Here is a 72,089-nt window from a genome sequence, read left to right on the forward strand (position 1 = left end):
ACATGTAGTGCACTTGACTAGGGACTCACAAGTAAATTAAATAAGCCAATTGGGCATGAGCCAATGTCACCATGTTCTAAGGACAGAGCATATGCACTTTACCACTGATTAGCAGTGGTAAAGTGCGCGGAGCCCTAAAGCCCTCAAAAATACGGTCAGAAAATGAGGAGGAAGGCAAAAAGTTTTGGGGTGACCCTGCAGAAAGGGCATTTCCAACATTGGGTAAGATATTTCTCCTCATCTCAACTCTTTTATTCACAAAAATATTCAGTTTGCCATCTGTTTTCTGAAGTTCAAATAAACAAAGACATTTCAGAGTTTATTTTGGATCCGACAAGAAATATGAGTAGCACTTTTGAGGTATATATTACCTAGCGGTGGTCGCCACTAGGTTGTTATAGTTAGGGCCATGTTTCCATAAGAAAAGCATTTTTTGCCTTGCCTATATCTTTGGCACCATTTGACAAATCTTCCCAAAATGTTTTTTAAAAAGTGCCCTTGTGATTCTCCGGTCGAGCGGGGGCTGGGGAACACAACTACAGTCCAAACCGCTGGACTGAATTACACCTAGGGGCATTATAAGAAAAATGCACAGTCCAGGGCCACTTTTGTTGCGCCCCTTAGTGCCCCCCTAATGTCACCATCTGAGTGTTGTATTTATAATACGGTGCACCAAGGCGGTAATTAGGGAACTAGCGTCAGAATTGTTTACGCTAGTCTGGTGCTTTGCAGGATTAGTGTCAAAAGTTTTGACTCTAATGCTAGTAAAGCAATCAGAGGCCGTTGTATCCACTGGAAGCCTCCTTTTAATGCCTGCTCTGAGCAGGCGTTAAAAGTGCAGAAAAACATGGCACAAGAAAACTCCTAGAACACCCCCTCTGAATACATTAAGCCTGGCGCAGGCATAACGTAACGAAAAGTTACAAAGTAGTACAATGTAACGCAGGGATATTTGGACTTCTAACGCCACATTAGCGTTACAATAATGATCCGAATGTGGCATTGGAATGACACTAGGGGCTCTTAAATATGCCCCCAAACATGGTAAAAAGCTAGCTTTCTGTACACAGATTACACTTTCACTTGTTTGGTGTAAATCCATCCAGTAGTCTTTGATATATTAAAGCGAACATACCTTTGTATGTGGCCATGACGAATTTGCAAATAAAGATGAGCTTGTGCAGGTAAATACACAGCTCCGATTGTCTGCCAACACTTCAACCAGGCTTCCACCAAGTCCCAACAAAAAATGTAAAAAAAAAAGGAAAAGGGGTCAGGGTAGAGACACCCTGATCCCTTAGCTCTGATGCTGGAGACCCAGAGACCCTTCTAGATCAAAAAGGCGCTTTTTTAAATTTAAAAGGTCCATTGGGCATATAAAAAAAATAAAAAAGAGGGGGCGCAGGACACATGATTCCATAAGATATTTGAGTTTAAAAAAAGCACCTGAATTTGATAATTTCAAAACTTTTCCTATGATCACACATTCACCGAAACACGTTAGGATTTCATTCGCACATGCCAGTTGTTACCATGAATAAATGCCTGGGCTTATTCTGAACTTGGGGTTCGCCATTCTTTTTTGCTGTGGAATCATATTGAACAGGATGACATTTGAAGCCACCCTGCAGAGTTTGGGGCCACCAATGATGGAGTTGTCTTTTTTAATGTATGGAGCATGACCTGCTTGTCAACCTGACCCAGCACTAAACTGGATTTATATACATTGTCATGGAGACAAGAAACGGACAAGGGAGATATTATTTATCTTTTTCTCAGCATGTTCAGATTCCCAGGATAAGCAAAGACAATTAAGGCAGCAGTAATTCTCAAGGTTTGAAGACTGATATTTGAATAAAAGTGTTATGGATGCATCTGGTGACTTTAATTTGAATGACATGTACTGCAAGAATGATTATTACTGTGGTGTTAAATGTTAATAAGCAACACTGAATGGATTTTATCAGTAATGTTGAACATATCAATGAAAACATAGAATGTAACAACAGGTTTGGTGCTCTATGGGACATGTATGCTGGACTTATGGAATTACGTGACATTCGAGTTTAAAAGCACATGAATTTGATTATTTCAAACATTTTCCTGTGATCAAGGCAAATTTCCTGGAATTCGTATTTCACCTGCACAGCCCATTTGTTAATAGGAATATTCTGAACATATGCTTCAACAATTTATTTTGCTATATATATACTGTATATATGGAAAATGGGTTAATGGTAAGGGCAGCTAAGAACCTACACTTAGCAATAGGCCACAAATATCTACTTAGGTCCAGTTAGGAAATATTCAACTATCACAAAAAAGTAATTACATAAAACACAAGAAACAGTTTAAAAATCCAAACCCAATTTATAAGAATAGGAAATATTTGCAGCTTTAAAATGACACCAAAACAAATAAAATCAGATGAAGGGAACCGGAGGAATTAATTTTTAAAGAATGAATGCTTTTTAGCGCTCAGAAACTAATAGCGCCAATCTGGTCATCTGGTAGCATCTGAACCAGGTTTAAGGCCGACCATGAAGGAGCCCAGCTCGGCTACAGCCCGTGGGGGTCCTCAGTCAAAAGATTACCTTCGGACTTAGTTGTTTTCTTAAGATTTTCTTCACCAGGACCAAGTCGCAGTCCATTACGACCTCCTGGAACTCTTTATCGGATATGTGTTGCGGGACCCCTCGGTGGAGATTTTTACCTTCAGCTTTTTTGAGATACAAAAGTCCTTTCACCGGGGCAAACCTGAATCTTCATCCGACGTCCTTGGAGCCCTCATCAGGTACACTGCCTGTGAGATCCCGGTCAGCTGTCCACGTTCAGACTTAGTCACTTTCTCAGAGATTTTCTTCACCAGGACGAACCTGCACATCAGGCGGGGTCATGGTTGAGGCAAGCCAGCTAGAGTTGCCGCAGCGGGTTGGTACCTTTATGGAGCTTTTTCAAAAAGTTCTCCAAACTTCTGGATCTTCTCCCAGATGTTTTTTAAGGTTCTTTTGAGGTCCACAGCTCGTCCCAAGGTTCCAGAAGCTCGGAGATGCTCCTTGAGGGTGCGGACTACAACTCCCAAAATGCCCCTGGCACAACCTCCAAATTGGCCACTGGACAGTGGTCAGCTGGTCAATCTCTTCAGGACTTGGTGCAGGAGACTCTTGTTAGCAATTTGTCACCTGTAGAAAACAGGGAGTCCCTCCATTAATCAGTTGAAGCCAGACAAAGTCCTTCTTGTAATGAAGCGCAAGTGTGCATCTGGTGCAGTCCTCTTGAAAGTAGTGTCCAGGTGCAGGTCAGGGGTCCAGCAGGGGAGTCCTTCTTTTTCTGTAGTTCATCCTTGTAGGTATCTGAGGTGTGGGTGCAGGTCTGCCAGTTTTACCCTTGCTCCTGGGTAAAAAACAGGGGGGGTCCTGGTTCTCCAATCAGGCTCAGGGTCCTTCCCCCTGTGATGACCACTTCCTGTGAAGTGTGGCAAAAATCAATCCCACATACCTCAAAAATCCATCATGGCTGAAAATGATTTTTGGAGGTTACATCTGGTTGAGCCCACCCACTGGTGTGGCTAAAAATCCTAAACACACCCCTCTCCTAACCATAATCAAGGGGGTACCTACGTTTCTGGGTTTGCAGGATGTGAGGGAGGTGCTGGGTTGCTGTAAATGTCCAAGCCACAGCGAAAACGTCCAGTTTTGGCAATGGTACATTTAAAACAGGTCCTGCTGTTGAAATCAGAAGTTTATATTTGTCTCCTGCACGCATGCAAAGGACAGAGATTAAATACTTCAGCAACCGGTGAGTTTTTGCTTAAAGAGGCTCCTTGCTTGCTGAAGCACTTCCACTGTAAGGTAAGCCTTAAGGCTTCCCCCGCAGTGCCAGGTAGCCTGCAAAGGGCTTTTTATTAACTCCTTGGCAGCCAAGGACGTAATGGTTACATCCTTGGCTGTGGTGCTGAGGTGCCAAGGACGTAATGGTTACGTTCCTGGACTGGCTAGAGCTCCCCACATGAACCTCGCCTCAGTGCCCCCACTTCGGCGATGGAAGAGGAGTTGCTTCCACTTACACCCCCGCCCCGCCCCCGCTGCCCCCTGTGGCATATCAGCCTATTTTTATTAGGCCAATCTGCCCCCAAGGGGGGCAGATACCACTAGGCACCAGGGATTTGTTTTTGCGCCAATTTCAAGCAAGGGGAGCGACCCCTTAGACATGGGTCGCTCCCCGGGGGGGGGGAATTTATTTCAGGCCATTTCTGCTCCGCTTGGGGGCGGTTCGGCCTATTTCTGTTAGGCCAACCTGCCCCCGGGGTTCAGAAACCACTTAGGCACCAGGGATTGGTGTGTGTGTATGTGTGTGTTTTGTTTGGGGGGACCAGCCCCTTGGGCAAGGGTTGCTCCCCAATGGGGGCACATTACTGTTGGCCATATATGGCCCCCTTGGTGGCAGATTGGACTATTTTTGGAAGGCCCATTTGCCCCCTAGGGGGGCAGAAAGCTCACCAGAGAACAGGGAAGAATATTTTTTCCAAAATAAGAGAGTTGGGTATTGCCATACCCCCACCCCAAATAAATGGGGCTAAAGTTGTTCTGCCCATGGGACAATTACACCCAGGGGGGCAGAAATTCACTAGATGCTAGAGAATAAAAAAAAAAAGTGTGGTGGTGGCTACCAACCAGTATTGGCCTGGTTATGCCCCCACCTCAACTGAAGGGGGTATCAGTCCTTCAGCTCTCCCCCCGCACACTAAAACATCTTATCCCACAACAAGCAAGAGGACTTTGAATATTTTGGGTTTTGGTTTTACATTTGGGCCAGGAGAGCTTGGCTAAGTCAAAATCATCCCACTTGGAATGGTGAGAGCTGCACTTTTTAGACTTTGGGACGCTGCCATGTAGAAAAACCCACAAGACCTAGACACACCTGAAAACTAAACATCTAGGTGATTCCAGGGTGGTGTGCTTCACATGCATCCAGCAGCATTTTCTTACCCACAATGCCCTGCAAACCTCCAACTTTGCTGGAAATCACACATTTTTCCCACATTTTTGTGATGGAACCTTCCGGAATCTGCAGGAATACACAAAATTCCTACCACCCAGCATTGTCTCATCTATACTGATAAAAATTCTGCTGCACTTGTCAGCCTAAATATATATCTTGTTTCAAACTGCCGTTTTGGACCCGCTTTGGTTCCCCTTCAATTTCAATATGTTTTAGGCTCTTTCCTGTCACAGGCACTTAGGCCCTCATTACAACCCTGGCGGTAAATGCCACTTACTGACGTGCAGAAGACCGCCAACATACCGCTGCAGCCGTGGAATTCCACTACAGGTATTACAACCCACAGCTCGGAATCCGCCATAATACAGACACTCACACAAGTCTGCCACACCAAAGGTCAGTGATAAACTGGGGATAACAAAACCGACACCGTCACACCAACAGGAATACGCCCACACTATCACGACCCACGAATCAACGCGGCTGTCTTTCAAACACGGTATTCCATTGGTGGTAGACACCGCCGCACTCAAAATACACACATTAACAAAACACAACCACATTGGACAAATCGAAATACACACAACTGATACATATACACACACCACACCCATACACCCAATCCAATATAAAGCACACACTCACATCACCCACAAACCCTTACTACCAGAATTCTGAAACCACGCCAGAGAGACACTATCTTACACAACACCAGCATCGACAGGCACACAACTCCATCACTTACACAACATCCACGCACCTCAAAAAACACACACCAACACATCCCCTCACACATCAAAACACACACCACCTCACACATCACCCACCCCAGATCATGGCACCTCAATGACACCCCAGGTTCTCTCAGGAGGAGCTCAGGGTCATGGTGGAGGAAATCGTCCAGGTAGACCCACAGCTATTCGGATCACAGGTGCAGCACACCTCATTGCAAGGATGATGGAGCTATGGCACAGAATTGTCGACAGGGTCAACGCAGTGGGACAGCATCCAAGAACTAGGGATGACATCAGGAAGAGGTGGAACGGCCTACGCGGGAAGGTGCATTCCGTGGTTTCCAGACACCAGATTGCTGTACTGAGGACTGGTGGTGGACCCCCACCTCCTCCCCCACAACTAACAACATGGGAGGAGCAAGTCTTGGCAATACTGCATCCTGAGGGCCTTGCAGGAAGAGCAGGAGGACTGGATTCTGTTAATTCATATCTTAATTACCATATCCTCCACCCCACCTGCATGCCATCACATACCCACACCCTCACCCCATCACTCCAACACCTCACATATGCCTACTATCACAACCCACACATCCCAATACCAGGCCCTGCACGCAACACCAAAACATGGCCACCCATCACCAAAACATGTCCACTACAGATACCCACACAGACCCCAAACCAAATATCACACAAGGACCAAGCCAAGAATGCAAGCACTGGAGTACAGGGTCACTCACCCATTGCACACAATGGCAGACACAGATGCAATAATCATGCATTTACACCCCTGCAGGATCCCTACCCAACATCACCGAACAAGAGGTACCAGACATATCCAGTCCCCCCACAGAAGAGACCTACAGTGATGACAGCAGCTCTGCACACCTGGATCAAGATGACCAGCCCGGCCCATCAAGGACCTCGGGACAGTCGGTTCCCCTGACACTGGCACAAGCCACCACAGAGCCTCCCCTCTCAGCAAACAGCACCACAGCACCCACCCAGCGGGCCCATACCTCTGTCCCCAGGACACGTCAATCAGCAGTGTGTCCACCACTACAGGGAACCCAGGTAACCCCACTAACACAGGACGATCAGGGACCTGGGGGCAGTGGCAGTGGGCACACGGTTCAGGGGACAGAGGCTCAGGAAAACAGGGAAGCTGCGAGGACTGCTGTGCGACAGGGGGATGACAGGCCCAAGGAACCCACTCTCCACGAGGCACTCTCCAACATCATGGGAGCTTACCATCATTCCCAGAAGACAATGGCAACAGTACTGGCCAAGTTTCAGGAGACCCAGCAGATGCAGGAGGAACACTATCTGGGGATCAGGGAGGACCTGAAGACCATTAACAACACCCTGGTCACCATTGCAGGGATGCTGCAAGACCTTGTCAACACCAGGAGGGAAACAGTGGCACAACAAGGGGCCCCTGGCACTAGCATGGATGATGAACAGCCCTCCACCTCTGCCAGCGCTAGTGGACAGAACGCACTGCCACAGGAACACAACACCAGCACCCCACCCCCTGCAGATTGAGAACCACCCCGCAAACGGTCCCTGAGATCCAGGAACAAGACAGAGAACATTGCCAAGACCCCTGCCAGGAAATGAGACAACCCTGAATGTCACCCTTCTGTCCCACTTTGTCACCCTGTCCATCCTTCAACTGCCATTGCTCCACTTCCTATGCCCCTTTGGACAATGCACAAGTGAAACAAATACACTGGATTCTGCCATGGACATTTCTCCACCATCCCCCAGCCCATTTTACAACCCCCTCCACTTACTTGCACAGAAATAAACACACTTCAATTACAAAACAATCTGGAGTCAGTCTGTGCTTTCACAAGCGTGTAATTGCAAAAACCATGGAATATAGCAATGTCAATTTACTTGTGCACATACCGATGTAACACAGCTATAGGCCTGGAGGAAATGTAGCAGGGGGCACAAAGAGGGACCCACATCTGTGAAATGGAAAGGCAACGTGACAAGTCAGGGTCCATACACTGAGTGAAAATGACAGACTTATGCTAGCTCTATTAATAGTATGAGATATGGGAGGCAGTGACATCTTCTTAACTGTGTCTCACTCGAAGTATTGCATGATTATGTTGTTTGTGTTGTCGATATCCTCTTCTTCTGCCTCCTCTTCTTCACTGTCCACAGGCTCCACAGCTGCCAGAATACCACCAGCTGGACCATCCTCCCGCAGAAAAGGCACCTGGCGTCGCAAAGCCAGGTTGTGCAGCATACAGCAGGCCACGATGATCTGGCACACTTTCTTTGGTGAGTAGTAGAGAGAACCACCTGTCATATGGAGGCACCGGAATCTAGCCTTCAGGAGGCCGAAGGTTCGTTCAATCACCCTCATTGTTTGCCCATGTGCCTCAGTGTAGCGTTCCTCTGCCCTTGTCCTGGGATTCCTCACTGGGGTCAGTAGCCATTACAGGTTGGGGTAACCAGAGTCACCTGCAAATATCGAGGGACAACTGTTAGACACACACTAACCCTTAGGGACAACCCCTTACACAGACACCTATTCACACTGTATAGGGTCCTTGGCCTCACCTATTAGTCACACACGGTGCCTCTGGAGTTGCCCCATCACATAAGGGATGCTGCTATTCCTCAAAATGTAAGCGTGATGCACTGAGCCAGGAAACTTGGCATTGACATGGGAGATGTACTGGTCTGCCAAACACACCATCTGCACATTCATCGAATGGTAGCTCTTCCGGTTTCTGTACACCTGTTCACTCATGTGGGGGGTACCAATGCCACATGTGTCCCATCAATGGCACCAATGATGTTTGTGATATGTCCCAGGGCATAGAAGTCACCTTTCACTGTGGGCAAATCCTCCACCTGAGGGAACGCGATGTAGCTGCGCATGTGTTTCAGCAGGGCAGATAACACTCTGGACAACACGTTAGACAACATTGGCTGTGACATCCCTGATGCAATGGTCACTGTTGTTTGAAAGGAACCACTTGCCAGGAAATGGAGTACTGATAGGATCTGCGCTAGAGGGGGTATCCCTGTGGGATGGCGGATAGCTGACATCAGGTCTGGCTCCAACTGCGCACACAATTCCTGGATTGTTGCACGATCAAGTCTGTATGTGACTATGATGTGTCTCTCTTCCATTGTCGACAGGTCCACCAGCAGTCTGTACACCGGAGGATGCTGCCATCTCATCACCTGCCCCAGCTGACGTGCCCTATGGAGGAGAACAGCGAGCAGAGAGTCATCCAACAATGAGGTATCACAAAATGTCATTTGCACACATTTATTAATCTGCAATGTGCCTGTAACTGTGTGTATTCGAGGCCTATATTGGTGTGACACAGTTATTATTAATGCCATGTGGCCTCCTGAAATGGCAGCTGCCTGACCTGTAAGGTGGGACAAGGGGATATGAGGTAACTGCGCTGGCGTTCTACACCGTTGCGGTGGGTGGTCGAAGACCGCAGCGCAATTCTGCATTGGTTAACATTGGGCCCTATGGGTCAGAGGAGCCAATGACGATGTACGCCAGCGGTGACGATACGCACTGCAGCGGACGTGACCGCCATTTTCTGTCTGTTCACTCACTTGATACCTGACCTTCAACAGGAGAGGACCTACACTGCAAGTGCTGCTGTGACCTGTGTCTGGAAGCGACAATGGCTACAGTGTCTGGGGAAAGTGCCCCTGCCTTCACTTCAGAGGAGCTGGAGAAACTAGTGGATGGGGTCCTCCCCCAGTACACGCAACTGTACAGTCCTCCAGACAAACAGGTGAGTACACTGTGAGCATGCTACATGGGCAATGCCTGTTTGGAGTGGTGTGGATGGAAGATACATGGGGGGGCTGAGGCCTGCATGTGTGGACGGTGAGTGTATGTGCGTCAGGGCAAAGGTGTGAACGGGGGCCAATGAGTATAACAGTCAAGATTGGCAAAGAATTTCCTTTCCCCCTGTACTATTCCTCTAGGTCAGCGCCCACCAGAAGAAGGCTATTTGGCGTGCTATTGCCAAGGACGTCCGGACCATGGGGGTCCACCACAGACGGAGCAACCACTGCCGTAAAAGATGGGAGGACCTGCACCGCTGTAGCAAGAAGACGGCGGAGGCCCAGCTGGGGATGACCTCCCAACATGGGAGGGGTGCCCATCGCACCATGACCCCCCTGATATTCCGGATCCTGTCGGTGGCGTATCAGGAGGTGGATGGGCACTTGAGGGCATCACAGCTGCCACAAGGGGGTGATTACACTCTCATTCATCAGACTCTGCGGGCATTACGAGGTGTCTGGGTGGGGGAGGTGGGCAGTGGGTTCTCCTAGGCCAGGGTGATCTTGATAGGTGAGGTCCCTTGTGAGGCAGGCCATGTGGCACCCCAACCTCACTAGTGGTTAGAGCCATCTACACCTAGTCAGGCTCCTGGGACTTCCAGGTGTGCAGCAATTGGGCTTAGGCCTTGTACCCCATGGGCATGTCATTAATCTAGGAACTATAAGTGCATGGTGTAGTGCAGAGGGCTGCTGTGTCTGTTGTGTCCGCCAACAGTAGTGGTGTTGCATGCACTGAACATGTCTTTCTACTGACTCCCCCCCTTTTTTGTGGTCTCCCTGTTCTTGTGTGCAATAGCATCTTCAGACGGAGGAGCATTGGTACCGGAGCAGGAGTGAGCTGCATCCCACTTGGCCCTGGAGGGTGAAGCAATGGAGTCTGAAGCCCCCAGTGGGATGGAGGGTGAGGGGAGTTCCACGGCGGGGACAGGAGCAGAGACCAGCGACAGCAACTCCTCCTCTGATGGGAGCTCCCTTGCGGTGGCGGACCCCTCATTGCCCACCGCATCAACAGATGCAACCGCACCCCCCCTACCAGCACCGCCCTCCCAGAAGCCCCTCAGCGTGTGTCCCGTGCCCCCTCACCCAGGAGGGTGGGCATCTCCTTCGCCCTAGGCACCTCAGGCCCTGCCCCAATCAGCCCTGCTGCCCTCAGTGAGGAGGCTGTTGACCTCCTGAGATCCATCACTGTTGGGCAGTCTACCATTGTGAATGCCATCCAGGGTGTTGAGAGGCATTTGCAACAAACAAATGCATACCTAGAGGGCATTCATTCTGGTCAGGCAGCCTAACAGAGAGCATTTCATGCTCTGGGCTCAGCAGTGATGGCAGCCATTGTCCCTGTGTCCAGCCTCCCCCGCCAACCTCCTCCACCCAGACCCAATCCCCTGTACCTCAGACTATCCCAAACACACCATCAAACCAGCAGGCAACCATAAGCAACACACATCCCACAGGCACTCACACAAGCATCATACCCATGCACACATACAAATATCCACTTCCTCCACTGTGTCCCCCTCCTCCCTCCCAGTCTCATCTCCACTCACACCTGCATGCACTACATCTTCAGCCACTACCTCCATCACCAGCACGCCCATCACCACACAGTGCTCACGTGCACTCACCACCCCCACTACCATTCACACACCCCCAGTGTCGTCTACCAGTGTGTCAGTGAGCCCTCCTCCCAAAGTACACAAACGAAGGCACACACCCACCCAACAGCCATCCACCTCACAAAAGCCTCCAGCCCATGCACCCTCACCCAAATTCATCAGACGTACACCTCCTACAACCACTACCTCTTCCTCCACTTTCAAAACCCCTCCATCTACCCATCCCAGTGTGTCTAAAAAACTTTTCATGTCAAACCTTGACCTTTTCCCTTCACCTCCCCCCCGTCCTTCCCCTAGGGCCAGGCTTTCCAGGTCCCAGTCCAGCACCTCAGCCACCACATCCCCAGGCAGAGTGGTGGCAGCAACTGCGGGGTCATGGAGTGCGCCAACCATCAGGGCTGCCAGTGTGCCACGGAGTGAGGGAAAGGACATTCCGCCACCTGCCAAGGTTAAAAAGATGCCCACATCCCGGAGGGAGAAGCCGAAAACACCTGCCACCAAGTGGTCAGCAAAAACGAAAGGGGATAGTGGCAAGACCACTGCGCCACCATCAAAGGTGTGGAAGGGCAAAAAACGAAAGGGCAGGTCAGGAGAGGGCATGGTGGCACCTACTGAGGGATCAGTATCACACCTTCTGTCCACGTCCACGCCAACCTGTGCGGCGGTGAACACCTCCACCTGCACCGCCACCTGCACCGCCTCCGGCACGTCAACAGCCGCTGCAACAGTCCCCAGCCTCTTCCCCAGTGGGCAGCTGTCCGAGGCTGCAGGAGACATCCTGCTTTCTCACTCAGCAGGTGCTGACACATGCTGTGCCGCCACGGACCCCGCAGCCAGCACCTCCGCCACAGACCACGCAGCCACCAGCGCCACAACTGACACCGCCGCAAGCACCGCCAGCGGCCTCGCGACGTCTCAGACAGTGGCACCATCGCAGACATGCCTACCATCCCCAGTGGTCAGTCGTCCGGGCTGGTGGTGAGTTCCAGGACCCTGGGCAGCTTCCATGAAGCATCACTGTCATCACAGTTGTCACCTGCATATGGAATGTGAAGCTGCAGCATTGTGGGGTATGTCACTGCCTCCATGGCGTATCATGCTACCTGTACCTCGTCAATCTCGTGGCACACACACCCAGGCAAGTGTATTGTACCAGCCACACTGCATGTGGAGCACTCTGGGCACAAAGCCTCCTCCAGAACCAGTGGAGAATGACATCCACTACCTCAGTCCTCGGCAGGATGAAGCACTCTGGGCACAAAGCCCCCTCCAGAACCAGTGGAGAATGACATCCACTACCTCAGTCCTCGGCAGGATGAAGCACTCTGGGCACAAAGCCCCCTCCAAAACCAGTGGAGAATGGCATCCACTACCTCAGTCCTCGGCAGGATGAAGCACTCTGGGCACAAAGCCCCCTCCAGAACTAGTGGAGACTGTTATCCACTTGAGAGACTGTGGCTTTGCACTCCCCAGGATGAAGCAGTGGGCAAACCACCCACTGGAAAGACTTGAGAGACTGTGGCTTTGCACTGCCCAGGATAAAGCAGTGGGCAATCCACCCACTGGAGAGACTTGAGAGACTGTGGCTTTGCACTCCCCAGGATAAAGCAGTGGACAAACCACCCACTGGAAAGAGTTGAGAGACTGTGGCTTTCCATTCCCCAGGATTAAGAAGTGGGCAAACCACCCACTGGAAAGACTTGAGAGACTGTGGCTTTGCACTCCCCAGGATACAGCAATGGGCATGGAGCCCCTCGTGCAGCAGTGGCGTCATGTGTTCATCTGTCGAGGTGCCCCCCTCCCCCTGAGGTGCCTGTATATTTTCGGTCTGATGCCCCAGCAGTGTTCTCTCCGTTTGGAGTCAGGTATCTAGTGTGGGCTTGGCCCATGCATTTTGGGCCCAGTGGTCCACAGACAATGATTGGTGCACTATCCGGACTTGTGTAGTTGGTGTACATAATTGCGTTTACTGGATTTTGAACTTTGATAGTGAGATTTCACATGATTACATTTGTTCAAATCAATTCCTTTTGTCCCTGCGTTCTTCCAGGGTGGGGGGTGTATATGTAATGTTGCTGGATGTATTTGTATGTATGTTGTTGTGGGTGAGGGTGGGGGTGGGGGTGTTGCATGTGTGTGTAACTCTCTTTTCCATCCCCCCTCCCCTGTGTTGTAGGTGCAGTACTCACCGTGGTCGTCGCCGCCGTCATTGGAGCTCCTGATAAAAGAGAAGGAAGACCATCATCAGCAGTATCTGCAATTCGGACTACATAGCGTCCGGGTTCCGCGTGGGGTGTGGAGTGGTGAGTGTTTCCCCTTCTGTGTACTGTTTCCGTCATGTTTTTTGCTTGCGTTGGTTCCTCCCTGGAAAATGTGGCGGATAGGCCTGTTGTGATAGGGTGGGCGGTACATTGTCTTCCGCCTGTCTGTTGGCGGTGTCCGCTGTGCTGTTTTTTTGTACCGCCGTGGCGGTCGGAGGGTTAAACTGGCTGTCTATGTTGGTGGTTTCCACCACGGTCGTAATCCCATTTTTTTCTCCACCGGCCTGTTTGCGGTATTACCGCCGCTTTAACACTGACCGCCAGAGTTCAAATGAGGGCCTTAGCCCACCTACACAAGAGACTTACCATTTTTACTGGGAGACTATGAGGAACGTTGGGTGGTAGGAAATTTGTCCTGGTGCGGTGATCCCACACAGAAATGTCATAAAAATGAAATGATTTAGCTAAATTTGAGGTTTGCTGATGATTCTGGGTAAGAAAACGTTGAGGGATCCATGTAAGTCACACCTCTCTGGATTCCTTTGGGTGTCTAGTTTTCAGAAATGTCTGGGGTTGGTAGGTTTCCCTAGATAGCTGCTGAACCCAGGACCAAAAACGCAGGTGCCCCCCACAAAAACAGGTAGGATTGTATTTGATAAATTTGATGTGTCCAGGTAGTGTTTTGGGGCCTTTCCTTTCGTGGGCACTAGGCTTACCCACACAAGTGAGGTACAATTTTTATCTGGAGAATTAGGGGAACACTGGGAGGAAGGAAATTTGAGGCTCCTCTCAGATTGCAGAACTTTCTGTCACCAAAATGTGAGGAAAAAGTGATTTTGTTGGCCACATTTTGAGGTTTGCAAAGGATTCTGGGTAACAGAACCTAGTGAGAACCCCACAAGTCACCCCATCTTGGATTTCCCTGGGTGTCTAGTTTTCAAAAATGTGCAGGTTTGGGAGGTTTCTCTAGATGCCAGCTGAGCTAGAGGCCAAAATCCACTGCTAGGCACTTTGCAAAAAACAGGTGTGTTTTCTGTGGGAAAATGTGTGATGTGTCCACGCTGTGTTTTGGGTCATTTTTTGTCGCAGGAGCTAGGCCTACCCACACAAGTGGGGTACCATTTTTATCAGGAGACTTTGTGGAATGCTGGGTGGAAGGACATTTGTGACTCCTCTCAGATTCCAGAACATTCTGCCACCGAAATGTGAGGCAAAAGTGTTTTTTTTGCACAATTTAGAGGTTTGAAAGAATTCTGGGTAACAGAACCTGGTGAGAGCCCCCACAAGTCACCCCATCTTGGATTCCCCTAGGTGTCGAGTTTTCAAAAATGCAGAGGTTTGGTAGGTTTCCCTAGGTGCGGGCTCAGCTAGAGGCCAAAATCCACAGCTAGGCCCTTTTTAAAAAACAGATATGTGTTCTCTTTGGGAAAATGTGATATGTCCACGTTGTGTTTTGGGGCATTTTTGTCACGGTACTAGGCCTACCCACAAAAGTGAGGTACCATTTTTATCAGGAGACTTGGGGGAATGCTGAGCGGAAGGAAATGTGTGGCTCCTCTCAGATTCCAGAACTTTCTGTCACCGAAATGTGAGGAATAAGTGTTTTTCTGGCCAAATGCTGAGGTTTGCAAAGGATCCTGGGAAACAGAACCTAGTGAAAGCCCCACAAGTCACCCCATCTTAGATTCCCCTAGATGTCGAGTTTTCAAAAATGCAGAGGTTTGGTAGGTTTCCCTAGGTGCTGGATGAGCTAGATGCCAAAATCCACAGCTAGGCACTTTGTAAAAAACAGATGTGTGTTCTCTTTGGGAAAATGTGATGTCTCCACGTTGTGTTTTGGGGCATTTTTGTCACGGGTACTAGGCCTACCCACAAACGTGAGGTACCATTTTTATCAGGAGACATGGGGGAATGCTGGGTGGAAGGAAATTTGTGGCTCCCCTCAGATTCCAGAACTTTCTGTCACCAAAATGTGTGGAAAAATTATTTTTTTCTTGGCCAAATTTTGAGGTTTGAAAGAATTCTGGGTAACAGAACCTGGTGAGAGCCCCCATAAGTCACCCCATCTTGGATTCCCTTAGGTGTTGAGTTTTAAAAAATGCAGAGGTTTGGTAGGTTTCCCTAGGTGCGGGCTCAGCTATAGGCCAAAATCCACAGCTAGGCCCTTTTTGAAAAACAGATGTGTGTTCTCTTTGGGAAAATGTGATGTGTCCACTTTGTGTTTTGGGGCATTTTTGTCACGGGTACTAGGCCTACCCACAAAAGTGAGGTACAGTTTTTATCGGGAGACTTGGGGGAACACTGGGTAGAAGGAAATTTGTGGCTCCTCTGAGATTCCAGAACTTTCTGTGACCAAAACGTGTGGAAAAAGTATTTTTTCTTGGCCACATTTGGAGGTTTGCAAAGGATTCTGGGAAATGGAACCTGGTGAGAGCCCCACAAGTCACCCCATCTTGGATTCCGCTAGGTGTCTAGTTTTCAAAAATTTGCAGGTTTGGGAAGTTTCTCTAGGTGCCAGCTGAGCTAGAGGCAGAAATCCACTGCTAGGCACTTTGCAAAAAACAGGTGTGTTTTCTTTAGGAAAATGTGATGTGTCCACGTTGTGTTTTGGGGCATGTTTTGTCACGGGCGCTAGGCCTACCCACACAAGTGAGGTACCATTTTTATCAGGAGACTGGGGAATGCTGGGTGGAAGGAAATTTGTGGTTCCTCTCAGATTCCAGAACTTTCTGTCACCATAATGTGTGGAAAAAGTGTTTTTTGGGCCACATTTTGAGGTTTGCAAAGGATTCTGGGTAATGGAACCTGGTGAGAGCCCCACAAGTCACCCCATCTTGGATTTCCCTAGGTGTCTAGTTTTTAAAAATGTGCAGGTTTGGTAGGTTTCCTTAGGTGCCGGCTGAGCAAGAGGCCAAAATCCACAGCTAGGCACTTTGCAAAAAACAGGTCTGTTTTCTTTGGGAAAATGTGATGTGTCCACATTGTGTTTTGGGCATTTCCTGTTGCGGGCGCTAGGCCTACCCACACAAGTGAGGTACCATTTTTATCGGGAGACTTGGGGGAATGCTGGGTGGAAGGAAATGTGTGGCTCCTCTCAGATTCCAGAACCTTCTGTCACTGAATAGTGAGGAGAAAGTGTTTTTTTGGCCAAATTTTGAGTTTGCAAAGAAATCTGGGCATCAGAACCTGGTGAGAGACCAACAAGTCACCCCATCTTGGACTCTCCTAGGTGTCGAGTTTTAAAAAATGCACAGGTTTGGTAGGTTTCCCTAGGCCCCGGCTGAGCTAGAGGCCAAAATCCACAGCCTGGCACGTTGCAAAAAACAGCTCTGTTTTCTTTGGGAAAATGTGATGTGTCCACCTAGTGCTTTGGTGCATTTCCTTTCGCGGGCACTAGGCCTACCCACACAAGTGAGGTACAATTTGTATCGGGAGACTTGGGGGAATGCTGAGTGGAAGGAAATTTGTGGCTCCTCTCAGATTCCAGAACTTTGTGTCACCGAAATGTGAGGAATAAGTGTTTTTTTAGCCAAATGCTGAGGTTTGCAAAGGATTCTGGGTTACAGAGCCTAATGAGAGCCCCACACGGTACCCCATTCTAGATTCCCCTTGGTGTCTATTTTTTTAAAATGTGCAGGCTTGGTAGGTTTCCCTAGATGCCGGATGAGCTAGAGGCCAAAATCTACAGCTAGGCACTTGGCAAAAAACACATCAGATTTCAATGTAAAAATGTAATGTGTCCATGTTGCGTTTCCTGTCGCGAGCATTAAGCCTTCCCACGCAAGTGAGGTACCATTTTTACCGGGAGACTTGGGGGAATACACAATAGCAAAACAAGTGTTATTGCCCCTTGTCTTTCTCTGCATTTTTTCCTTCCAAATGTAAGAGAGTATTTAAAAAAGATGTGTATTTGAGAAATGCCCTGTAATTCACATGCTTGTATGGTCACCCCAGAATTCAGAGATGTGCAAATAACCACTGCTTCTCAACACCTTTTCTTGTGCCCATTTCGGAAATACAAAGGTTTTCTTGATACCTATTTTTCACTCTTTACATTTCAGCAAATGAATTGCTGTATACCTGTGATAGAATGAAAACCCATGGCAAGGTGCAGCTCATTTATTGGCTCTGGGTACCTAAGGTTCTTGATGAACCCACAAGCCCTATATACCCCCACAACCAGAAAAGTCCAGCAGACATAACTGTATATTGCTTTCAACAATATGACATGGCAGCAAAATGTTACAGAGTAAAACATGGAGAAAATGTGCTGTTTTTCCACCTCAATTTCAATATTTTTTTATTTCAGCTGTTATTTTCTGTAGAAAACCCTGTTAGGATCTACAGAAATTACCCCTTGCTGAATTGATATTGTTGTCTTCATTTCAGAAATGTTAAGCTTTCTGGGATCCAGCATTGGTTTCACACCCATTTCTGTCACTAACTGGAAGGAGGCTGAAAGCACAAAAAATAGTACAAATGGGGAATGTCCCAGTAAAATGCCAACATTGTGTTGAAAAATTGTTTTTTCTGATTCATGTCTGCCTGTTCCTGAAGCTGGGGAGATGGTGATTTTAGCACCACAAACCCTTCGTTAATGCCATTTTCAGTAAAAAAACACAAGTTTTCTTCTGCAACCCTTTTTTCCAATTTATTAAAAATAAATAATATTTTCGCTGTATTTTGGTTAATTTATTGGTCTCCTTCAGGGGAACCCACTAAGTCTGGGTACCTCTAGAATCCCTAGGATGCTGGAAAACAAGGATGCAATTTTGGCGTGGGTAGCTTATGTGAACAAAAAGTTATGAGGGCCTAAGTGCGAACTGCCCCAAACAGCCAAAAAAGGCTTGGCACCTGAGGGGAAAAAGGCCTGGCAGTGAAGAGGTTAAAAAAAGTAATAAAATAAAAATAAATAAATAAAAACTTTGGACCGCGTGGTCCCAGATAGTGTGTAAAGGGCTTGTTTTTACATAATATTTAAAAAATATATACATATAGGGCCTGTGGTGGAGCCCTGGAGGGCTCCCCCATGGTCCGTGATAGCCATTCAAGGGCAGAAGAAAGAGGCCTGACAAATTAAAAAAAGATAGCTGAACACTCACATTTCAAGCATACAAAACCATAGAAATTTAGAAGCTAGGATTACCTCAAGTAACTATAACTTGTGCCATAGGGTAACTATAACTTGTACCCGCACCGTGTATGGTATTATAGACTTTTAAAAATACAAAGATTACTTTCAAATTAAACTGTGCCAAGGAAGAATTTAACTGTATAGGAGTTTTTTTATCAGAAGCAAAACATACCTATGAATAAGTCTTTCAGACAGTGTGTTGCAGCCTACCATCTGTCTACTGTGAATTCATTATAGCAAAGAAGCTTAAGCCTTGTAAAATTTGGGGCAAATAGAAGTTATAATGTTTATATTGATATGAACTTTGAAATAATAGAAATTTGTTGCAAAGTACATATTGCACTTATTTCTTGAATTTCTTGTATTACAAGTCACTCTTTACATGGAAGATTTTGAGCTGGACACAAGAATAAAAAAAATAGACACCCTCTACAAGTCAGTCTCTCTTGTTTATCTCTCCACTTCTCCTTTCTCCCCTGCTGTTGCTCTATGCAGATGGATATTCTTATTTGGCAGTCATTATGTTATTGACTATGTCTTCCTTTTTAAGAAAGTCCTGCACAACCAGGTTGATGCAATAGGCCAAACACGGGACCCTGAAATGGCCTCCAACTATATGGACTTCACTACATTACTGCCATTGCCCATGACACCCTACCAAATTCTGAGACATCTTGGTCACAGCCATTGCTGTTAAAGTCTTTCAAGGTGTTTTCAGCTGTACAAAATGTCTCCATAGCCAACATGGATACTATTGCATCCACTCGAACACCCTAAAGGTATCTTCAGTGCTAAGACCTGTAGATAGCTGTTGTCTAACCCCACAAAAGATACTCAGTGTGCAGTGATACACATGTAATAATTTTCTTGAAAGCTGGTCCACATGTCTGTCATCAGGTGGATAGTGTGAACAGCACTTTGCCGCAAAGCTTGTCCAACCAATTTCAGCACATCATGATGGAGCACTGGAGCAGTAACTATGGCAAAATAGGTCTGATATGGAACCTCCCATTTCGTGCAGATGGCCACCAGAAGTTTTAAAAATCTCACTCCTTCCACAAAAGAAAAAGGGAGAAGGTCCAGTGTTTATAATTTAGCCATTTTCCCATTTCCCAAACTTGACATTGAGTGGATGTGTTGTAGCCACACCCTAAACAATCCCGTAATAGTAGTCTAGATTTTGTTCTTTTCTAGGGCCACTGACCCAGGTGACTCCCTAGAAGTAGGAGGTAGTAGACTCAATGTGCGTCCCGCAGCAGTCACTGTATGCTGTGGTGTCCCCATCAGACTGTTGTGCCATTTTGAATTTGCTGAGGTAGGTTATGCTGGTGCACTACTGGTGACAGGGCTGTTTGCATAAAGATGTTACCCTCTTCTTCCTCATCACTACCCACTGTGATTGGAGCGGATGATTCCCCACTCTCCTCACCTTCACCACTTCCACATTCACCAATTTTATGAAGGTGCTCTCCCTACCTCCTACCTACTCAGTGTATTTTCATATGGGCCGTTTGTCCTCCAGTACTATAGCATGAACCAAGCTTACCTCGATGACCACTTGCACAGCAAATGAAGCATTTTGTAATATTATCCTCCTGCTTGCAAATGAAAAAAAAGTCCCAGACTGGGAAGGAGTACTTTCTTGATGTGGATGTGGAGGTATGTGCATGCTCCATTGTCTCTCTGCAATGCATACTTCTACTGAGGTAGGGGTTGACGCAGATCTCAGCAGGGGTCTTACAAATAGGGAATCTGGTGCTGGCAGTGGTAACTGTGCCACATGCCTCAGGGTAGGTTGAATAGGAGGGGTAATGTTGGTCTCCTCTGTGCCATCTTCCCTAACAATGACTGGCTCCTTGTCATTCTCCTCATCTCTCTATGGCTTTCAGGAACTTTTCTTTTCCCTTGCGTCTCATTGTGTCTCTTGAACTTTGCTGGGCTCCAATTCATGTTCAAATCAACATTAGAAGGGTCCTTGGAAAAGATGGCGGAGTACCCTTCCTTTTTCTTGCTGTAGATCTTAGAAAAAATTATTCTAAAACAGAAGACTCTTGCTCGGCATGTAACTTAATCTCCTGTTCTTCTCCAGCTTCAGCAGGGTCTACTAGTGCTGGCTGAGGCTGCTGTCCACTTTGCTTTGTTTACTGAAAGGATGGATTACTCCTCTGCGAAAGGGACACATTCAATTCAATGTCACCTCTTGTCACCTTTGTCATGATTGCAGTTGCTCCTTCACCTTCCGAAATGGGCTAGGGCTTAGGTAAGAATGGTGTCATTGATGCAGGAGTGCTGATCCCATCTTTCTCCCCAGATGTGCGACAGACATGTTTCCTGAAAAAAAAATTGGTTGGCACACCAGTGGTAGAATGTTGCTTCTTTTCACTGGCCAACTTCTTGGCAGCACCTTCCTTTGGGACCATCTAAAGTTGTCAGTTGGCAGTGACACTAAGCTGCACAAACAGAAGAGATTGGAGGACTGACATAATGTGTTTTTGTACATATCTTCTGTGCAGCAGTACTGTGGGTGATGTCTCTTCTCGTGTGCACCCAAAAGCAAACAAGCAATGTGGCATCATTGCAATTTGAATTAGTACAAAGACAATATAATTTAAAGTGGTTGGTCAATTGCGTTATTATCCTAAAGAATTAACAACAATATACCCACCCAGTTTAAAGTCAAACCACACTACCATAACATAAAGTTTAATTTCCAATCAGGATAGTAACATACACATGTAGCTAGTCTTTATTTTTTCTACATCTATTCTAAGAGAGACACCTGTGGCAGTCAGGGTGGTGCATGAAAAATTGAATAATACTTAAAAAATGAAGGCTGACGAGTGCCTATGGTAGCCAAGAGTGGCCAGGGGGAAATTGAATAATCCTTAAAAAATGAATGATGCTAGTGTGTTTGCAGTGCACCTGCTTTGGCGGGGAAGCGGTACAGGGGAAATGGAATAATACCTAAAAACAAGAATGCTGTTGTGCAGCTCTGCACCTATGGCAGCGAATTTGTGAAAGAGTCATGAATGGAGGCAAAATATAAAAAGCAAACATTTAAAAATATACAAAAAATATAAAAATTCGAATTAATAAAAATAAAATTAAAAATTAAAATAAAAAATTAAAAGGAAATATGTAAATAAAAAAGAATAAATACAAACATTAATTGCTGCTGTTTGAGCTATGGAAGTATGAGAAACCTATTGGGAAGGCAAGGAGGTTCAGGTAAAAAATACAAAAAAATGCATGTAATATAAAGCACTGTTCATTATAATAATATTCATAATATACATATAACAGTGATCCTCAAGCTTATTATTAAACTGATATCACCTGCAAACCTATGGCAAAAGCACACTGGCTGGTTGCACCAAATGGCTGCTGGACACATGGTCAAACAACAACAGCAACCAAGGAGATATGGAGAACAATGAACACATTCAAGCCTATGGTGAAAGCACACTGGATTGCTGCACAACATGGTCGAACAACAACAGCAAGCAAGCAGGCATGGCAAAAGCACACTGGCTGGCTATATAAAATGGCTTCCAACCACATGGTCAAACCAAGAACAATGAGCAAGGAGGCATGGAGAACAAACAACACATGTAAGCCTATGGTAAAAGCAAACTGGCTGGCTGCACAAAATGACCTCTGACTACATGGTCAACCAACAATAGCAAGCAAGGAGGCATGGGAAACGAAGAGCACATGCAAGTCTATGGCAAAAGCACACTAACTGACTACAACAAAATGGCTTTTGGCCATATGTCCAAAGCATTAACAGCATGCAACGAGGCATGGAGAACAAAGAACACATGGAAGCCTATGGCAAAGCACACTGGCTGGCTGCACAAAAAGGCTGCCATCCACAAGCTCAAACAACAATAGCAAGCAAGAAGGCATAGAGAACAAAGAGCACAGGCAAGCCTACCGAAAAAAGACTGGCTGGCTACACAAAATGGCTGTCAGTCACATGGTCAACCAACAGGCTAGGAGGCATGGAAAACAAAGAAAACATTCAGGCCTATGGACGCAGCCAACACAAAATGGCCCCTGAACGCATGGCATGGAGAACAAAGACAAATGGTGGCCTATGGCAAACACATTCACACTGTCCAGACAAAGAGGGCATAGTAACAATGAAGAAAACTCTACCATTACTTCAGCAATGCCAAACACAAAAACTTACTGAGCCATTGTAGGGCATTTGGGCTTAGGGATCCCGGTGAAGTTAGGCACCCAACGGTGCACTGCTGTGGTGTCTGGTGTCATTTTAAAGGCAGGCCTCCCTTGCTGGCTGCTTTAAAACTAAAATTAAGTGTAAATTCAACTTTGGAAGTAGAAATACTTCCAAAGTCCTAGGCTATCCTTTTTGACATATAAGTCACCCCTAAAGTCTGCCTAGGTGCCCCAAGGATAGGGTGCGGAATAATTATAGGCAGGGATATTTTAAATATTGTTTTATAAGCAGGGGTGAGGGGAAAACTGCCAATTTTGTTATTACCCATTGCAGTGCTTCAACTCCATAGGCTAACATAGGAAGGCATTATTTTAAATAAATAACGGCTTACTTTTGATAGAAGTGATCTGAAAATGTCATTAAAGTTATCAATTTATTTAGTAGAATAAACCCAACAACTTACCATTGTTAGATTTATTATAAATATTTAGGAAAAGGATTTCAGAACTCTTTCTAAAAGTTGCCTAAAATGAGCCCTGTAGTAGCCTTTCCTGATTTATCACCCTCTGGCACGCTGATTCAAGATATCTTCATAAGGTGTGAAGTGACCTTGGGTGAGAAAAAGGATGCATCTGGTGGGTACAGATCTGCATCAGCATATGGCAGAGTAGGAAGGGGGCTATGTGGCCAAACTGGTCTTCAAAAGAGGGAAAGACACTTGGGACAGAAATCAGAACTCCCCCATTTTCTGTATCCCAGCCAGATAAGAGCCCCATTAATTAGATTAATAGAGGTACTGGAAGGGGACTATAGGGCAAGCTAGCAACATCAGTGGGAGGGTTTAGCCAGACCTACACATCTAGGAGAGATTTTTTCCATCTTGAATGTTTAAGGAACATTGCTGGGATTGAAGTATGCCACGCTTTGCAGGAAGTGGTCATCACAGAACAGACTACCCTGCACCCCATTGGCCCCAGGTGCGCTTCTGCTTGCCAAGTCGAAACTTGCATAATTATGAAAAAACTGCCCAGCAACTCAGATCCCTGCTGGCAAATAATCAGAAGAAGCAGGAGGGCTGCCTTGCTGAATCCCTGGTCTGCACCTGAAGGACTGCACCCACAAGGATTGCAATAGCTGCACTCTCTGGCTTCTCCACAAAAAAGACTTTGTCATGCTCTAAAGATCTAGAATTGGACTACCTTTAAGCAGCAGGTAAAAATGAGCTACCAACAGTCCCCTGCATCAAGACTGCAAGAAGAGCCTAGCTGACCAGCATCCAGTGGACGTTTAGTCCCAACTCCCAAGAAGCAACTCAGAGCTTCTGTAGTCTTGGACCATGTCTGTGGACACTGCAAGACCACAAAAAGGACTTCAGGAAGAAGATACAGAAGTTTGAAGAAGTATGGAGCTACTTTGGAAAAAAACTCCATAAGGTGACCTCCTGGTCTACTAGAGTCAAGCCAGTGATTTAGAACTGCAACCTGAAATTCAGGATTGCCCCACTAAAGCTCTGGAGCTTTTCCCCATTGACAAGACTTTAGGAGTTGACCAGGAGTTTTCTCTGAGCTAAGCTGCTATTGTCACATCACAAGTTGGCATGAAGACGAGCCCCTCTTGACGATTAGAGAAAAAGCTCAAGAAAAGAGACTTAGGGCCAGATGTAGCAAAAAAACATTTTGCGACTTGCAAATTGCGAGTCATAGCGACTCGCAATTTGCAATTCGCAAAATGTTATGCAGAAAGGTGTCTCAGACACCTTCTGCGACTCGCTATGGGGTTGCAAAGACCCACCTCATGAATATTAATGAGGTAGGTCACAGTTTGCGACCCCATAGCGAGTCTAGGCACTCACAGGGATGGTGGCCTGCTGGAGACAGCAGACCACCATGTCCATGACTGCTTTTTGAATAAAGCTGTTTTTTTTTTCTTTTTGCAGCGAAAAGAAAAAAATCCGAAACCATTTGGTTTCAGTTTTTTCAGAGTAGGCAGTGGTCCATAGGACCACTGCCTGCTCTGAAAAAATATTTTTTGTGACATTCAAAAAGGGGAAGGGGTCCCATGGGGAGCCCTTCCCTTTTGCGAATGAGTTACCATCCACTTCAAGTGGATGGTAACTGCGAGTTGGTTTGCGACCGCATTCGCGGTCCCAAAGCAACTCTGCATGGCGATGCGGTCGCAAATAGGAAGGGAACACCCCTTCCTATCTGCGAATCGCAGCCTCAAATTGCGAGTCGGTACCGACTCGCAATTTGAGGTTGTGCATCGCGTTTGGCCTTTTGCACCTCGCAAACTGCGATTTTTGCTGTTTGCGAGGCGCAAAAGGCTTGCTACATCTGGCCCTAATAGCCTTAGTACAATGCTGGCAGTACTAGGATTACCAGCCTCACGGTGGTGGTCAGACTGCTGCGGCTGTGGTGGTTTGACCACCAAATTGCAATTTTGCTGGGTGGACCCACCTGAAGATCGCCATTCCAGTCAGGATCATAGATCCCAATGAGGTGACGGTATTCATGCTTGTAACCAGCCATGGCAGCGCTAAACTCAGCATAGCCTGGCTGATTACAACCACACTTTCCGTCAACCTTGTCATGGTGGGAGCCCCAGAGAAAGCCACTGCCAGGGGTCACAGAGGGGCCAATGCACTGCCCACACAGAGGTGCCCCTGCCCAGTTTTGCAGACAGAGCACTTTTCGTGGGTGCTGGACAGACCCCTCTGTGCTACGATATAGGAATTGGGAGCGAGTCCTAGATCGTGGCACAGTTTTTGCCAGACTGACCAACGCGAACACGTATTACAATGTTCCCACCAGTCAGCCCGGTGGTGATATTGTGGTATGCCCAGTGGAGACACCACCACCATGGCAGTGGCGTCCTCCCCAAGAGTTTGGTGGTCCTGCGGTGGGACCGGCAAGCTCGAAATGAGGCCCTAAGTCCAAAGGCAAATTTTTGACTGAGGCCTTCAGCTCAGTGTATCTGACTTGGGCTGCATTGTGGTCGGCCTCAAACTTTGACTTAGTCCTGATCATGGGTGACCATATGACTGTGTTTGGCACTTTTTTGCTTTTAGGCACTAGATGGAACATTTTTCATTTAATCTTTGAAACTTCCTATCTCAATTTCCTTACTTTGGATTTTTGTCATTTTGGTGTCATTTAAAAATATTGCCTATTTTTATAAATTGGTGTTTGATTGTTATTGTGTGCTGTGTTTACTTATTTACTGTTTTGTTGATATTAAATGCTTTACACACCTGTCTCCTAAATTGAGCATGACTGCTCATGAACTCAGCTACCAAGGAGGCAATGGTTGATTTATTGAGACCTTGACTGGACCTTGTGTGTAATTGTGGCCTATTACTACCTGCAGGTACATACCTACAACTACTAATCATTCACTTTCAAGCACAATAGAAACAGTCCTTTCGTGCACTGGCAACTAGTACAGGGCCTACTGGCTGGATGGACCATTGTCAGACTAAGGGGGTCATTCTGACCCTGGCGGTCGGTGATAAAGCGGCGGCCAAACCGCAAACAGGCCGGCGGTCAAAAAAATGGAATTCTAACCCTGGCGGGAACCGCCAACACAGGCCGCCACTTTAACACTCCGACCGCCACGGCGGGACCGACAAACAGCGCGGCGGTCACCGCCAACAGGCAGGCGGCAGACAATGTACCGCCCACCCTATCACAACTCACCAATCCGCCACCTTTTCCGGGGCGGGAGCCCCGCCGATAAAAGCACGGCGGAAAAACGCCGGGAAAACGCTCACCTATACACACTCCATGAGGAAGGAGGACAGCATGGAGCCCGAATTACACATCCTACCAGCTATTGTCTACCTGCTCATCTACCAGGAGTACGAACGCCGGCGCGGACGACAACGGTGAGTACTGCACCTACGACACAGGCGAGGGGGGAGGAGGAAAGCTTACGGGCACACACATGCACCATACACCCACCCCCCCATCACAAATACCTACACCCCAATGCCGAGCAACAAGTCAGAGTGACACCACACAAACCCCCCGGAATAATGCAAAGACACAATTTAAATGATCTATAAAATATATGTATAAATAGCTCCATTGAAGGAATGGCAAATATGCCATATAAAAGATACAAAAATAAGGAATGAACATAGTCCACAATATATCCATAGGCAAAAAGTCCGGCACATTCCGTGAAAGTTCCATAGTCCGTGGGCCAATGTGCACAAACACATGGGCAAAGCCCACACAGGAGACCAGATACCATTGGAGAGAACACTGCAGGGGCATCAGATGATAAAACTACAGGCACCTCAGGGGGAAGGGAAGGGGGGGCACCTCAGCCACATGAGTCTACGACTCCAGATCCACGAGGGGCCTCCATGCCCACTGTCCCATCATGGGGAGTGCAAAGCCACAGTCTCACAAGTCCCTACAGTGGGAGGCTTGCCCACTGGACCATCCTGGGGAGTGCAAAGCCACAGTCCATCAGATGGATTACCGACTCCACAGTTATTGGAGGAGGCATGGTGCCCAGAGTGCTTCCTGAAGCCCTGCTCGACACAGAACCGGCACTGTCAATGGGCCAGCGGTGCTTTAGATGAAGGGCCCAGCGGAGCGGTGCTTGAGATGAAGGGCCCAGCGGAGCGGTGTTTGACACGGCGGGGCCCAGCGGAGCGGTGCTTGACAGGAAGGGCCCAGCGGAGCGGTGCTTGACAGGAAGGGCCCAGCGGAGCGGTGCTTGAGATGAAGGGCCCAGCGGAGCGGTGTTTGAGATGAAGGGCCCAGCGGAGCGGTGCTTGAGATGAAGGGCCCAGCGGAGCGGTGTTTGAGACGGCGGGGCCCAGCAGAGCGGTGCTTGACAGGAAGGGCCCAGCGGAGCGGTGCTTGACAGGAAGGGCCCAGCGGAGCGGTGCTTGACAGGAAGGGCCCAGCGGAGCGGTGCTTGAGATGAAGGGCCCAGCGGAGCGGTGTTTAAGATGAAGGGCCCAGCGGAGCGGTGCTTGAGATGAAGGGTCCAGCGGAGCGGTGTTTGAGACGGCGGGGCCCAGCGGAGCGGTGCTTGAGATGAAGGGCCCAGCGGTGCGGTTCTTGTCCCGGTGGGGCCCTGTTCAGCGGTGCTCCTCCCAGCGGGGCCCGTTCAGCGGTTCTTGACCCGGCGGGGCCCTGTTCAGCGGTGCTCCTCCCGGTGGGGCCCTGTTCAGCGGTGCTCCTCCCGGCAGGGCCCGTTCAGCCGTTCTTGTCCCGGCGGGGCCCTGTTCAGCGGTGCTCCTCCCGGCGGGGCCCGTTCAGCGGTTCTTGTCCCGGTGGGGCCCTGTTCAGCGGGGCTCCTCCCGGCGGGGCCCTGTTCAGCGGTGCTCCTCCCGGCAGGGCCCGTTCAGCGGTTCTTGTCCCGGCGGGGCCCTGTTGAGCGGTGCTCCTCCCGGCGGGGCCCTGTTCAGCGGTGCTCCTCCCGGCGGGGCCCGTTCAGCGGTTCTTGTTCCAGCGGGGCCCTGTTCAGCGGTGCTCCTCCCGGCGGGGCCCGTTCAGCGGTTCATGTCCCGGCGGGGCCCTGTTCAGCGGTGCTCCTCCCGGCGGGGCCCTGTTCAGCGGTGCTCCTCCCGGTGGGGCCCGTTCAGTGGTTCTTGTCCCGGCGGGGCCCTGTTCAGCGGTGCTCCTCCTGGCGGGGCCCTGTTCAGCGGTGCTTGGTCTGTGTGTCTAGGGAGCCAGACCTGGCCAAGACTTCCCGCTCATTCACCATCCGAACTTGCGGTTGCGGCGCCCTCCTGTGATGGAGTCCTGGGCCCATGGGTGTCGTCCGTCACACCCGGAATGGAGCTGGTGGGGCCCTCCTGGGCAGCTCGCCTGCTGCCTGACTTCTCCGCCCTGCTGCCCTTGCCCTCCTTCGCTGGAGCTCTGTGGGCCTTGCCTCCCTTGGATGATGTGGCAGGTGACGGGGCAAGGCTACTGTCCTTGGTGGCAGCCGCCTCAGGCTTGTCGCGCCGGGCCTTTTTCTTTTTTATCCTCTTCCCGGGGGGGGGGCTGGCTGTCCCCTTGCTAATGGCCGATGTCCCTGCCCTAGGATCTGGTGGACTCCAATAGCCCTGCACTATGGTCACAGTAGATGCAGGGCTGGTGGTGGCTGAGGTGCTTTTTTTAGTCTTACCAGATGGAGGGGGTGGGTCAGTGATTGGAACGAGCTCAAGGTTGGAAAGGAAAAGGACTTTGGAAGGACAGGGACGGGTAGGTGTAGTCGGTTTGGGAGTGGAGGAAGAGGATGTGGTTGTAGGAGAGTCAAGTGTGCTGTCTTTGGGTGCAGGTGCTTGTGACGGAGGCTGTTGTGAGGTGGATGGCTGTTGGGTGGGTGGCTGCCTGCGTTTGTGTGCTTTGGAAGAGGGGGTGACAGACACACTGGGAGAGGACACAGGGGACGTGTAAATGGCAGTGGGGGTGGTGACTGCACGTGTGCGGACTGTAATGGAGGGTGTACTGGTGATGGAAGTACTGGCTGATGGTGGTGTGCATGCAGGTGTGAGTGGAGACGTCACAGGGAGGGAGGAGGGAGATGAGGAGGTGGGGGACACAGAGGTGGTAGTGACTGTTGGCATGTCTGCATCTGGATGTTGCTTGGGTGAATGCTTGTGGGATCTGTGGTGCTAATGTCTGGATGAGCTGCCCTTGGGTGTAGAGGTGTGTGCAGGCTGGTCTGATGGTGTGGATGGGATAGGCAGAGGAACAGGAGACTGGGACTGGGTGGAGGGAGTCAGAAGAGGGAGGCTGGAGACAGGGACAATGGCTGCCGTCAGTGCTGAGGCCAGAGCGTTGAACGATCGCTGATGGGCAGCCTGACCTGAATGAATGCCCTCCAGGTATGCATTGCTCCGATGCACCTCCCTTTCTACACCCTGGATGATATTCAAAAGGGTAGAATGCCCAACAATGAGTGTCATGAGGAGGTCAATGACCTCCTCACTGAGGGCAGCAGGGGTAACTGGGGCAGGGCCTGAGGTGCATGGGGCGAAGGAGATGCCCGCCTTCCTGGGCGAGCGGGGACGGAGCGAAGGCTGAGGGGCTGCTGGGAGGGCGGGGCTGGTGCGCTGGGTGGCGGCTGTACCTGTTGTGGCGGTGGGCACGGATGTTGCCGCCACCGCTAGGGAGCTCCCTTCCGAGGACGTGTCGGTGTCGCTGACGTCTCCACGGGTCCCCGTTGTGGAGCTCCACTCGCCCTCCGTCTCACTGGTGTACTCGGAGTCTGTTGTATGGCCCTCCGGGCCCATGTGAGATGCAGCTCCCTCGTGCACCGATGCCACTTCTCCTCCGCCTGATGATGCTAATGCACACATGAACAGGAAGACAAAGAAAATGGGGGGGGGAGAAATGAAGACAGGTTGAGTGCATGCATTGGCAACACCATTGTCGGAGAGGACAGACACAGAAGCCCCCTGAACTAGGCCGCGCAATGGGGGTACACTACTCAGTTATTGTGACTAGGCCTACGGGTCTATGGACGACAAATGCACACATGGGTGAGGCCGGACCATGGATAGCTGTACTTGGCACCCTACAGAGGTGGGGGGCGGGGGCACAGGGCCGTGTCTAACGGAGGGGCCTAGCCTACAGAATGCGCCCTGGCCTAGAGATAGCCACAGCCCTCCTCCTCCACCCAGACACCTTCACTGCACGCAAAGATAGCAGAATGTGCTGATACTCACCCCCTTGTGTCTGCTGTGATGTCCTCACGCGCCCATCCAAATCGGGGTAGGCCACCGCCAGGATCCGGGACATCAGGGGGCTCAATTGGCGGCTGGCACCCCTCCTACCTTGGGAGGCCATCCCCAGCAGAGACTCGGCGGTCTTTCTGGTCCCGCGGCGGATGTCCTCCCACCTCTTTCGGCAGTGGGTGCCCCGTCTGTTGTGGACCCCCAGGGCCCGGACGTCCTTGGCGATGGCACGCCAAATGTCGATCTTCTGATGGGCGCTGACCTATGTGACATGTACAGGGTGGTAAAGGAAATCGCATCAGTTTTCTGCCTGGTCAATATGAGTGGCCCCCCCTCCCCAACCTTGCCATGTGGCACATGCTGTCATCTTTCGTGCGTTGCACTCCTCATTCGCTACCCTCCCCACCATCTTACATACACCCCACTCAACACAGGCATAGCCCATTCAACGTGCACCCTGTGTACTAACCTGTTGGTCTGGAGGACCGTAGAGTAGCGCATACTGGGGGAGGACCCCATCAACAAGTTTCTCCAATTCTTCGGCAGTGAAGGCAGGGGCCCTTTCCTCAGTCGCAGCAGCCATTGTATCTCCCAGACCGAGGTCACAGCAGCACTTGCAGTATAGGTCCTCTCCTGTGGATGATCAGGTCTCGAGTGATTAATCAGATAGAAAATGGCGGTCACGTCCGCGGCGGTGCGTACCGCGGCGGTGCGTACCGCGACTGCCGGCGCACATCGTCATTGGCTCCTGAGACCCATAGGGTTCAATGTTAACCAATGCTGCTTTGCGCCGCGGTCTTCGACCGCCTGCCGCCACGGTGTGCCACGCCAGCGCAGTGACCTCACATCCCACTGTCACACTTCACAGGTCAGGCAGCCGCCATTTCAAGGGCCCACATGGCATGATTTCTACTGCGTCACACAGGCCTAGGCCTTGCATTGCCACTCATACAAGCCGTTCCATGCATAGCGATTCGTGTACTGTGCAAGCTGTGTGAACGAACCTGTGGGTTGCTTGACTCTGTGCTCCATGTTGTCCTTCCTAGGCACCGTCCACTGGGACTTGCGAGGAGAAGGATGAATCCTCCCGTGTACCGACCGCTGGTGGACCTGTCGACAATGGAAGAACGACATAACATACTTACATACCGGCTTCACAGAGCAACTATACATGAACTATGTGCCCAGCTGGAGCCAGACCTGATGTCCCCCATCCGCCAACCCACAGGGATTCCCCCTCTGGTGCAGGTTCTGTCAGTACTCCATTTTTTGGCAAGTGGGTCTTTTCAGACAACAGTGGCCATATCATCTGGGATGTCTCAGCCTATGTTTTCTAAGGTTTTGTCCAGAGTGTTGTCTGCCCTGATGAAATACATGCAGAGCTACATTATTTTCCCTGAGGTGGGCGAATTGGCTACAGTGAAGGGTGATTTCTATACCCTTGGACATATCCCCAACATCATTGGGGCCATTGATGGGACCCATGTGGCTTTGGTTCCCCCCAAAGACAGTGAGCAGGTGTACCGAAACAGAAAAAGTTATCATTCGATGAATGTCCAGGTGGTCTGTTTGGCTGACCAGTACATCTCCCATGTAAATGCCAAGTTCCCTGGGTCAGTGCATGACGCGTATGTCATGCGAAATAGCAGCATCCCTTATGTGATGGAACAGCTACAGAGACACCGTGTGTGGCTAATTGGTGACTCTGGTTACCCCAACCTGTCGTGGCTACTGACCCCAGTGAGGAATCCCCGGACCAGGGCAGAGGAACGGTACAATGAGGCCCATGGGCGATCTAGGAGGATCATAGAAAGGACCTTCGGGGTCCTGAAGGCCAGGTTTAGGTGCCTGCATATGACAGGGGGATCCCAAATTTACTCACCAAAGAAGGTGTGCCAGATCATCGTGGCCTGCTGTATGCTTCACAATCTTGCATTGCGACGCCAGGTGCCTTTTCTGCAAGAGGATGGTCCAGATGGTGGTGTTGTTGCAGCTGTGGAGCCTGTGGAGAGTGAAGAGGAGGAAGACGACGGGGACGACACGGACAACAGGGATACAGTCATACAACAATACTTTCAGTAGCACACAGGTAAGAAACAGCCACCCCAATTTACATTTACTTGAGGCCTCATGCGTATCCACTGTCTGTGTTTCCCCCCAGTTCCGGTTAACTGATTTGTGACTTTCACTTCCCTTTTCAGAGCTGTATGACCCACTGCCTGACTTCAGCTTTGTTTGCCCATGGACTAAAGCTTATTGAAATTGGTATGTTGTCATCACAAAGTAACTGGACATTATTGAACCGTTATGTGTAATACATTTGTTAAGAATACAAGCAGACTCCTGTTTATTTAAGTGGAATAAGTGATTTATTTTAAGTGCTACATATAGGTAAATGATTGGGAAGCGGGGATGGGTGGGGGTGGAGTAATGTCCATGGCAGAGTCCAGTTCTCAGTCTCACAGGTGCATTGTCCATATGCCTGTGGAAGGATGGAGCAGGGGCAGTTCAATGTTGGACAGGGTGACAATGTGGGACAGTGGGATGACATCAGGGGGTATCTTAGGCTGGCAAGTCTTGCAATCCTACTCTGTCTTCTTGTGAGATCTCAGGTTCCGCTTGCGGGGTGGTTCTTCTTCTGCAGGAGGTGGGGTTCTGGTGGCCTGTCGTTTTGTGGGGGCCTCCTGTCCACTAGCGCCGGCGGAGGTGGTAGGCTGTTCCTGGCCTGGGCTAGTGACAGGGGCCCTTTGGGGTGCCATATGGTCCCGCAATGTGGTGACGATCTGGGTAAGGGCCAGGACGATGGTCCCCATTGTGGAACCGATGTTCCTCAGTTCCTCCCTAAACCCCATGTACCGTTCCTCCTGCAGTTCCTGGATCTCCTGGAACCGGGCCAATACCGTCGCCATCGTCTCCTGGGAGCGGTGGTATGCTCCCATGATGGACGAGAGGGCCTCTTGGAGAGTCGGTTCCCCGGGCCTGTCCCCCCCCTGTCGCACAGCAGCCCTCCCAGTTCCCCTGTGTTCCTGGGCCTCTGTCCCCTGAACGGTGTGCCCACTACCATTGCCCCCAGGTCCCTGTTGTTGTTGGGGTGGAGGGTCAACCTGGGTGCCCTGTAGTGGTGGACACACCGCTGATTTACGTGCCCTGGAGACAGAGGCATGGGCCTGCTGGGTGGGAGCTGTCCTGGTGTTCCCAGAGGGGGTTGGGTCTGGTGTAGCCTGTGGCTGTCTTTGGGGAACCGACTGTCCAGAGGTCCCCGATGGGCCGGGCTGGTCGTCTGGCTCCAGGGAGACAGAGCTGCTGTCATCGCTGGGGGCCTCTTCTGGGGGTGGGATGGACATCTCTGGACCCTCCGTGGCGGTGTGGTGGCGTTCGTGCCTGCAGGGGTATAAAGGTATGGTTATTGCTTCTGTGTGTGGCATTTCGTGTGATGGGTGGATGTCTGTGTACCCATGTGCAGGCATTTCCTTGTGGGGGCTTTTGTGAGGGTGGTTTGTGGGGGTGATGTGTGTGTGCAGTGGGCATGCTTTGGTGATGGGTGTCCATGCTTTGGGGTCGCATGCAGGGCTTGGTGTTGGGATGGGTGGGTTGTGATGGTGAGGCTTTTGCTAGGGGTTGGTGTGATGGGGGAGGGGGTGAGGGTGGGGGTATGATTTGGCATGCAGGTGGGGTGGGGGTGGGAAGCAGTAGTGAAGATTTGCCTTACCAGAGTCCATTCCTCCGCCTACTCCTGCGAGGCCCTCAGGATGCAGGATGTGCAAGACTTCCTCCTCCCACGTGGTAAATTCTGGGGGAGTAGGTGGGGGTCCGCCGCCAGTCTTCTGCACCGCTATGTTGTGCCTTGATACCATGAAACGCACCTTCCCCCGTAGGTCGTTCCATCTCTTCCTGATGTCCTCCCGATTGCGTGGATGCTGTCCCACCGCTTTAACCCTGTCCACTATCCTTTGCCATAGCTCCATCTTCCTGGCAATTGTGGTGTGCTGCACCTGTGCCCCGAAGAGCTGGGGCTCTACACGGACTATTTCCTCCACCATGACCCTGAGTTCGGCGTCACTGAACCTGGGGTGTCTTTGGGGTGCCATGGGGTGGTGTGGTTGAGGTGTGGGGTGGCGTTTGTGGTGATGAGTGTGGTGCGTGTGGTGGTGTGTGGTGTTTGGTGCGTGGATTCTGTGTGGGTGATGGTGTTATGTGCCTCTGTGTTGTGGGATTCTCTATTCTGTGCTCTGTCTCTAGCCTTCGTCAATGATTTTGGGTCATAGGGGCTTGTGGGTGATGTGGGTGTGTGTTTTATATTGTGTTGGGTGTGTGGGAGTGGTGTTAGTATGTGTATCAGGTGTGTGTATTTCGAACTGACCAATGTGGCTGAGTTTTCTATGTGTGTGTGTATTTTGACCGCGGCGGTGTGTACCGCCAATGGAATACCGCGTTTGAAAGACCGCCGCGTGGATTTGTGGGTCGGAATGGTATGGGCGTATTTCTGTTGGCGCTACGGTGGAGGTTTGGTCGGCGCCATTTTTTCGCTGACCTTTGGTGTGGCAGATTTTTGAGGATGTCGGGTTTTCGGCGGTTTGCCAGTTGCGGGTCAGAATGACCGTGGCGGTTTACCGCGGCTGCGGCGGTGTTATGGCGGCCTTCTGGCCGGCGGTAAGCGCCTTTTTCCGCCGAGGTCAGAATGACCCCCTAAGTCACATAGTAAAAGGAGTATTGAAAATGTAACAAACATGGAGAAAAGGTTCTGAACTGTGCAACATTTTTCCTTAATAAAAGGTGCAAAATGAAATGCAAAAAAATAACTAGCCCCCTATTGACACTTCGGACCACCCACCACAATAAAATTTAAACATCAAATAAAAGCACAAAGAAATACTACTGTATGCTTTATCAAACAATCAACACTTTTAAACCATAGTTTTTTAACTTACCTGTTTCATATTACAAAAACAAAGTCCTTAAATCCGAAGTCTCTCTGTCACTTCCTTCCTGTTGGGAAAAAATGTAAAACAAAGAAAGGGTTTCTCACAGTAAAAAGAACTTGAACAATCTGTTGGAGTTGAAAATCCACTTGAAAATGCCTTTAAGAATAGATTTAACTGCTTCTCGTGCCGCTTCTCGAGTAAAGAATCTGCTCGAGGTGTACAAGTGGTCACTAGCAAGCGGCACTATAATGTCAACATTGTGGCTCAAAGCCTCTCTAACAAGCACAAAACCTCGTCCATGCTCACAAGCAGCCTGTGAGTATTGTAGCACTCGCTAGCACATGCCAAAAACAATTCTCATGCACACTAACAGAAAAAAAAGTCCACCAAGCACCAGATTGCGTAATTTAGGGAACTCTGTGTTACTCCACGTAGCATGGGGTGTCTGAATTTCTTTAAACTCTGTGAACAAAGTGAACTTTTCCACCTGGGCCTACTTATTATATAAAATTACAGTGAAGTGGAGCCAAATGAAGTGAAGTCAAGAAGAGTTGAATAGAGTGCCATATAGTAGAGTAGCATAGAGTGAAGTGGAGTAGAGTGAAGTTGAGTAGAGTGAAGTGGGGTAGAGTGCAGTGGTGTACACTAGAATGGCGTACAATGAAGTCAGGAAGAGAGATGTGGGGCACAGTGAAGTGGCATAGAGAGGAGATGATACAGCATACAAAAGAGTGTCATAAAGTAAAGTGGGGTAGAATGGTGTGTCGTGGTGTAGAGTGGCATAGAGAAGAGTGGTGTAGAGGAAGTGGGGTAGAGTGAATAAATATATATATATATATATATATTACAACAAATGGTCCTTATTGTGGCGCGCATATCATGCTGGTGCCAGCATGAGGAATGGATCCTTCCTCCCAATTAATTTCAAAACAAAACTGAAATCAGTTATAACGCTACACTCCAGGAAAGTTTTCTTTGCTGTTTAATCAATTATGTGCATCACCAACCATCACCACCAATGTGTTTCGACCTCCCGGTCTTGTTGACAGTCCATAGTATTTCTTCTATGTTTGTTATTTACAGTTTGTGACCTCTAACATGTATAGTGCATTATGGGACATGTAGTGACCTTTAAAACCATATATCCCCAAAAAACGATATAATCCCCAATGAAACCATATTAAAAGTGCATGCAAACCAAACAAAATACAAGAGAATTCAAAGAAAGTATTGTTGAAAGCTGATTCATATGCAAATTGGAAAGAGAAGAGGAGGAAGAAAATGAGAGGGTTCTGCTTGTTATATAGTAATCAATAGACTTGGCATAGAGCCCAGAGAAGAAATTAACTATTATTCACAATTGTTAGTCACAGTCTATTCATATTCTCATATATTCAATTTGATATCCACATATTGACTGTTCATACATGTCTGTTTCAAAGCACTCAATTAAAGGTGATAGTGGAGTTCCTCATCCGCTTTGGGACCCCTCGGGGTCTCAGTTTTGAGCTGGATTATAAATCGTGATTCCAGGCATCTCAATTTGATTTCTCGATGGCATATGTCATATCCTTATTTTGTACAGCTCTTATGTGTTCCAGAATACGTTTCTTTAGGGGGCAAATCGTGCTTCCCACATAACGTAAGCCACAGAAACATTCTATAATATACACCACATGGGTTGTGTTGCATATAATCCTTTTGTTAATCACCAATTTGTTGCCACGATGATCTGAGAATTCTCTCATATTGATCCCTATACGGCATGCTTTACACTTCTTGCAACATACAAACCCAGTTGTCTGAGCTGTTAGCCAATTTAGCGATTTCTTCATTTGAAAATGACTATTTACTAATAGATCTTGTAGAGAAGGTACCTTTTTACATGTTACCATTGGTCTGTCTCCAATCATTTTTCCAACATCTGGTTCCTTAACACATCCCAGTATTTATTCAAAATATTTAGGATTAGATTATTCTCTTTGCTGTATGTCATTTCCAGTCTGATATTTCTCCCATCCTTTGTTGCATCAATCGTTGGTTTATTTAATATTTCTTCCCTTGCCCGAGATCTTGCTTTTTGTTCTCCAGATCTGATATCTTTATATTTATGTTTTCTCTGAATAAATCTCTGTCTTGTTTCAATAAACCTTTTCTCCATTTCTTGTTCAGTAGAGGAATTTCATTTGATCCTAATAAGTTCACCATATGGTGTGCTCCTCTTAAGTGACATTGGATGGAAACTATCTCCTTGCAATATACTACTTATTGATGTTGCTTTCGAAACAGAGTGGTCTCTATTTTGTTGTTTTCTATGTAAACTTGTACATCCAAAAATTGGATACAATTTATGCTCATGTTGTAAGTAAATTGTAAACCCAACTCATTTTGGTTAAATTTTTCAAAGTACTGCACAAATTCTCTCTCTGTTCCATTCCAAATAATGAAGAGATCATCTATATACCTCAGCCAAATGATTGCTTTTTCTTCAAACTCCTCATTCTCTTCTCCCCAAGCCACATGTTTCTCCCACCAGCCCACTGTGAGATTTGCATAACTAGGTGAAAAGGAAACAGCCATCGCTGTCCCACAAATTTGGGCATACAATTGGTGGTTGAACAGAAAGATATTATTTCTCAATGATAGATCGATCATTTTCAAAAGCATTTGTGAGTGCTTCAACTTACCAATATCACGTTGTTGTAAGAAGTAGTGTACCACTGTTAGCCCTACCTCATGGCTAATAGATGTATATAAGGGCACTACATCTATAGTAACCAGTTTATAGCACTCCTCCCATCCAATCCCAGCCAGAACTCTCAAAAAAGTCACCTGTGACTTTGATATATGAGCTAAGATTAGATACCATTGGAGGCAAAAGATTGTCCACATATGTTGAGACATTCTCATAAAGTGATCCACAGCTGGATATAATTGGACGTCCCGTGGTTTAATGAGACTCTTATGTATTTTTGTGAGAAAGTATATTGTAGGTACAATAGGGCTTTCATTACTCAAAAACACTCTCTGCCAATCATTCAATAAGCCCTCCTTATGCCATATATCCAGATATTGATTTAGCTCCAAGGTAAGTTTGTTTAGGGGGTTCTTATCTAATTTAAAATGGTGATTATTTACATTTAGTTGTCGATATGCTTCCTCCATGTATTGTTGTTTCTCCATGATCACTATGTTACCCCCCTTATCAGCTGGTTTTATGTCCAGGTTTTAATTTTCCATAAGTTCCTTAAGAGCTTTCTATTCTTGCAATGTAATATTTTCATTTTTGGTATTTTTAATCTTTTTCAATTTGTCTAATTCTTCCACCACCAAATCATGGAATGTATCAATTCTATTGCCTGGTGAAAGTGTCAGGCAAAATTTGGATTGGGGCTTAAAGTTAGTATAGCAGTGTTATCTTGTATCTATTCCTAATTCCTCAAGGATTTGAGTCTCCGATATCTCATGATCTTCAAGATTGTGTATCAGATCATAAGCTGTTTTAATATCATACTTCTGTTCAATAATTAAATTGGAAATGGATGCCTCATGGTCAGTATCTACAAGGTCTCTAGAGGCATTTTTTTTAAAAAGATTGGCCAATTTTAATTTCTGCACAAATTTATACAGATCAATTCTTTTTTCCACATAGTCATAATGCATTTCTGGACAGAATGTTAAACCTTTATTTAAGAGAGTCTTTTCTTGTGATGTCAACTCATGATTTGAGAAATTTACAATCACATTTTCATTCTGTTTTAATTTTATGTCACACTCTGCTGTACACCACTCAAATGTACCACCTCTACTCTACCCCACTTCTATCTACAAGACTTCATTGTAAGTCACACTACTGTATGCTTCTTTACTGTTCACTACTCTACTCTTCCCTTCCCCACTTTACTCTACTCCACTTCACTGTACCCCACTTCACTGTAAAATTGCATTATATATTTAGAATCCAATTTTTCAAAACAAAAAAAAACATATAAAATCATTGAAAAAAAACAAAGTGTGATGACAAGTTATAGTTGGAAAGTGTAATTTATTATTTGCATACTAAAAACACATAAACTACACAAACCTTAGATAAGAAAACGTTTTTAACGATTGTGCATACTAAACAAACTTAAACTACACAAACATTGGAAATTCAAAAGTAATAGTTATAACTCAAAGTTATAATTTCTGCTCCTTTAATCACAAAACTCGTAAACATTCATACAGACTGTATCCCTAATCAAATCCACCCCTTGAAGGTTCCATGAGAATGTGCATATCAATCAATCAATCAAACAATCAACCAGTGTATTTGTAAAGTGTGGCTTATCAGCTCAGGGGGGTATCGGGGCACTCAGGGTTGTCACTGTGTCTATGACCTACTCCATAAAGAGCCATGTATTTAGTTTTTTCCTGAGGTTGAGGAGGGTGTGCGAGGTGCTGCGGTTGGGGAAAGGTTGTTTCAGTTCTTGACAGCCAGTTAGGAGAAGGAGTGCCCTCCGCAGTGGCTGCGTTGGACTCTTGGGACATCGGTGAGGATTGCCGATCATAGCTTCCTGGTTGGCTGATGGAAGAAGAGTCTGCAGATGATAGGTTTAGGTCTGATGTTGTGGAGGGCTTCCTAGACAATGGTGAAAACTTTTAATTTGTACCTCTTGTGCACTGACAGCCAGTCTAGAATTTTGAGGTGGGGATGATGTAGGTTCTTCTGGGAAGGCCTAGGACGAGTCTCGCTGCTGCATTCTGGAAGGTCTGGAGGTGGTGGAGGAGCTGGGCGGGGAGTCTGATGTAGAGAGCATTTCTGTAGTCTAGTCTGCTGGTGATGATGGCTTGGATGAATCTTTTTCTGGTTTCAGTGGGGTTACATTTGAGCTTCCATAGCATGCAGAGGTTGTGGAAGTTGGAGGATGTCACTGCATTTAGATATTCTTAACTTTTCACCACTATGAAGTGTATGTTTTTTATAACAAAAAATGATATGAGCCTGTCTAAATAGACATGATAACCATGGACGAAGAATGACTGTACATCAATTCCTAGAAGGCTTAGTGATTTGAAGGTCATGTGCATCACTTGCCTCTTCTGTTTTATGTATTTGCCTGCAGTATTTTAATCAATCTCTTAAACGGGAGCATTTCACAAAGCTTTTAAAACAATGTAAAAATACCACAGCAGCACAAAATATTTAGAACTACAACATGATTGGCCTTTAAAAAACTGCTCGACCACATTACCCAGAATGCCCGGTGGTCACAGGTGCATGCAAGTCATTCGCCATGCCACATTCAGCCACCCGTAGCCTTGGAAACTCTGACCTGGAGTCTGCAGGACTCGGGAAGCAATTTGCTTCATTCTTTACGACTCTGATAACAACTAGATACTTATGTGAAATTCCTTGGCCAGTGCTTTGAAATGGGTTGACACTTTGTTTATCAACAAAGAGAGTCATTTTTATCATGTTTTAACCTTGAAACATTAACTTCCTCAACCTTGGCAGCAGCTTTGACTATGCTATCCAGGCATTTTAAAGCAATACAAACGAACAGCAATATGCTTCATTTGTTACAACTCAGGTGGCCATTTAGCCTTAATGTAAATTACTTTGGCAGGACCTTTGTGATGGGTCCCCATTGTGTTTATCAAGAAGGGTAGTCACTACTACTAAATAGTGACCTAAATATATAAAATTCTCGAAGCTTAGCAGGAGCTTTTACTATTTTGTCCAAGTATCTAGAAGCTATTATTCATGTCCCTGCCAAGATGGCAGTAGATGTAGGACAAATGAGAAAAGGGCATGTGATGTGCGTATTCTTCATGGATTTCTCTGTGACTATAGCAGTTTACAAGTAAGAACTGAATACAAATGTATTTTCTGGCGATGGGTAATTGGGACATAATAGTGCTTCAGTATATAGCCAAGATTAAGAGCATTGCCTTTAGCTATAAGAATAATATTTATGAAACTAAATATGATTGCTATCAATGACTATGCAAGGCTACTAAAGTTTGGTGATACACTGTTACAATGTATTGTCTTAAGTGTTTGACTGCAGGACAATACCGTTCACCAGACATGCATGATTCCTGAACCACCCAATCATAGGGTAAGGTGTGGAAGTGTCATTGGAAACCTGTCTTGTGAATGAGTTGTGAATGTGTATGCACTGGGAAGATGCTTCACAAGTGACTTATGCATGCACACACATGCTTGACAGCTTTACAGCTGGTTTGCTGTGGCACACACACATATGGTAGCTTTACAGCAGGTTTACTGTGTTACACGACATGAGTTCTTTTAAAAGATGGTACATTTTTAGAACACCACGGTTGGGAAATTGGGACCATAGTGAAGTTCCCTTGCATATCTGAAGCCTTTATTCTTAAGAAATTATGGGCTGATTGTGAGTTTGGCAGATGGAAAAAGCCAACCTCCAAACTCCTGATGAAGAAACCGTCACAGTGCTGGCAGGCTCCCTACCGGTCCCATTATGAATTCCCCACTGGGAAAACCTAGTGGAAATCATGCAGCAGCACTGGACTCGGCTCCACATAGAGCTGAGTTCAATCCTGTCACACGGGGCCGTCTTAGCTAAGCAGACAGTGCACATTCTGATGCTGCTGAGGAGAGGTCCCCTCCACTGCCCAAGACAAGGTCCCCAGCATTTGTTCTCTGCCAGTCTTTTCATGGGGGTTGAACTGCCATGAAAGGCTAGCGGAGAACATAGTTGTAATCAGCATGACAGTGCTGACTTCAACACTTCCCTGGCTGACTACAACCACAACCACTGTCATCCCGTCTGGATCAAAGATCCTAGCAGAGAGACAGCAGTCTTTTGGTGCTCCAACCACCAGGGTTGTAATGTGGAGGTTGGACCGCCACAGCCATGGGTGTGTGATCTCCACCTGGGAATCTGGCGGTCTTTGAACCGCCAGACTCATAATAGGGCCCTTGGTGTCTGTAGGATGGGCCAAAGTAGCCCTTTAGTTTTCTTTCCTTGTTAGTGGTAAACAACTCTTTTGTATTTATAGAACAGGAACACCTTCTCATGACCAATGGCATGATTGGTATTACAGTAATGCATAACCACTATTCATTGATTCCCCTCTATTTTCTTGATTTGTCTTGTGTTTTTACAGGTACTTCCAAACTAGAAGTCACTTCTAGTTCAGGTGAGAGCACTAGGCCTCACAGCTATGCATGGAGCACATGAGCAGACAGACATGAGCAGTTTGGTAGCCCTGATGAAGGCTCCAGATAGAGATGGACTCCTGGTGAAGGCTGAATCATGTTGGCCTAATGAAAGGCTTTATGGGATGCTAATTTCCCCCCAAAAAAAACACTTCTATCCTCTGTACCCTAGAATAAAAGGAATCTCCTTTGAGTTTACCGAGAGGTATTTTTAACTGTCTTCTTACTTCCTGGATCCCTGTTTCTATCCAGTGAAATGCTTTATTTAAGAACTCCCAATTCTGGTTGAGTGTGCTCTGGTGGTATCATCCTACCATGGTGTAGATAAGCACTGACGATGAAGCATGTTAGTAGTAGTGGGTGAGGCATCTATTACAATTCTAATTGTATACCTGAGATAGACTTTAATAATGGTTTGTATCTTTTTCCCTATCTTTCCAAGTCTAGTTGCCATTTTGTTTATTAACCACGTTCTGTTTGCTTTGTTCCTTTTTTGCCATGCTAGCTCCCCTCATATTTTCAAGGAAAGTGATGGGGCTGATTTGCTGCTGAGCTTTAGAGGTTCGGGTACTAATTTTCCCTTTGCTCAGCATCTCACCAGAGTCACTCATAGACCATTTCCAGATGCCGGCAAACCGAATATACGATGGAACAACTACTGCCTAAACAACAACGATCTAAACAACTACTGCAGAACCACAATAAAACCTAAACAACGACTTTTTTTACAACGACGTCTCAACAACGACAAAATCCTCTCAAACAGTAAGACACCTAAACAACGACATCAACTAGAACGAACACCGGAACCCCAACAATACATCAAAACAAACTACGAAAATTAAAAAAACGCTGTCTAAACTAAAAACAAATTAAAAAAAATAATTTCAATTTCTAAACAAACAATGCAATCTTCATTTACAGAAAAAAATAACATTTTTAAACAAACACATAAAACGGACTTCATAAAAAAAAGAACACAGCATAAACACATAGTCCTACAACACTGTTTACAGCCCCCAAGAAGTATTTCTCCTCTCCAAACAACACCTAGGAGAACGGGAAACCAATGAAAATTGCACAAACAGTAATCCCAAAAAATAAATATATGTCCAGACATATCAATATATACAATAAAATAAATGTCGAAAACACGTTCTATCTTTTAATTTCACACTTCAAACACGAATATAAACACATATGCAGCCGTCCACCATTTTAGGTTCAGTGTTACACAGAACACCATACAGAGAAGACGTGTGTATGAGAACGAAGACACAGCGATTAAAATTGAATGTAAGAGTGCCATCTACTGTATGTAACAGGTAAATTATTTATCGAAAATACCCAAATAATAATGAATTAACAAAACAAGAGCCAAAATACGAAAAAATAAATTTGAATATATGTCTTTAAAATTAAAGATATACACTACAGAGTAGTGAACTAAAAGCAAAGAAAATAGTTTAAAAAGCAAAGGTAATTTCCGCTTTTTTTTCCAGAAAAAAATGAATACAACTATATAAAATGAATTTAAAAATGTTTCTATGTACTTTCCAAAAAAAACATTCAATTAAATTCACTTGCACACAAACAAAACTAACTGAACCTACCAAATAAAATATAAAACTACATACTACCTAGCACAAACTTTACTATTACAGGGAAAACATTAAAAAATAATTAATCTAAATTTATAATGTGTTCATGCATAAAAACATAAAGTAAACTTAAATTACAACACTATTTTCTGTTTCTTTATACATACCAAATACAGATACAATTAACAGAAAACCACTTCAAAATACCTTCCTCCCAAAGTCTGTAATATTCTCTTGGCACTCAAGCTTTCCTCCACAAAAATGTTATAACGCTGCCATTAGCAAAAATGTGAAAATATTGTACAGAAAACTTATTAAATCCTCTTTCTGCTTCTCCCTCTCCTAATCTTCTTTTCGTTCTTTATCTTGCCAACCAGGGGTCTCCTCTTAAGGGCTATCTATCTGCTTTCTCCATTTTTCTACGACTGTCTGACCAGCCCTCTTTGTTTAAGTGCCCTATTTTAAATAGGTTTCTAAAAGGGATAGTACATAGGTTCCCCCTACACCTTTTATCATGCCTCAACAGAATCTTAATCTATTTATCACTTACCTAATCTGTGCATTAAGACACTGCACAATTGTCCCCTCAAGCTGCTCATTATCAAAACAGGCTTTCTTATAGACATAGACAAATATGGTATTTTAGCACTACTAAATATGCGAAAGTAAATGGTGAACAGCACTAAAAATTCCATATATGTATTATACATCCTCTACAAACTTAACTCAAAGCAGTGGCAAAATACCAATTTGTAAACAAAAATACTATTTCTACCTCACTCAAACAATACATCAAATCACGTGGAAAGTAACAAACAACTATACACTTACTTCTAAATAGATACTAATCAATGACTCTGAAACATAAATGCAGGAGACTATCTCCAATTAATACTTCCGTTATCAAAAGTGTTTAAAACTAACTAAACTATAAATATAAATTACTAAAGAGAATACTAATAAACATTTTTTTTTCAGATTCACCAAAAAAATACCACTACACAAGATCGTCAACAATGCAAAAACCACTATCTTCAAAACCAAACAGCTGACCAGAAAAGAAAAGTAAGGATAATATAAATTAGTAACTATGATGTGTAAATACCTAAACAACAACCTACAGGTACGATATCTACACTACAAACAAGGTCACATTTATTATTACTACACCAATTAATACTTATCTCAGAAAAGGTACTACACAGTATCTAAAGTGCAAAATAAGTATTCCAAATCCATACACTACTTATATCACAGTAAATGCACAATACTAATCGAAGTATAAATTACTATTGCAACTCTAAAACTGCTTACCTTATAGTAAATGCTGGAAAGTGTTAAAAAATATACCCTTCATAATACACTGAGGGGGTCATTCTGACCTCGACGGTAAAAGGCCCTTACCACCGGTCAGAAGTCCGCCATACTACCGCCGCGGCCGCGGTAGACCGCCACGGTCATTCTGACCACCAACTGTGAAACCGCCAAAAATCCGACATCCAAGGAAGGCCGCCACATCAGCGGGCCGCGGAAAACTGGAGATGACCAAACCTCCACCGTCACGCCAACACAAACACGCCCATGCCATTCTGACCCACGAATCCACGCGGCGGTCTTTCAACCGCGGTATTCCATTGGCGGTACACACCGCCGCGCTCAAAATACACACACAGCTCCAAAACACTGCCACATTGGACATTTTGAAATACGCACACCTGACACACATACAAACAACGCTCCCACACATCCAATCAACTATAAAACACACACCCACATCACCCACAAACCCCCACTAGTTGGAAATCGGAGCGAAGGCGAGAGCGAGAGCGAGAGATAGCGATAGCGAGCACAGCATTAGAAAACCCCAACACACACAGGAACACAACTTCATCACCCACACCACATCTACGCACACATCACCACATATCACCATGCACATCACCACAAACACCACCCCACACCTCATCCACACCACCCCATGGCACCCCAAAGACACCCAAGGTTTTCGGACCAAGAACTCCGGGTCATGGTTGAGGAAATCATGAGGATTGAGCCCCAGCTCTTCGGTACACAGGTGCAGCACACCACCATAGCAAGGAAGGCTGAACTATGGCAAAGGATCGTAGACAGGGTCAACGCTGTGGGACAGCATCCCAGAAATCGGGAAGATATCAGAAAGCGATGGAACGACCTACGAGGGAAGGTGCGCTCGATGATCTCCAGGCACAACATCGCTGTGCAGAAGACTGGCGGCGGACCCCCACCCACCCCACCCCAATTCACAGCATGGGAGCAAGAGGTGGTAAACATCCTGCATCCTGATGGCCTCGCTGGAGTAGGAGGAGGAATGGACTCTGGTAAGTAGAATCTCAACTACTTCACCCCCCCCAAACACGAGCATGCCAACCCCCCCCTCACCCCCAATCTCACCCCCCAGCACATAACCTCCCTGCCAATGTCTCACCAGCACAACCCACCCTAAACAACACCAACCCCTGAATGCCAACACAAACCATAGACAGCCACCACCGAAGCATGACCATTGCACATACCCATACACCCCCCCCAACCCTCACAACACCTCCCACAAGGGAATCCCAGCACTGGGGGACAAGGGCACCCAAAATGCACGCCATGGCACACACAGAAACAATAACCATACTCCTTTACCCCTGCAGGGCCCGAACGACAACACACTGCCACGGAGGGTCCAGAGATGTCCATCCCACCCCCAGAACAGGCCCCCAGCGAGGACAGCAGCTCTGTCGACCTTGAACCTGACGACCAGCCCGGACCATCGGGGACCTCTGGACAGTTGGTTCCCCACACACAGGCCACAGCAGACCCAAACCCCCCTGGGAACACCAGCACAGCTCCCACCCAGCGGGCCCATGCCTCTGTCCCGTGGACGCATCAATCAGCGGTGTGTCCGCCACTACAGGGCACCCAGGCTGACCCAACACCCCAACAACAACAGGGACCTGGGGGCAGTGGTAGTGGGCACACCGTCCAGGGGACAGAGGCCCGGGGAAACAGGGCAACTGGGAGGGCTGCTGTGCGACAGGGGGGGAGGACAGGCCCAGGGAACCGACTCTCCAAGAGGCCCTCACCACCATCATGGGAGCGTATCATCACTCCCAGGAGACGATGGCGACGGTACTGGCCAGGTTCACCGAGATCCAGGCACAGCAGGAGGAACGGTACATGGGGTTCAGCAATGAACTCCGGGCCATCGCTACCGCAATGGGGACCATAGTCCAGGCCCTAAACCGCATTGAAACCACATTGCGGGACCATGTGGTACCGCAAAGGGCCCCTGCCACTAGCCAGGAACAGCCTACCACCTCCGCCGGCGCTAGTGGTCAGGAGGCCCCCACAGAACGACGGGCCACCAGAACCCCACCTCCTGCTGAAGAACAACCACCCCGCAAGAGGAACCTGAGATCTCAAAGGAAGACAGAGTAGGATGCCAAGACCCCCGCCAGTCTAATATCCCCCCGGATGTCATTCCACTGTCCCACAGTGTCACCCTGTCCAACCTTGAACTGCCCCTGCTCCATCCTTCCACTGCCATATGAACAATGCACCTGTGCGACCGAGAACTGGACTCTGCCATGGACATAACTCCACCCTCACCCTTCACCGTTTAATACCATGTACCAAAATATAGCACTAAAAATAAATCACTCATTGCACATAAATCATTCTGGAGTCAGCCTGTATTATTTACAAATGTATAACACATTACTTATCAATAATGTTCTGTTATATATGTGTGGACAACATACCGATGTCAATAAGCATTAGTCCATGGGCTAACCAGGCAGAAGTCACGCAGTGGGTCAAACAGCACTGAAAAGGGAAGGGAAAAGTAAACTTCAGGTTAAAAGAACTGGGGGGAAATACAGAAAGTAAAGATGCAGGGGGCATTCACTAAATGGTAAATGGCGTGGGTGAATCCTACCTGTGTGCTACTGAAAATACTGTAGGATAACTCTGTCCCTGTTGTCTGGGTCGTCCTCTTCGTCTTCCTCCTCTTCACTCTCCGCAGGCTCCACAGCTGCTTCAACACCACCATCTGGACCATCCTCCTGCAGGAAGGGCACCTGACGTCGCAATGCCAGATTGTGAAGCATACAGCAGGCCACGATGATCTGGCACACCTTCTTTGGTGAGTACATCAGGGATCCCCCTGTCATATGTAGGCACCTAAACCTGGCCTTCAGGAGGCCAAAGGTTCTTTCAATGACCCTCCTAGTTCGCCCATGGGCCTCATTGTACCGTTCCTGTGCCCTGGTCCGGGGATTCCTCACTGGGGTCAATAGCCAAGGCAGGTTGGGGTAACCAGAGTCACCAATTAGCCACACACGTTGTCTCTGTAGCTGTTCCATCACATAAGGGATGCTGCTATTTCGCATCACATACGCGTCATGCACTGACCCAGGGAACTTGGCATTCACATGGGAGATGTACTGGTCAGCCAAACAGACCACCTGGACGTTCATAGAATGGTAACTTTTCCTGTTTCTGTACACCTGCTCATCGTCTTTTGGGGGTACTAAAGCCACATGGGTCCCATCAATGGCACCAATTATGTTGGGGATATGTCCAAGGGCATAAAAATCACCCTTCACAGTGGCCAAATCAACCTCCTCAGGGAATACAATGTAGCGCCGCATGTGTTTCGTCAGGGCAGACAACACTCTAGACAAGATTTTTGAAAACATAGGCTGAGACATTCCAGATGACATGGCCACTGTTGTCTGGAATGAGCCACTTGCCAAAAAATGGAGGACTGACAGAACCTGCACTAGAGGGGGAATTCCTGTGGGTTGGCGGATGGGGGACATCAGGTCTGGCTCCAGCTGGGCACACAGTTCATGTATAGTGGCTCGGTCAAGCCGGTATCGTAGTATGATGTGGCGTTCTTCCATTGTCGACAGGTCCACCAGCGGGCGGTACACGCGAGGATTCATCCTTCTCCTCGCAAGTCCCAGCGGACGGTGCCTAGGAAGGACAACATGGAGCACAGAGTCAAGCAAGTCACAGGTACGTTCACCACTGCATGCACAGTACACGAAAAGGTATGGATGGCTATGTTTGGATGTGTGGCAATGCAAGGCCTAGGCCTGTGTGACACAGTTGAAATTAAGCCATGTGGGCCCTTGAAATGGCGGCTGCCTGACCGGTGAAGTGGGACAATGGGATGTGAGGTCAATGCGCTGGCGTGGCACACCGTGGCGGTAGGCGGTCGAAGACCGCTATACGAAACCGCATTGGTTAACATTGAACCCTATGGGATTCAGAAGCCAATGACGATGTGCGCCGGCGGTCGCGGTACGCACCGCCGCGGTACGCACCGCCGCGCCCGTGACCGCCATTTTCTATCTGCCTAATCACTCGATACCTGATCATCCACAGGAGAGGACCTATACTGCAAGTGCTGCTGTGACCTCGGTCTGGAAGTGACAATGGCTGCTGCGACTGGGGAAAGGGCCCCTGCCTTCACGTCTGAAGAGTTGGAGAAACTAGTGGATGGGGTCCTCCCCCAGTATGCGCTACTCTACGGTCCTCCAGACCAACAGGTGAGTACACTGAGTGCACATTGAATGGGTTATGGCTGTGTGGAGTGGGGTGGATGTAAGTTGTTGGGGTGGGGAGAAAATGAGGACTGCAACGCACGACAGATGAGAGAATGGGCCACATGGCAAGGTTGGGGAGGGGGGGGCATGTACTCCAAACATGCCGAAAATTCACGTTTTCTCTTTCCCACCCTGTACATGTCTAACACGTGAGCGCCCATCAGAAAATCGACATTTGGCGTGCCATCGCCAAGGAAGTCCGGGCCCTGGGGGTCTACACCAGACGGGGCACCCACTGCCACAAGAGGTGGGAGGACATCCGCCGCGGAAACCGAAAGACCGCCGAGTCACTGCTGGGGATGGCCTCCCGACCTAGGAGGGGTGCCAGTCGTACCCTGACCCCCCTGATGTCCCGGATCCTGGCGGTGGCCTACCCTGATTTGGATGGGCGCTTGAGGACATCACAGCAGACACAAGGGGGTGAGTACCTGCACATTCTGCTATCCTTAAGCGCAGTTGAGGCGTCTGGGTGGGGGAGGAGGGCCGTGGGTGACACTAGGCCAGGGCGCTTTCTGTAGTGTAGTCCCCTCCCTTAGACATGGCCCTGTGCCCCCGCCCCCCACCTCTGTAGGGTGCCAAGTACAGCTATCCATGGTCCTGCATCAACCATGTGCGCGTCTGTTGTCCCTAGACCTGTTGGCCTAGTCAGAAGTACTGAGTAGTGTACCCCAATTTTGCGGCTTAGTGCATGAGGCACCTGTGTCTGTCCTCTCCGCCAACGGTATTGACAAGGCATACACTCAACTTTGTATTATTTCTCCCCCCACCCTTATTCTTTGTCTTCTTGTGCATCAGCATCATCAGGCGGAGGAGAATTGGCGTCGGAGCACGAGGGAGCTGCAAGTCACAAGGCCCCGGTGGGCACTGGAACAGACACCGAGGGCACCAGTGATCCGGAGGGCGAGGGGAGCACCACAACGGGGACCGGTGAAGACACCAGCGACACGGACAGGTCCTCGTTTGGGAGCTCCCTAGCGGGGGCGGGAACATCCGGGCCCCCCGCCTCCACAGGTACAGCCGCCACCCAGCGCTCCAGCTCCACCCTCCCAGCAGCCCCTCAGCCTTCGCTCCGTGCCCGCTCGCCCAGGAAGGCGGGCGTCTCCTTCGCCCCAGGCACCTCAGCCCCTGCCCCAGTTACCCCTGCTGCCCTCAGTGCGGAGCTCATTGACCTCGTGAGGACGCTCATTGTTGGGCAGACTACCCTTTTGAATGCCATCCAGGGGGTGGAAAGGGAGGTGCATCGGAGCAATGCCTACCTGGAGGGCATTCATTCGGGTCAGGCTGCCCATCAACGATCGTTCACTGCTCTGGCCTCAGCACTGACGGCAGCCATTGTCCCTGTCTCCAGCCTCCCTCTTCTAACTGCCTCCACCCTTTCTCTGTCTCCTGTCCCTCAGCCTATCCCATCCACACCATCAGACCAGCCTGCACACACCTCAACACCCAAGGCCAGATCATCCAGACACAAGCACCACAGGACACACAAGCATTCACCCCAGCAACACCCAGATGCAGACATTCCAACAGTCACTACCACCTCTGTGTCCCCCAACTCCTCGTCTCCCTCCTCCCTCCCTGTGACGTCTACACTAACACCTGCATGCACACCACCATCAGCCAGTGCTTCCATCACAGCACACCCTCCACTACAGTCCTCACACGTGCAGTCACCACCCCCACTGCCATCTACACGTCCCCTGTGTCCTCTCCCACTGTGTCTGTCACCCCCTCTTCCAAGACACATAAACGCAGGCAGACACCCAAACAACAGCCAACCACCTCACGACAGCCTACGCCTCAGTCACCTGCACCCAAAGACAGCACACCTGACTCTCCTACAACCACATCCTCTTCCTCCACTTCCATCACCACTACTCCTACCCTTTACCTTGGTCCTAAGAAATGTTACCTCTCTAATCTTAACCTCTTTCCCTCCCCTGACCCACCCCCTCCATCAGTTAAGAGTCCCAAGAGCACCTCAGCCACCACCAGCACAGCTTCGAGGGTCCAAGTGGTGCATGGCTTCTGGAGTCCACCCTTTGGCGGCAGTGACACTTCACTGAGCAGCAAGGGGACATCCAGCCCACCCCCAGGCAAGAGGACACGTAAAGTGAAGGGCCGCCGTGAGAGGACTGAGACGGCTGCCCCCAAGGAGCCAACAACGGCCACTTCACCTGCCACAACAGCCAGGGGAGGCAAGGGCCCGAGAGCCCCATCTAAGGAGCGAAAGGGCAGCAGGGCGGAGAGGTCATCCATCAGGAGCGCGGAGCTGGAGGGCCCCGCAAGCCCCATCCCGTCTGCAAGGGACGACAGCAAAGGGCCCAGGACTCCGTCCCCGAAGGGGCCTGCCACTGCACATTCGGAGGGCGAGTGATCAGGGTGTCCAGCCCAGGTCTGGCTCCCTAGACTTCCTGGAAGAGCACCGCTGAAGAGGGCCCGCCATGAAGACAGGCACCGCTGAACAGGGCCCCGCCGTGAAGACAGGCACCGCTGAACAGGGCCCCGCCGTGAAGACAGGCACAGCTGAACAGTGCCCCGCCGTGAAGACAGGCACCGCTGAACAGGGCCCCGCTGTGCAGAAGAGCACCGCTGAACAGGGCCCCGCCGTGCAGAAGAGCACCGCTGAACAGGGCCCCGCCGTGCAGAAGAGCACCGCTGAACAGGGCCCCGCCGTGCAGAAGAGCACCGCTGAACAGGGCCCCGCCGTGAAGACAGGCACCGCTGAACAGGGCCCCGCCGTGAAGACAGGCACCGCTGAACAGGGCCCCGCCGTGCAGAAGAGCACCGCTGAACAGGGCCCCGCCGTGAAGACAGGCACCGCTGAACAGGGCCCCGCCGTCTCAAGCACCGCTCCGCTGGGCCCCTCCTGTCAAGCACCGCTCCGCTGGGCCCCGCCGTCTCAAGCACTGCTCCGCTGGGCCCCTTCCTGTCAAGCACCGCTCCGCTGGGCCCCGCCGTCTCAAGCACCGCTCCGCTGGGCCCCTCCTGTCAAGCACCGCTCCGCTGGGCCCCGCCGTCTCAAGCACCGCTCCGCTGGGCCCCGCCATCTCAAGCACCGCTCCGCTGGGCCCTTCCTGTCAAGCACCGCTCCGCTGGGCCCCGCCATCTCAAGCACCGCTCCACTGGGCCGCTCCTGTCAAGCACCGCTCCGCTGGGCCCCGCCGTCTCAAGCACCGCTCCGCTGGGCCCTTCCTGTCAAGCACCGCTCCACTGGGCCCCTTCCTGTCAAGCACCGCTCCGCTGGGCCCCGCCGTCTCAAGCACCGCTCCGCTGGGCCCCTCCTGTCAAGCACCGCTCCGCTGGGCCCCGCCGTCTCAAGCACCGCTCTGCTGGGCCCCTCCTGTCAAGCACCGCTCCGCTGGGCCCCGCCGTCTCAAGCACCGCTCCGCTGGGCCCCTTCCTGTCAAGCACCGCTCCGCTGGGCCCCGCCGTCTCAAGCACCGCTCCGCTGGGCCCCTTCCTGTCAAGCACCGCTCCACTGGGCCCCGCCGTCTCAAGCACTGCTCCGCTGGGCCCCTCCTGTCAACCACCGCTCCGCTGGGCCCCTTCCTGTCAAGCACCGCTCCGCTGGGCCCTTCCTGTCAAGCACCGCTCCGCTGGGCCCCTCCTGACAAAATATATGATTAAAAAAAACATAAGCACATGATAACAACTGTACCAAAAAAATAATTATAACAAACTATTTATCAAAATACAAAGTATGTGAAGCACAATATTCTATATAAGCCCAGAAAAAAAGTTTTCTCCCTCAAAAATAGAAACTAGAAAAATAGTATGTGCGTAACTCACATACTAAAGATATACTAATTTGAAAAAAAATACAGCATAAAGACAAGAAAACGAAGCAAAAAAGAAAAGTATGGCAAAAATAAACAAATACGAATAACAGTAAGATATGATAAATCAAAACTCCGACTATCACCAAAATATAACATAAATCAGCATCACATTTTTATAACATTGACATTACAACTATTACTAAACAACAAAATTCCTAAACATTTTTGTTTATAACACTGCAATCAATAATTAACCTGTGTGGGAAAAAAACATAAAAATTATCAACACACTCAACTTCGAAATGCTACCTATCTCTTAAATAAAAATACCCTAAAACATATACTAAAATAATTTAACTTAACTTAGCCAAGCAAGGTATCTTCTTCTATCCAGTCTTGACCGCGACACTTCACGGAATGAAGAAACAGATGTACGACCTACGTAAACAGAGGAAACCAGTAAAAATAGAAAATTGACTATTTCTTCCATAAGAAATAATGGAATAAATAGAAAAATACAACAAAAAATTTAAATAATTGTTGTAAAAATTTGTAAAATTATGTAAAGTTCAATTTATGTTAAAAAAATCTGTATTTTTAAAAGTTTGTTTTTTAAAAAAACAAACATTTTCAAAAGTTTTCACTATGTGTTTTTATTTTTAAAAACATGTGTTTTCATGAAAAAATATCAACAAATGGTGCATAAAATATTTTTACTATTATACAATAACAAAAAAATAAAAAGACCAAACATATCTTATCTCACATTATTTAAAAAACAAATTAAGTGTAAAAAATAGATATTTCTTAAAAATATATTATTAAATTATAATTGAAAAAAAATTCAAACATATTATACACACATATAAATATATATATTATCCAAAGAAATCTCATTTCCACTGCAAAAAAAATAAAAAATAAATCAAACATTATTTATAACAATTACAAAATATATAAACAATAAAAATGAAATAAAATAAAAATTGGACAAATTAAATAAATAAATAAAAATATTAACAAAATTCAGAAACATTTTACATATTAACCCAACTAATTAACATTTAAATATTACAATAATGCACAAGTATAATTTATAAAGCGTAAATATAAATTACATTTTCCAAGCATAACAAACAGATACCATATATTCTGTCCCATTTACCACTAAATATTTTATAAACAAATCATAAAACAAAAAATATAACATAATTGCTTAAATTAAAACCAAACTATCAACACAGTTCCCCACTAAACACACCTAAATCCCATATATTCTGCACCAAAATTCAATACATGTTGTTTTTTTATTTTTTTAAACAAAGCACTTTAAAAAAGCTTTAAACATAAACTATTTATAATAATAACTGAGTACTACTACTCTTCCCCTCCCATAAGATGTACATCCCAATATATCCCAAACCCTCACTCCACACCATATTTGTTTATACATAAAAAAGAATGAAACATTAAAATAAATACCCAAGTATTAATACACTTCCCCACCTATGACCCCACCATCCCATACATCCCACTCCTTAGCCAAATACATACTAATAAACTTTCCCACCCACAACTATTAAATCCCATATATCCCACCACTAATTGTACAGCAAAATATTTTTTTAATCCACAAATAAAATAATTAATAATAATATCAATACCCAAATATTTTAATTAATACCTAGGTATTAATACACTCCCCCATCCATAACCCCTGCATCCCACACATCGCACACCTTAACCCAATAATTAATACCTGAATACTACTACTCTTCCCCTCCCATAAACCCTACCTCCCAAATATCCAACCCCTTATTCTGCAGCATATTTTTTTCCATATAACAAAATACCAAAACATTTAAATAAATAATTAAGTATTAATACACTTCCCCACCCATAACCCCTCTATCCCATACATCCAGTTCCTTAGCCCAATACACATTAATTCACTTTCCCACCTACAACCCCTAAATCATATATATCCCGCCACACATTCTACAGCAAAATTTATTTTTTTAGTCAACAAAAAATCATAATAATAATAATAAAAATAAAAATAATACCCAAGTATTTGAATTAATACCTAGGTATTAATACATTCCCCCACCCATAACCCTTCTATCCCATACATCAAGCTCCTTAACACAATATTTAGTACCTAAGTACTACTACTCTTCCCCTCCCATAAACCCTACATCACAAACGTCAAACTCCTTACTCCGCAACATATTTTTTTAAATATTTAAAAAAATAAAATATTTAAATATATACCTAAGTATTAAAACACTTCCCCACTCATAACCCCTCTATCACATACACCCCCTCCTTACCGCAATGCACATTAATACACTTCCCCACCCACAACCCCTAAATCCCATATATCCCGCCACTAAATCTACAGCAAGCTTTCTAAAATAAAAAAAAATAAGAAAATTCATACCCAAACATTTTAAATAATACCTATGCAATAATACACTCCCCCACCCATAACCCCTACATTCCATACATCCCATTCCTTAACCCAAAAATTAATACCTGAGTACGATTACTCTTCCCCTCCCATAAACCGTACATACCAAATATCCAACCCCTTAATCCACAACATATTTTTTAAATATAAAAAATATTAAAATATTTAAATAAATAACTAAGTATTAATACACTTCCCCACCCATAACCCCTCTATCCCATACATCCCACTCCTTATCCCAATACATATTAACACACACCCCCACCCACAAACCCTAAATCCCATAAATCCCACCACTAATTCTAGGGCAAGCTTACTTAAAAATAATAATAATAATAATAATAATAATAATAATAATAATAATAATAATAATAATACACAAACATTTTAATTAATACCCAAGTATTAATACACTCCTCCACCCATAACCCCTACATCTCATACATCGCACACCTTAACCCAATAATTAATACCTGAATACTACTACTCATCCCCTCCCATAAACCCTACCTCCCAAATATCCAACCCCTTATTCTGCAGCATATTTTTTTACATATAACAAAATACCAAAACATTTAAATAAATAATTAAGTATTAATACATTTCCCCACCCATAACCCCTCTATCCCATACATCCAGTTCCTTAGCCCAATACACATTAATTCACTTCCCCACCTACAACCCCTAAATCATATATATCCCACCACTAATTCTACAGCAAAATTTATTTTTTTAGTCAACAAAAAATCATAATACTAATAATAAAAATAAAAATAATACCCAAGTATTTGAATTAATACCTAGGTATTAATACATTCCCCCACCCATAACCCCTCTATCCCATACACCCCGCTCCTTAACACAATATTTAGTACCTAAGTACTACTACTCTTCCCCTCCCATAAACCCTACATCACAAATATAAAACCCCTTAATCCACAGCATGTTTTTTAAAATATAAAAAATAATAAAATATTTAAATAAATACCTAAGTATTAATACACTTCCCCACTCATAACCCCTCTATCCAATACATCACGCTCCTTACCCCAATACACAATAATACACTTCCCCACCTACAACCCCTAAATTCCATATATCCCACCACTAATTCCATAGCAACATTTATTTCTTTAATCTACAAAAAAAATATATTAATAATTATAATAATACCCAAGTATTTTAATTAATACCTGGGTATTAATACACATCCCCACTCATAACCCCTCTACCCCATACATCCCGCTCCTTAGCCCAATATACATTAATACACTTCCCCACCCACAACCCTTAAATCCCATATATCCTGCCACTAATTCTACAGCAACATTTATTTCTTTAATCAACAAAAATTATTAATAATATTAATAATAATACCTAAGTATTTTAATTAATACCCAAGTAATAATGCACTCCCCCACCCATAACCTCTTCATGCCATACATCCCGCTCCTAAACCCAATACATATTAATACACTCCCCTGCCCATAAACCCAATATACCATATTTACCACCCCTAATTCCAATACATTCCTCATTCAATACTCAAGTGTTTACCTGAGTTAAAAAAACATATATATATATATATATATCTATATATGTATATATATATAGATATATATACATATATATCTATATATAAAATATAAATATATATATATATATATATATATATATATATATTTTTTTTTACATAACATATAAATATTATACAAACAAAAAATACTAATAAACCAAAACAAATTCTTACCTTAAAATTCGTTCTTTTACCATTAAAGTCGCTGTTGCAACATTCGTTCTTTAGGAATTTTTTTTGTTAAAACAGTAGTTATTCTGTACCTCGTGATACAGACTAACTAGTGATTTAATACTCGTTGTTAAAGTAGGTCGGCCTTAACAACTCGATGTTCAGGGTGTTTCCCTGGCAACCCTCCTGATGTTGTTGAGTTTCTTGATCAATGAACTGAAGTCATATCGGACTTCTCTGATATACATATAAAAGCTTTCTTGGATGCAGTGCAGTTTGGGTCTTTCCTCTTTTGCAACAAAACCAGGCCTTCAGGGCTATGATCTGGATGTTCCTAGCTCTCAGGGACAGCAGCTAAGATGGTCCCCTTTGACTCATGCATATTCCTCATCCACTTCACCAGGTATTGCATGCTAGCTCTGCAGTGGCTCTGAAGTCTCATTGGGCTCGGCACCAAGGAAACCTGGCTTAAGTCATCCATGATCAAGAGGAGACTGCACAAGATCTTCATTGGTGGCTGCTTGACTGCAACCTGGCCAGCAAAAGACCTCCCTTTCTTACCCACCCAGAGCTGAAGGTGGTGATGGGTGCATTGGCTGGGGTAATCATCTGGGGAAGGTGAAGATTAGAGGACTGTGTTCTCCAGCGGAAACCAAACACTATATCAATATGTTGGAATTGCAGACCTTTCATCTGGCACTGAAGTCCTGACATCCATCAAGGTGAGACGGATGCAGGTTCTAAATGACAACACTACAACCATATGGTACTGCAACAAGCAGGACAAGGTGGGGCCTGCAGAGTCTGGTGTGAAGAGGCTTTGTGACTGTTAGCTGCAATGTCTAGGCACATGGAGACTGAGCTGCAGCTGTTGCATGCATTGCTTTGCCACATTAGGTTGCTGATGCCATCCTTGCTGCCAGGTATCTACATACACCAGTCTATCTACATAGGGCACTAAGGCAAATAAATGGTGTGGTGCAGAGTTTGTAGGTTGGACTCTTTTCAAGAAAAGATGTTGGATATTTTATTGTCTTTTGTGTCTTTGACCAAGCAGGGCCTTGCAGTGGGTACTATTTAAGTTTATTTGTGGGCCTTTTCAAATGTTTTCCTAAAACAGGATCACCCTGTTTTACTCACAAGTTGTGAAGATTTTTTTAAAAGATGTAACCCACATATTTCCTTCCAATCTATCTGTGATGCCACATTTAGACCTTAATTTGATCTTGACATTTCTGTTGGATGCACCCTTGAAGCCACTTCACAGTTGCTAATTTTGTCTCCTCACCCTGTGGACTGTTTGTTTTCCTCACTGTAATGACTTCAGCTCTCACTGCTACTCTACCCCATCAAAGTACTAGAGAAACAAATCAACTCACAACTATGGAATTTCATTGAAGCCAACAACTCCCTGGACAGCTCCCATTCCGGCTTCTGCAGCAATCAAAGCACAGAGACAGCACTCCTGGTAGCCACAGATGACATCTGATTACTCCTAGACTGAGGCCACACTGCAGCAGTTATACTCCTTGACCTCTCAGCAGCTTTCAACACGAACTCCTACAGCACTCTAGACACCAGACTCCACGACATAGGGATCCGCTAAGAGGCCTGGGATAGATCCACTCCTTCCTCTCTGGGAAAACGCAGAGGGTCAGATTTCCGTATTACACCTCCAGACCCACATGAGTCAACTGCGGTGTCCCCCAATGATCCTCAATGAGTCCCACACTGTTCAATGTACACCTGGCCCCTCTTGCTGCCATCATCAGAAGCCATGGTATGAACATTGTGTCATATGCACAACTCATCATTTCCCTCACTGAAGACCCGGACATGACCAAAAGAAGCTTTAACGCAGGAACTTGAAGCTGTTGCAGCCTTGATGAGAGAAGGCTGCCTCAAGCTTACCTCCCACAAGATGAAGCTCATCATCTTTGGAAATGCCACCTCAGCTTGGGACAACTACTGGTGGATCACATGCCTCAGCACCTCACCTGCACCGACCGAACACGCCCGCAAATTAGGAATCATCCTCGACTTCTCCCTATCCATGACCCGGCAGGTAAACTCTGTCGCCTTCTCCTGCTGACACACACTCCACAAACCCTGGAAGATCTTCAGATGGATCCCAGCAGACTGTTGTAGGACAATCACCCATGCCTTAATCACAAGCAAGCTAAACTACGGCAACTCTCTCTATGCCGGCACCTCAACTATGAACTTTAAAAAACCTCAACTCATCCAGAACACCACCACCAGGCTCATTTGGACCTCCTTCACCAAGAAAAAATCTCTCAACACCTGAGGACCCTCAAGTGACTACCAGTCGAGAAACAAATTGCCTTCAAGCTTCTCAGCCACACGTACGAGGCCATACACAATGCAGAACCAGCCTACCTGAGCCACCGATCTCCTTCCACACCCCCGTCAGATGCCTTCGCTCCGCCTAGATGGCCCTGGCTACCATCTCTCGTGTCCACAAAACCACTGTTGAAGGACGATCTTTCACTTACACTGCAGCAAAGAGCTGGAACAACCTTCCCCTGCACCTCAGACAAAGCCCATCATTCACCATCTTCAGGAAGAACGTCAAGACGTGGCTCTTCGGATGAGGACACCCCAGGTGCCTTGAGACCCTTACAGGTGAGTAGCTGTGCTTTACAAATACTGATTGATTGATAGAGTTCGTTGTATGAGTGAGCTCTGGACTCTCTCTTTGCAACCCCTTAAATCCCTCTTTTCTGGACAATATGGTACTGTGGACCCAGATGGCCATCTTTGTGAATGTCATGACTCCTTTTCACTTTGTTGGGCAATTCATCACTCTCCTATCATTCTTTGCCCCACCTCAGAGGAGTAGGAACTTCCTCAACCAAGCTTTTTTCATTGATCACAATAAAGACAATCAGGTGGACAACATGATTGGTGTGGAGTTCTCTAGGGCACATAAAGGAAAGGAACAGAAGTGGATAATCTTCTGCATTAAGACGTGCTATACATTGGCCAAATAGATTCTAGAAGGACTAAGGACCCATTTCACCAGGGATAATGCTTATACCACTGCACTGGCATATGGAGTGCATATCCTTGACATCTTTCAGAGCATGACAGGGGCATCAGTGCACATGTTCCCAAAGGACTACTGACTTGACAGTCAGGTCTGGCAGGAAGGACTTTGTGGTCTAAGACCATTCCACAGACCTTCTACCTTTGGGAGATACTACTTTGGCATATATTCTAAAGATGAGGTATCTGCATTTAGGAGTATTCATTAGAAGTACCAGTTTGTTATCTTTGGCAATACTCCTTCTGGTGGATAATCTAGAGTGTTATCAACAGTAAATAACTTGATCATACTGCATTTCAAGGAGATATCCCTAATTCAAAGTGCCCATATTAACATGCAATCACACAATGCAAAGCCAATGTTCTGAGAATGTTCATTAAATGAAAACAAAGATCAAATATACAAAGATCAACTATACAGATTAACAATGAGAGAACTAAAGAAAGAAACCTGAGGAACTCAGTGAAAGTTAGCTTTAAAGTACGAGTGTAAGGGAGAAATCTAAACAGTCTAGAAGAAAATAGACAGAGAATACTTTAATCCAACCCAATGCATTACTTTTAATGGCAGCCTCCTATTCTACTCTTCCTTTTCAAATATATGACTAAGAATCATATATCTTGAGCTATATGACAATTCCCACACTAGGAGGACATACACAATAAAGGAAGATATTTTTAATGGACATACAGTAGTGATAACACTCATACTGCTGAAAGTGTCATGCAGCAGACAGATCACAGCTATTTTACAGACTGCGGACTCTGGTAGGCATGGTCATAATGTCATGACAAAGCATTATCAATGTAGATGATGCAATTACTTCAGACAAGTTATCTAATAATTACCCATGCAATAAGTCAAAACCATCATTAATATGTCTTCCAACCTCAGGCTGAATTGCCACTCAAATATAATCAGTACATATACTTTTGAAATTCAAAAACTGTGTGTGCAAACATCTTATTTTCAGTTCCTGAAAAACAGTTTTTGCTACCAAACACAATCTTTACATTATGGATATGTAGATTCAAAGTAGTGCCTGTTATTTGAATGATCAAACACAAGTTCAAGTGCTAATATGCATCCAAAAAACGTACTTGCCCTGTGCATCAAGTGGTCATGTGGACAGTTAGTTGCCACATATGAGCACATTGTACCATAAATGTACATGTATCAGCTGAGGTTCCAGGGGCACCTACTATATATAAAAAAATGTTCCCTGTTATATTGGGACCACTGCCATTCATGGATGGGGGTCCCTATTGGCAGGAATGAGAATTATAAGCTAAGTATAGCCAGCATTATTAGGGGGTAGTCTTCCTATTTTGGCGATGTAGATCCTATTCAATTCCCTGTCTTTATAATGAAAGAAACAATATTTTAGTCCTGAACTGTTTGTCATATGTAACAAGTATTCACTTACCAGTGCTACATGTGGCAACATTCAGCCTTAGAATCCATTGCATCATCATCACATGACCATGCCCATATCACATCAAGAACGTTTACAGTTATGTCAGGGATGAATTTCTCCAGTGACAAAATGCCATCAGTATGCCTTTGATGGACAAAAGCAGGCGTTAAAATGCCCCACCGTTAGTAACCTATTGGCCTTCTTGCACTTTGCTGTACTAGCATCCATTTTTTTACGCTAATGTAGCAAAGCACAACAATAGCTTCAAAAATTCTGATGGTATTGGCCTAACGAGGTTTCATAAATACAGCTCTACCATGGTGTTGTTAGGTGCCGGTAGGAGGGGCCCAAGAAAAGTGGTGTATCATCTATGATGCTGCACTTTCTTGTAGATATGCCCGATGTCTTTTGACTACTTCTTAAAATGCAAAAACATAAACAGAGTATTAGGAAGGAAAAACCTTGTAGTCCAGGCCCAGAGGGAGAGTTGGATGTTTTCACACTCCACAGGATCAACTACCAACCTAACATAGCTATAAGAAGTTAGTTAGCTATGCTCCCTTAAAAAGGGTATAGGAGAAGGAGTAAATATCAGGACACTGGAATCACCATTATGGCACCATTTAAAGTCCAGGGAGGATCTGGCCTGGCAATTCGGGCTGGGCTGTTCCCATATGGAACAAGGTCAAGACTGATTTGCATATGGCTGGATCTAAACTGGGGTGGCATGGTGAGCAAAAGAACGATGGATTAAACCCAGATCTGTGACTGGGGGTGAATGTTTGATTGGTTCCGCATTCCATCCATCATTTGTGTTTTGCTTTGCATCAATGCTGCTGGCCATGGACTTTCATTGGTCATATGGTAATCTAAAGCAGATAAAACTATTAGTGCTCAATAACTATAATGCATCTAGTTCTCAACTTATATATAAGTGACTGATATTCTAACAATGACATTCTGCCTTGATGACAATTAAGAAAGAAACAATAGTGTAGGATGAAGCTGATCACAGAGTAAATCAACTTTTGGAGAACCCTGAAAATAAGAAACAGAATCCAAATCAAAAGATCTAAAAATGGCCTATAGTGGTTGTATATGAATGATATATAGCTGTGGTTCCTAACCTGTGGTCCGCTGCCCACCAGGGGTCCTATACACATTCCCAGGGGGTACACAGGCCTGGGCCGGCAGGAATGCCCTTCTCCAGCTGCGGCCTTTGGACAGAAACGTTCATATTTTTCTATTTATTACTTCCTTAGTGAAGCAGTTCTAAAAGCACTGCAGAGTTTCCTTGTACCTCTAGAAGCTTTCTGGCAAAAATAAAGGCATCAAGGTCACTCATGTGATTAATGTGCCTACTGGAGAGAGATTGGAGGTTTGTCCAGTGGCAGTTGTGACTCATTTAAGGTAGTGCAGACGGTTAATATGCCTGCTGCAAAGACCGTATGTCATGCAAAGAACAGTATTTTATGTGCATAGCAGAGTGGATTACTGCTTTTGTTACAGAGAGTCTTTTGTTACTGTGCAGTTCATAAGTTACAGCGGGCTAAGAACTGCCATCAAAGAGCTGCATGCAAACTGTATGGCACAAATTAGAAAGTTATGTTTTTCCCAGTCTTTAATTTTCCTTATGCTGCTAAAAAAGGTTTGCTTTCATAGAAACACAATCTTATTATTAAAGTAAACACTAACCACTGTTATGTTCTGAATCCTGAGTTTGTGATTCTACAGAACAAGCACTCTTAGAATATGCCTACCATTGTGGATGACAAATGAATCCTACATCTTGTTGTCCCCTATAAAGTGCTCTGAAACCCACACTTGTATGAGAGGTGCTGTAAAACAAATTATTTACATGTGACAGAGCCTATGAAGAGATGAGAGGTCTTTATGGTTTTACTCCCTTTCACTTTTTGACTGTAGGATGGTAGACTTTGCTTGTCTTTAATATAATATTTTTCATTAAAGTATTTGTTATATATTTGAGTTGCTTTTTTGTTTTTGACTATTTGAGAGGAGAGGGTTTTGTTCCTTTGGATTTCCTTCCTTTCCCCACCACATATTAATGTGAAAACGCTTTCTCAGATCTTATGTATCTAAAAAATAAAAAGAGAAATCGCTTGGGAAATATAGATTCTGACCGGCGGATTCAGTTTTCCTAAATAAAACCAAACATTGAAAAGTTAGTCACTGAGATGCAGCGCCATCCTACCCAATAACATTTTTAAATGTTTGCATATTTTTTTAATATTTAGTAATTAGAATATTTCTTTGGTGTGTACTTGTTTGTGCTTTTTTTGTGAATTACTGTTTTAATGTTTGAAATTTAAATTGTACAAATTTCTTAGGGGCCCCTGACTTGCAGTAGCGATTGAGAGGGGTCCTGGGGAGTCAAAAGGTTAGGAACCACTGATATATAGTATAGGGGAGTTATAAAAGTCCTGCAGAACCCGCTAAAAACAGTGAGCAGGATAAGTAAAAAAGTGGCAGTACCAATGCCAACCTCCTTTCAGAGAGAAGGGTATTCTCTTACAACTTTCCTAAAGCGTGGAATGGTCTCCTGCTCTATTCTTGAATTCTGAAAGAAGCAGAAGACTGAGCTTTTCAATTTACCAATCTACCAGATAGGGATAGGCACACACACAACTGTTTGGTGCCCGGATGCCCCCAGGAGTGATAGTGAACTTTACAAATAAACATATAAACAGAGATTGGGAAAAACTATGTAGCATAGAAGAGGTGTATTTTAACTTAGCTGTCTTCTACAAAACTATGGATTGGACTCTACACACTCCTGGGCAAAAATAATTTCTGATCCCTTCCTGTTGTCTTTTGAAAGTCAAGACCCTGTATTCTACCTCTCTTCTTGCACTCTCTCTCACTATCTCGCTTAAACATTCACATAAACACAACCCACACAACCACACATAGACAGTTTTATTAGCAGTGCAAGGCATGAAGCACAGTTAGGGCCAGATTTCTACATTTTCACACAAAAATGCGTTAGCGCAGTTTTGCGTGAAAAAGAATAGAGCTAGCTAGCGCCGTTGCAAGACGCCAGCTTGGTGCCATATTTATGGAAAGGCGCTAGCTGACGCTAATGCCCTGTAAGCATCCTTGGAAAGGACACTAACAGGGTGGGGGAGGCATAGGGGAAACTGGGACTTGTGCACCAAATTTTGGCACTACACTGTTTAGAGGCAGAAAAATTGCCTCTAAGCAGTGTGGCGCCATTTTCTGGTGCACAACCCCCATGGACATGGCTCCTGTCTTAGTAAAGACAGGAGCCATGCCCACCACCCCAATGACCATGCCCAGGGGGTGAATGTCCCCTGTGCATAGCCATTGGGGCCGGCGCCGTGCGGGGGCCCCAAGTCAGGGCCCCAGAGTGGGGTAGTATAAAAAAAATACTTACAGAGACTTACCTGGGATGGATTCCCCATCTTGTGGTGTCCCTCTGGTGTGGGTGGGGTGTCCCTGGGGCCAGTGAAGGGCACCTGTGGGCACTTTCCATGGTCTCTGACCATGGAATTATGGCTACAGGTCCACTAACGCCTGCCCTTACCCAGGCGTTAAATAATGGTGCTAAACAAGCTTAGTGCCATTATTTAGGGCCTCCATCCTCCTGTGCTGGGTTTTAGCACGGGGGATAAATATGGTGTCATATCATCCTTTTCTGAACGGGAATGCCTATCGTGCAACTCGTTGATGCAAGGTAGGTTTTCACGTCCAGAAAACAACATTAACTCCATAACTTTGGCGCTAGACGTGTTTAGCACCAAAGTATAAATATGGAGTTAGGTTTGTGCTGAATTAGCATAAAAAAGTGACGCTAATTCAGTGCGACCCGAGTATAAATATGGGCCTTAGTGTGCAGCAGTAGCTCAATGGTAATAGGCTATGCTACAATGCATGCAAAGTTAATCACACTTGGCAGCTAACCTAATAGCACTCCAAGGTGACCCAGCTGAATATAGAGCATTGAACTTGACAAGAGACCTGACTGGAGGAAGGTCAGTTGCCCAGAAGCCCACTCCAAAACATTAGGGGCAACAGGCCTAACTCAGAAGACCGTCTACAGCAGGTTAAGAAAAGGGTGATTTCGTTATTTTTTCCACCTCTGGAAAACTGGTACAAGGTGCTGAATCTTTCCAAGAAAGATTACACTCAAGGTGCCCAAGAAAACCATTTTAGTCCCACTCTGAGCTTTTTGTTGTACTAACAACCGTTTTATGGACACACACTGGATAAGGTACCTGGCCTCATGGAGCCCTGCCCAGTACAGCTTCTATCTTTACTGTGCTGGAGGATTTTTACTTCCAAAAAAGAGACTAAAGCTTAGACGTAAGAGGGCCTAGCCCCTCCTTTCCCCAAATTAGCCTCATTTTTTTTTTACATTAATGTGGCCCAACAAGTCCAAAATCGTTGTGCCAAATTTACAAAGAAGCACAATGCATGCATTGCACCAGTTTGTACCCCCTTACACCACATTATGCGTGCGCCAGACATAATGTATGCATGAGGGGTGTTCCCCTAATAGGGGGGCTGAAGAAATGGCACAAAGAACTCTAATAGATTTCTTTGCGTCATTTTTTCTGCATTTTTGTAACACCTGCACAGAGCAGACATTAAAAGGGGACATGCCATTGTATTAAATGGGCCCCTACTTAGTGTTTAGGGTTAGCACCAAAATGTGGGCTCTAATCATGAAGAGTACATCAATAGAGTCAGATATTCTGATGCTATTGCGCCCTACCCTGCACCATGGTGTGCCGTATTTTAAAAGCGGCACACACATGGTGGTGGTGGGGGGCGCAAGTATCACTTTTCCTAAATCTGGACCTAAGGGTTTCATTTGGAGTTTGTTGAATGGTGATAACTCCAACAGATTGGTGGAGGACAATACCAGTGCATCCCAATGGACCTCAGCCTACCAAATTTACAGCTGTCTGTTGGCCCTATTGACAAAACTCTACATTAAGAACAACCACCAACATGTTCCTTTGCATTGTTCTTTGTCCAACATCTCTGCCTTGCTCTTCCACTTCTATTATCGTGTTTTCTCAGACAGAACAACACAGAGTGATCTAAGTATTACCATCAACAGTACTTTTGACTGTTTTTCGCTAACACTACACAAAGTAATCAGATATGGGGTCAAATATGTTAGCTATTACCTGCTACACTGATGGCATTATTCATGATTTGATATATGCTATAGGAAACTTCCAATCAAATCTCATGTAGTTGACAGGCTTATCTCTGAAAAGATTTAAGAAACATTTATATGGACAGTGTTTCACCACAGGGCACAACTTACAGTCTGTCAAAATCTGCTTCTTGCCCTTGACACCTAATTGTAGCCCTGCTGGAGGCATCAGGCCATAGAGGACTTTTTTCGTGCAGTTTTCATGGAACATCTTTAAATTTGTGCCTCCATTTTGAAGTATGGGTATAAAAAGATATATGATTCCCATTGGAGTTCAATTTCCCTTGTTTTATGCGATTACAATGAATTGCACTATATCCTTATAGTGCAGCATGTGCATCATGATCATTCTTAGCATGTTAGTTCTCATTGAACTAGAATTCAGTTGATCCTGTCGATCTGTTCTTCATTGACCGCTTTTTTTATATGTAGAGACATGATCCATTCTTCCATGAATGTTTCCTGAGAGTGGTGTCCTGCACCTTCAGACCGCCCAAGAAACTTCAGTTTGTTAAGTCAGGACCTAATTTCGAGATCTGCAAGATTATTCTTATGTCCCTTCAGCATGTCTTGCAAGGATCCAGGTGTGCCAGTATGTCTTGTTGTCCTGTTTATCCAGGGCCCAGACATTATTAAGCAATAGTTTCGAAAGTATGGAGAATATGCTGCATTTTCAGTTGTCTGATTCTTACCCAAGAATAAAATGGTAAACATTTATATTGCAGGGTTCTGATATTCCAACGTCTTGATCAGCACTTGTTTGCCGAGTGCATTTGCTATTTGAGCCATGTTGACTAGACCTTCACTGATGATTGGATGTGGGAATGACTGTGCTGCTGGTTTAATGTTTAAAAGTAAAAAAGTCTGAAATTCACCAATTATAGATTACTTACCAATACTGTATATAAATGGTGCCTCCACCATGTACTGCTTCTAACCTCAGATATTGCATCACTCATGACACGTCAAATAACATTAGTGATGACATCACTGATGACATTTCAAAAGACATAATTGATGTTATTGGTATGGTGTACATAATTCCACTTTCAGTGAGAAAAGGATGCCTGGGTTCAAAAGTGGTTTCTTCAATCTATCAGTGGATGCCATAATCTGTGATCACCACAAAACTACCAGGCAGTGGAGCGAGAAGTTGAAGAGGCTCTGGCCCACTCTCTGGCCTGTATCCCTGTATCTACAATGCAGTCAGAAATTCTAACGCTATTGATGTACTGTTCAGAGTTAGCACCAACATTTTAGCTCAATAGTACATAAGGGCCCATTGTAAACAATGGTGTGCTGAAACAAATGACACAAAGAAATCTCTTAGATTTCTTTGCACCATTTTTTGGGCCTCCCTAACAGGGGAATGCCCCCTTTGCATACATTATGCCTGGTGCAGGCATAATGTAGCACAAAGGGTTGCAAAGTGCCATATGCATGCATTGCACCACTTTGTAAATATGGCACAGGGAAAAGGCCACCTTAGCGCCCCTTTAGTGTAAAAATGATGCTAAGGTGGCGCAAAAATGGCGCTAGGCCATCTTAAATTAGGGCCTTAGTTTTTGCAAATGGGCTCAACATACTTGGGGGCTCATTTACAAGCCCCTTGCGCCACTGTAGCGTCTTTTTGTTTACACTACAGTGGTCCAAAACAGTTCCCTACCCCAAGCTTTATTTACCAACTGCTGCAATGTCTTTAATGGACCAGTTTGTAAACCCTTGTGTCACCTTATACCTGCACCAGGTATAATGTATGCAAGGGGGGCTTCCCCCCACACGGAGGGCCAAACAAATGGCACATTGAAATCTAAAAGATTTCACTGTAACAGTCTAACATCAGTTTTTAACACCTTCCAAGGGCAGGAATCAAACTGATGCTAGGCTCTTCTATGCTCGCAGGAGGGGCAAGGGGTGGCATGGCACATGGTGGAGGAACAACAAAAAAATATATATAATTGAAAAAAAAGTACCTTCCTCCGCTTGACTTGCAGCGCAACGTCACGCCACGCCACTGTCCTCACAACAGATAGGCTCCCAGCCTGTCCTGTAGCTAATTCTAACGCTGCTCTCATGCTGCTGGCAGCTTGAAAGCAGAGTTAGGATTGGACAGAGTGCCAAGCCAGGCTGCTCTGAGGCATAGTGGGGAACTCTGCTTGCTGTCTCCAACCCAGCAACACAGTGCCGGGTTGGAGAGAGTACAGTGCACATGTGTGTTTCACTGACCAAGGACTGCTGTCAAACATAAAGGCACACTGTGCACTTCTGCTCCGTCCCTGTAATCGCCCGTGGCCCCACCCCTTTTATAATAAAACCATGGTAAACATAGGGAGAAATTTAAGAAAAGTGGCACTGCACCCTGTGCAGCAACACTTTTCTTGCACCCCTTAGCGCCCCACTAACGCCTCCATGTGTGCGCCATATCTAAGTTACGGTACACCATGGCTGTAGCTAAGGAACTAGTGTCAAAAATGTTTTATGCTAGTTCGGAGCTTTGCAGGATTAGCATCAAAAATGTTGATGCTAATCCTGCAAAGCCCATTGAGGCCAATTGTAAACTATGGTGTGCCTCATTTTACGCCTGCTCTCAGCAGGCATTAAAAGTGCAGAAAAAAATGACACAAATAAATATCTTAGATTTCTTTAAGCCATTTTTCTGCCCCTCTAAGGAGGGAAATCCCACTTTGCATACATTTTGACTGGGGCAGGCATAATGTGGCGCAAAGGTTTACAAAGATGCACAATGCATGCATTTTCACCTCATTGGGTCACATTAGCATCAAAACAAAATGATGCTGATGTGGTGCGATGAGACCATGGGGGCTCTTAAATCTGTCCCCTATCTTATTATGGTTTTATTGTAAAAGTGATGCAGCTGCTGTTGCTGGCAAGGGGTGACACTCCTCCCCCATATCGGCGGAGCTGCCGCTGCTCAGTGGGCCACTCTGAGCTTTGCTGGACCAGCCTCAAAACTTTTGACGGTAGTCCGGCAAAGCTCCACAACTGCGTCAAAAATGTTGACGCAGTTGTGTTAGCGAGCACCATGGTGCGTTGTATTATAAATACAGCGCTACCTTGGTGTCATTAGAGTGCGCAGGGCAACGCAAGGAAATGAGGCCCTACATTCCCTAGCTCAACTGCATCTTACCACACATAGGCGTTCCAAAAGATTTTACCTGCAACTCTGCATGTCCTCTAGCAATACTGCCCCAGTGCACCTGCCTGCCTCCTCACAACAGGAGAATGTACTAATTGCTAACCTCACGACCCAGAACCCACTAAGATCTATGATAATGCCAAGTCCTCAATAAAATATAAGAAAAGTAATTCTCAGCACTGAGCGTTGTTTTCTGATTGAATTTTTTGAGCCATGTCACCTAGACAATTTGAATAGACCTGATAACAAGATTAAGACCATGGAAAGAAATCTTTCGAAATCTAACTTTTTACTTATTTTTGTACTAAGCATTTCGAAGCTTAAAACGAAAGGAAGTGTCCACTCCTAGGCAGGTCATTTATTCTATTTTTCTTAGTGTCTTTTATTTTTCTCACTGATCTTAGCAAAACCGCAGGTATATTATCGTTGAATAGTAGGCAAAGCTCGTGTTTGCTCAGATCAGCCGTTTCAGCCAAAGCCTCTGCGTAAATTAATTGAATGGCACACACCGAGAGATCCAATGGGCAGCTGAAGCCTTTTGAGGTATACTGTTCCATTGATCTGGCTGATGCAGTGGGGGAGGCTTTAAAATGTGCTTGCAGACGAATATCTGTGCACCCGCTCCTTTATGTGCTCGTACAGATCATGTCTTTGGTAGGCTGTACTCGAGTGAAAGGACATGCGCTGAATTTCTCATACTGTGCTAGTATGTATTATTCATTACTAAACTCTTCAAAAAGAGATGAGAAGCATCAGCCAATGCCTTAAATGAAGTATTTCCTATCGTTAGCATAATGACTCTCTGTTGAATTATTGCTTTTCTTTTCTGAGGATCATCAGAAATTAGGAACATCTGAAAAAAGCAACAATGCAAACAAGATCAGACGATGCTGTGTGTATTTGCTATTAATTGGAAGCAATCATTTGTGGCGACAAGTTCTATGGTGGTTCATTTTCCTGCCCTTTACATAGAGAAGTGAATGTCTTCAGTGATTTTAATGTAAACTTTGTCTGGCTACACTTGTAATGCTCTTTTTTCAAGCAACCTCTCATTTCAAAATGATGATGTGCAGCTTTTGGTTACTGTGAATATTTATACAGTTTCCATTACTTGTATTTGTGTTTCTTTTTCGTACACAGCACGGTTTCCAGAGGCTCGCTGCTGTCAGCTGCACGTTTTAATGTAATTTAATGGAAGGCGTGAATTTTTTGCTCTTTGTTGCAGAGGGCGCCTATTTTGCAAATAAACTGTAGAAAAAAATCCACCCACCACAAGAACACGTGCTACATACTATAGGTAAGGTGCGATTCATTTGCGCAAGCAACCGATGGTGCACTAATTTCACAAGCAACGGATGGTGTACGAATGTTTGCAAATCAATATTTAAATGTTAAATTGACAGTTCTCTAGCCTG

The sequence above is a fragment of the Pleurodeles waltl genome, chromosome 9 (genome assembly GCF_031143425.1).
Source record: "Pleurodeles waltl isolate 20211129_DDA chromosome 9, aPleWal1.hap1.20221129, whole genome shotgun sequence".
NCBI classification, from domain to species: Eukaryota; Metazoa; Chordata; class Amphibia; order Caudata; family Salamandridae; genus Pleurodeles; species Pleurodeles waltl.